Below are 72,089 nucleotides of genomic sequence, written 5' to 3'. Positions count from 1 at the left end.
TCACACAACAGTAATATAGCTCATTGTTTATTTTTATAAAAATATTCTTTACAAATACAATTTTTGTTAAAAACAACTCATTGCGCCCCTGCATTAAAACCTCATAAACAATTTCATAAAAATACAATTCTAACTGAAGGATTTAAATAAAAAGAGAAAAGGGAGAGACATACAAAGACATAGCACTTGTCATTACATTTTGCACGTTTTGAGACCTAACATGAACAGAACCAGATCCTGGACTTGCTTAATTCTTTGTCTACAGGCTAGGTTTGGTCCCTTGATTGTGCAGAAAAGGCGTTGACGCGTTTCGATGGTTTTTATTGATGCTCGACCATCTTTGTCAAGACTAAATAATGAGTCTCTCCTGTTGTTGGGCACTGGTTGGTTGCCACGGACATAAGACTCCTGCAGATAAACATATTTCCATCAGTGTCTTGCACATATTTCATCTTACTGTTCTACAAACATCTTACATGTAGTAATTACATTGCAAGCAGTCCTGATATACCTGATATAATTAACATGATAATTACCAGGCTACAAGGTCCTTACATGATCATCTTGTAATTCATATTACCATAATACATTTTAGTCGGATAATCGTCTGTTATTCGTTCTTTTAACCACATGTTAAGCCTGTCTGTTCTAACCCACTGTTCGCACAAGTTGGTTAAAAAGTCCCTCATTTATCGGCATCTATTGTCCCTTCTTTCACTGATGGTTTGACTTTGTGGATTGCTTTTTTCAATTGGTTATCTCTATAGATCTAGGCCCATTATGTGCTTCATACAACAGTTGCACATTGTTTATTTATGTTGAGCACTGTTATCATTTACCTGTTCACATAGCACAAGATTTTACTTTCGCAGGTTTTCTAGCAAAAAGCGTTCAAACCTTCATCTTAGTCTGTTCATTCTGAAATATGAATACATGTCTTCATTCTACTATGTGGTTCTGGATTAAGAATAAATTTATGTTTGGCTACCACTTTATTATATTTACCCTCTTTTCCTTGTTCTTTTCTTCCTAGAAGCCACCTTTTCTGTAACCTTTGCACCCCACTTTGCTTCCTGTGGGAAACACGGACAGACTTACCCTACATTGTCACCTATACACTACACTTTATCATCTCTCATTTTCGGGCATTAGTTGTTTATTTACCTTTTATTTATATGTTCTATGATTATATATAGTCCACTGATAAGTCTTCTTATTTGATTTGTGAAGATCCGTCAAAGATTCGTAGGTATTCTCAATTATCTATCAACAAGAAAACGATCTGTTCGTTAATTTAAGACCTATTAGTTACTAAACGATCCATAGATTATAAAACCGGCCCGCAAGTCTTACCCTGTATCTGTGATTCTAAAAGCCTTGTTTGTCTGGGGCAGGTCCTGTTTGCTGGCTTGATCCTAATGATGTGGAACAGACGGTACATTGGATCAGTCTGAATAATATTATAGATTACTTAGTCTTACTGAATTATAGGCTATAGTCTTATAGGGGGGATGTCCTTACCTATAAACAGCAAAGCTCTCGTCTACCGCACCCCGTAATGTCCTCAGCAGTCCTCCGTGTGCTGGTCGTATCGCGTCAAGGCGGAAAGACCGTTCGTTGCTCTTGTGCCTCTATTTGAACCTGCCACATCGATCTGTCATTGGCTCTTGCGAATTGTTATCAGGTGCGCCTTATTCTCTCGTTTTTTATACTCGAATCGTTATACGGTGGTATCTGCATGGGATTTGGGACTTGAATTTGTGCCGTATCACCAGCGAGTTCCAAGCCTCGCTTTCGATCGCGGCCATAATGCCTGATCAAGCCTCGATTTGAGAAATACGTGCGTTGCGTTCCACGTATCTCTTTGTTGTTATTTGACATGTATTTACTCAGTTGCTGTTATTACGACAAGTGATATATTGTTAATGCCCCTTCGGGGATCCACATTCTACTGGGATGAAAATATCAGCCCTGGCTCACGCGTTGGAAATTAGGAAAATCTTTTGATCACAGCCATTTCTTAATTTGGGTCATCGCATAAGTGTCTATACATAAGCGAGTTCCAAGCCTCGCTTTCACTGGCAGACGGTTTGCCTCGCCAAACCTCGATTTCGGAATTACGCACGCTGCATTGCATACCACTGTTTGATGTCATTTATGTCGCGAGCAATTTCTACTATAACGACTATTGGCCCAATGTTAGTTACCTATTTAGAATCTACATTCTGTTGGACAATGATACCAAACCAGGCTCACATATTAGAGGTTTGATTCTAGTATAATTGATTATTAACAAATCAATTAAAAAGTAATCTCCCTCCTTTCTATATTTAGGTTAGAATCATAAATCTCAATTCAGTCATGTGTTTGTTCCCTGATGATATGTGAGTTGTTGTAGTGTCTGATACCAAGATCTTTCAAATTCCAAGTGAGATTAATTCACTGGACTATTAACCTAAAACTATTGTGACAATAAAAATTAAGAAGTAATAGCACAAGCATGCATGGTAATTTTTTAGTACACTGTACGCTTGTTGGTCAGATCTTTAATTGCGGTCATATATCGTTATTTTGCTCCTATTCTACTGATTTAGAGAATACAGTAATTACCCTAACTATTCTTATTGGCTTGCCACTATTTTCATCCAGTCCTCCCTGGAATTGAGACCTTTATTAGTTGTGTCCAGATAGATCATGAACCATTGTTCCTGTGACTTTCTTATTATTTCTAAATTACCTCCCCTGCTGCTCATGCTCACTTTTTCCAAAATTAACCATGTGAAGTCATGACAACCATGGTTCTTTGTTTTGAAATGATCTGTTAGGGGGGCGTTCTCTTTTTGGTTTTTGATCGCTGATTTATGCTCTAATAGTCTAATGCGGAGCTCTCTCCCCATCTCGCCCACATAGCCATAGCCACATGGGCAGATCAGAAGGTAAATTACGCTCTTACTCCTGCAATTGTTGAAACTTTTGGGAGTCAACGTTTTTCCATTAAATTGGAGTATCTTACTTTCGGTACATTTAGGGCAGATTGAGCATGACCCACATCTGTAATTCCCCACTGCTTTTCTGTTGCCAGTCATAGTGGTTTGAGATAAACCTGAGGGATTCTTATATGTGTGTACCAGCCTGTTTCTGATTGTCTTATTTCTCCTGAAGGAGAACAGTGGTTTAGGAAGTGGTACTTCTAACTCGCTGTTAAGAATTTTCCAATTGCGGTTAACAATGTTTCAAATGCTTCAGTTACAGTCTAATGATGTCAAATAGAAATTGATTGTGTTTTTAATTTGTATGTGTATTAGAATTGTATTTTTATGAAATTGTGTATGAGGTTTTAATGCAGGCGCGCAATGAGTTGTTTTTAACAAAAATTGTATTTGTAAAGAATATTTTTATAAAAATAAACAATGAGCTATATTACTGTTGTGTGAGTGTACTAGATAGCAAAGGGATCTAGTGGTCTGAGTTGGGGCGGCTTAGACAACCAATTTGGTTGTTCAACGTAATTTAGTTTGCTAAGGGAAAATCTCTCTTTACTGTCAAAAGTACCCTATTCCCCTGGCTGTGAGGGGGTCTCTCTCAATTTTTGAAACATTTGAAGTACAGTTATTTTGAACTGGAGAGTTATTCAATAGAAGGCCTCTAAAATATTTATATTCTGTGGTCATATCTAAAAAAAATTGTTTCTGGTTATTTGCCTGTGAACGAAATGTATTATGGATAGTTTCAAAACTTTTGGATTTACGGAGGATCAATTTAATAAATTACTTAATCAACACCCAAGATCAGGGGGGACCTCCGTAACAAATAAAAGTGGACATGAGGAATTGATGAAAATCCTAAACCTTAGAAAGAAGCTAATAAGAACGGAACTCCATGCAGAATTCCTTATGGGGTATTTGAGAGCAGGAGTTATACCACTAGGGCTCCGCATTAGAAATGAACCAGGACTGTTCACAGAAAATAAAACATTTCATGAAATATGGTCACATATAGCAAACAGGTGTAGTAGGGATTGGTTAATCCTTATTATAGAAACAGCACAAGAAGTTATAATTCTGGAAAGCCAACAAATTGAGGAACTAGAGGCAGCACTAAGACAGAACACGGCAGTGGATGATGCTAAAAAGAAACTAGAAGAGCTAGCACAAGACATTAAAGGATATCAAGATTATCTAACAAATAGAAAATCCACCAAACTTAGAAAAGACATTGACAATTTTAGTGCTGAATTAGTATATCCCTTCCTGCAGAAAGATTATTACACCACTAGGAAAGACCAGTGATGGGATAAGCCCCAACAGACAAGACAAATATACTCTAGGGGAGGACACAGGAGAATTACATTCTCAGAAACATCTGGTTCTAGTGAGGATGAAGAAAAAAAAATTAAAACATTTTTAAATTGATTCTTGTATAGCGCACTACTCACCCGCAAGGGTCTCAAGACGCTTGTACGAATACCGCTGTGGAACCCATCCTGGCTTTCCCTGTGAGGCGTCCACTCCTGGGCACCCCCAAGGTGGAGGCCAGGCATCCTTTAGCGTTGTGGGGGCCGTTGTGGAGATTAAGCAAGCTATTGCACAGAGTTGCAGAGTGGAACTCCATGATTGGAATAGGCACCGAGGCGTGAATTATCAGGTCCGTGGAATTTTTGAGCCCAAGACCCGCCGAGGCGGGGAATTGAACCCTGGTCCGGGGCTAGACATCTGCATCAGGGTCTGCCGCTCTAACCATTGAGCCACACTTCTCCACACTTCTCAACAGAACAATGAACATATGGGAAGACCCAACCCCAATTACCAGAAGGAACCCCAACCTTTTTTAGGAGGTCGCCCCTACAGGGGGCAGAAGGGCTACCGGAATTACTCCCGGGAAGATCCATTGAGGAACCATCCACCTCCAAATTTGGGAACATTGAACTATCTAAAAACCAGGAATGCTAGGTATTGGAGATAAGTGATTTCCCCATTGTCAACGTCTCAGATAGGACACTTACTACAGAGGAAGTAGATGTTTTAAAGTATGGCTTTAGCTTTGCTCCAAGTGCCCCACCCAACAAATTTGAACTAGAAAAGGATATGAAAAGTTTTTTCAGGAAGGTCAGATTAAATAGGTTTTTTGCAGCGAGAGATTATGAACCTGCTCCAAATACAACCGGTTTCAAACCCAAGTCAATCTTCACCCCCAGTCTCAACCAGGTTGAAAAAAATGTAGAAGTGTTTGAAAGGATTGTGGAGATAGAGGTGAGAAATAGTTTAGTCTCCTATAAAGGGATCACTAACAACTTATCCCAAAGTCAGAGAATAGCACTCAAAGACTTACAAAACTGTGATCAGATAACAATCAAACCCGCCGACAAGGGGGGTGGAGTAGTTATCTTCAACAGTACAGAGTATGAAAACAAGATGAGGTCTTTATTGGATGTGAGAGATTATTACATCCCTGTTTCTTTCAAAATGATTGATAAGTTGAAGAAATATGTCTCAACTTTTTTAAACTGTGGCCGGGAAAATGACTAGATATGTGATGATGAATATAATTTTTTGGTTAATAGGAATCCCATAATCCCAGCAATTTATGGATTACCAAAAATTCATAAGATCATAAGAGCATGGTGAATCCGCCGATGCTGTCTATTGTAAGCAGTCTTGGGTCACTATTGGAACCACTCAGCAAATATGCCGATTTTTTTCTGCGTCCATTAGTTCAGGCCCAAAGATCATATTTAAAGGACACGGCCCATACTATTTCTATCTTTGAGGGGATGAGCTTCGACAAGGAAACCCAGTATCTGGTCACTTTAGATATCGAGGCCTTATATACAAATATCCCCCAGGATGACACTATTGGGGTCATATCCTCCATCCTGGAGGATATTAATCTCAATGGAGGTCACAAAGAGTTCATCCTGGGGTGTATTGAATTAGTCTTAAAAAACAATGTTTTCCTTTTCAAGGAAGAGCTCTATAAACAGGTGAAGGGGACCAGCATGGGGGCCACTTGTGCCCCCAGTCTGGCCTGCCTCTATGTTGCTAATTTTGAGCAGAAACACATCTATAATGAAGTAGCACCATATTTTGAAAACATCATCCACTGGCACCGTTTCATAGACAATATTATTTTTGTTTGGAGCGGTGCCAGTGAGGGGTTAGTTTCCTTCTTGGAATGGCTAAACCTAGGTGACAAAAATTAAGATTTACAGCCCACTATAGTAACAGTAGTGTAGACTTTTTAGATATTAAATTGAAAGACTCAAGAGGGAAATTGGAGGTTGAGCTTTTTACAAAGCCAACTGACAAAAACACCCTTCTAAAATATCAAAGCAACCATCCACGATCACAAAAAGACAATATTCCGTTCGGTGAATTCCTGCGGTTAAGGCGCAATTGTACTAATTTAGAGGATTTTTATCACCATGCTGAGATCATAGACAAGAAACTACGAGAAAGAGGGTACCCGAAAAAACTAGTAAAACAATCCCTTAACCTCTTGCGTGCTGATGACAGAACGGTTCCGTCATCAGCATCGGTTGAGCTGTGCTGATGACGGAACCGTTCCGTCATGACTCCGCCCGCGCAAGGCGGAGTCAGCACAGGCGGAAAATACGCCCCGCACGCAAGGGGTTAAACGGGCTAGATTTTACGGTAGACATGCCCTTTTAGATATGAACAAACAAAAAACCAATAAAACTGAGACCAGAATAGTGTTCGTCAGTCAATACTCAGGCCTTAGCATCAAATTAAAAAACATTGTTAACCGCAATTGGAAAATTCTTAACAGCGAGTTAGAAGTACCACTTCCTAAACCACTGGTCTCCTTCAGGAGAAATAAGACAATCAGAAACACGCTGGTACACACATATAAGAATCCCTCCGGTTTATCTCAAACCACTCTGACTGGCAACAGAAAAGCAGTGGGGAATTACAGATGTGGGTCATGCTCATTCTGCCCTAATTGTACCGAAAGTAAGATACTCCAATTTAATGGAAAAATGTTGACTCCCAAAAGTTTGAACAATTGCAGGAGTAAGAGCGTAATTTACCTTGTGATCTGCCCATGTGGCTATGGCTATGTGGGCGAGACGGGGAGAGAGCTCCCTATTAGACTATTAGAGCATAGATCAGCGATCAAAAAACAAAAAGAGAACGCCCCCCTAACAGATCATTTCAAAACAAAGAACCATGGTTGTCATGACTTCACATGGTTCATTTTGGAAAAAGTGAGCATGAGCAGGAGGGGAGGTAATTTAGAAATAATAAGAAAGTCACGGGAACAATGGTTCATGATCTATGTGGACACAATTAATAAAGGTCTCAATTCCAGGGAGGACTGGATGAAAATAGTGTCAAGCCAATAAGAATAGTTAGGGTAATTACTGTATTCTCTAAATCAGTAGAATAGGAGCAAGATAATGATATATGACCGCAATTAAAGATCTGAAAGGAGGGAGACTACTTTTTAATTGATTTGTTAATAATCAATTATACGAGAACCAAACCTCTTATATGTGAGCCTGGTTTGGTATCATTGTCCAACAGAATGTAGATTCTAAATAGGTAACTAACATTGGGCCAATAGTCGTTATAGTAGAAATTGCTTGCAACATAAATGACATCAAACAGTGGTATGCAATGCAGCGTGTGTAATTCCGAAATCGAGGTTTGGCGAAGCAAACCGTCTGCCAGTGAAAGCGAGGCTTGGAACTCGCTTATTGTATAGACACTTATGCGATGACCCAAATTAAGAAATGACTGTGATCAAAAGATTTTCCTAATTTCCAACGCGTGAGCCAGGGCTGATATTTTCATCCCAGTAGAATGTGGATCCCCGAAGGGGCATTAACAATTTATCACTTGTCGTAATAACAGCAACTGAGTAAATACGTGTCAAATAACAACAAAGAGATACGTGGAACGCAACGCACGTATTTCCCAAATTGAGGCTTGATCAGGCAATATGGCCGCGATCGAAAGCGAGGCTTGGAACTCGCTGGTGATACGGCACAAATTCAAGTCCCAAATCTCATGCAGATACCACCGTATAATGATTCGAGTATAAAAAATGAGAGAATAAGGCGCACCTGATAACAATTCGCAAGAGCCAATGACAGATTGATGTGGCAGGTTCAAATAGAGGCACAAGAGCAACGAACGGTCTTTCCGCCTTGACACGATACGACAGACACACGGAGGACTGCTGAGGACATTACGGGGTGCAGTAGACGAGAGCTTTGCTGTTTATAGGTAAGGACATCCCCCCTATAAGACTATAGCCTATAATTCAGTAAGACTAAGTAATCTATAATATTATTCAGACTGATCCAATGTACCGTCTGTTCCACAACATTAGAATCAAGCCAGCAAACAGGACCCGCCCCTGACAAACAAGGCTTTTAGAATCACAGATACAGGGTAAGACTTGCGGGCCGGTTTTATAATCTATGGATAGTTTAGTAACTAATAGGTCTTAAATTAACGAACAGATCGTTTTCTTGTTTATAGATAATTGAGAATACCTACGAATCTTTGACGGATCTTGACAAATCAAATAAGAAGACTTATCAGTGGACTATATATAATCATAGAACATATAAATAAAAGGTAAATAAACAACTAATGCCCGAAAATGACAGATGATAAAGTGTAGTGTATAGGTGGCAATGTAGGGTAAGTCTGTCCGTGTTTCCCACAGGAAGCAAAGTGGGGTACAAAGGTTACTGAAAAGGTGGCCTCTACCAAGAAAAGAACAAGGAAAAGAGGGTAAATATAATAAAGTGGTAGCCAAACATAAATTTTATCTAAATCCAGAACCACATAGTACAATGAAAACATGTATTCATATTTCAGTATGAACAGACTAAGAAGAAGGTTTGAACATTTTTTGCTAGAAAACCTGCGAAAGTAAAATCTTGTTCTATGTGAACAGGTAAATGATAACAGTGCTTAACATAAATAAACAATGTGCAACTGTTGTATCAAGCACATAATGGGCCTAGATCTATAAAGATAATCAATTGAAAAAAGCAATCCACAAAGCCGAACCATCAGTGAAAGAAGGGACAATAGATGCCGATCAATGAGGGACTTTTTGACCAACTTGTGAGAACAGTGGGTTAGAACAGACAGGCGAAACATGTGGTTGAAAGAACGAATAACAGACGATTATCCGACTAAAATGTGTTATGGTAATATGAATTATAAGATGATCATGTAAGGACCTTGTAGCCTTGTAATTATCATGTTAATTATGTCAGGTATATCAGGACTGCTTGCAATGTAACTACTACATGTAAGATGTTTGTAGAACAGTAAGATGAACTATATGCAAGACACTGATGGAAATATGTTTATCTGCAGGAGTCTTATGTCAGTGGCAACCAACCAGTGCCCAACAACAGGAGAGACTCATTATTTAGTCTTGACAAAGATGGTAGAGCATCAATAAAAACCATCGAAACGCGTCAACGCCTTTTCTGCACGATCAAGGGACCAAACCTAGCTTGTAGACAAAGAATTAAGCAAGTCCAGGATCTGGTTCTGTTCATGTTAGGTCTCAAAACGTGCAAAATGTAATGACAAGTTGTCAGACTTTAAAGGATACTCCTTGCGTACCGCACAGGAACAGAGATGCTGGCTTCTGAATCCCCCAGGGCAACCAGTCAGAACTCAGTAGATTCGAGTCTCTAACTGGTTACCCAAAGGGAAGGGGGAAATTGGATAAAATAACAAAAGAGAAGAGAATTTTCTTGGTAGGTTCCGTTCGTCAGTTCGATCATCAGACCGCCACTGTCTTTGGACCCTGCAGGGAAAAACCTTGATTAACTGTGATTCTGTTACTTCCTCTACCTCCTTCTACTCTTCCCTATGGATTTTCACCTACCCTTAATTTCCAAGAGTCTTGCCCACTCTTCTATTTACGATTTCTTGGCACTGGATGGCTGTGTTCAAGAATAACTCTTATCTGTAATTTATAACAGGTTTTCTCTATTAGTTTTCTCTTTTAACTTGTTCTACTCTCTTTTACTTCTAGTTTTTAATTTCTCTCATGACTCACTTAATCTGCTGCCCTCCTGTACTGTTATCCTGGTGCCTCTAGTCTGTTTTTTAAACTTCTTTTTAGTCTTTCCTGTAAAACAATTAATATTACACAAGAGGTTACTGCTTCTTTCTACACTGTGAACCCACTAAGTATTTCTTTAATGGTTTTACTAACTTACTTCTTCATCTAACTGCTGTTGTCGTGTATTGAATCTTCTTTGTTAAGTGTTCTTGTCTTAGTCTTTTGCAGGTTGAAAAATACAGCTTTTTCAAGTACTCTCTCTAACTCCTTTAATCAACGAGTCTTAGGCAAGGTAAGTATTCCATTAATCTTTCCTAACAGTTCACTGAAAAGTTAGTAATTTTTTGTCTTTACTTATCTTCGTATTTCTTCTTTCTTTCTCTAGATGCGTCTCAGCCGAGCTGGCGATGTGAATTACTCGAGCTGCCTTTTCGTTCTTCCTGAAATGCTGGTTCCGCTATTTGCTACGATGCCCTCCAGAGCTCGAGTGTCAAACTCTGACTTGAATTCCTCACGCTTCTGGAAACTCTTCAGCGTAGGCTCGACGGTTAGTTCCTATGGAACGCTAAACGGGGGTTAATTAAATACTCTTTTCCTAACAGGGTTTGTCCTCACAGAATATGCAACTTCAGGGAACACTTCTACTCCGGGTCGGGTCTTCAGTGAAGTGCACAGATTGGAACACTTGCGCGCTTCACCTGGACTCTGCTAACGACCCGGGCTGAAGACTAGACTGTGTGTTTAAACTCCGCTCTTGTGGCCAATACGGCGGCCATCTTTAAATTCCGTTTTCGCACAATCTCTGTCCAGGTCTTCCTTACATGACTCAATTTGGCACCACTGTGCCCCTGCTGTGATATCACTGACACCTGGGGTCTTTGGATCCTGACACAAGTGCTATGACTTTGTATGTCTCTCCCTTTTCTCTTTTTATTTAAATCCTTCATTTACAGTCTAATGATATCAAATAGAAATTGATTGTGTTTTTAATTTGTATGTGTATTAGAATTGTATTTTTATGAAATTGTTTATGAGGTTTTAATGCAGGCGCGCAATGAGTTGTTTTTAACAAAAATTGTATTTGTAAAGAATATTTTTATAAAAATAAACAATGAGCTATATTACTGTTGTGTGAGTGTACTAGATAGCAAAGGGATCTAGTGGTCTGAATTGGGGCGGCTTAGACAACCAATTTGGTTGTTCAACGTAAATTAGTTTGCTAAGGGAAAATCTCTCTTTACTGTCAAAAGTACCCTATTCCCCTGGCTGTGAGGGGGTCTCTTTCAATTTTTGAAACAGTAAGTTTTTTATCTACTTCCAAATTGTCACTTACTGTGATTACATTTTGCTAAAAGGTCACACAATGTCACTACCAATTATGTAATCCGGTTAAAAGGTCATATGATGTCACTTCCTGTGTTGCCATTTGGGGGTCAAAGGGTACATGATATAAGTTCTGCTACCCCAGGGATCTTGGTGAATCAGCGTCCATGCAACCTACACTTTGAATCGCTCACCACAGCCTTTTATCTTCCTGTACTAGGGTTAGTTTCAGTACAGAGTCTGGGGGCACAAAGTGAAATTGCAATGTCAAACAGCGAGAATTCGAAGCTCCTTGCCAGCGTCTTTCCCTGACGGAGTAGAGTGGCAAAGGAAACAGGACTTCGTGTGAATGTCTTTTGAATACCTTGAATAGTCAAGCACTCACCACCCACCTTTGTGTTCATTTCAGTAAAGTGACGGTGCGCAAAGTTAAAACTGCATTATCAAAACGCTTCTCTGACGCAGTGCATTAGGAAAGAAACACAGGATACCAAGTCAATGCCAGGAGTAATAAAATCATACGAGGCGTGGTCTACTGTGCTTGCAGCCAATCAGGGCTCAACATAGAGCTTTAGGCACTCACCACAGGCCGCTTGCCTTCTTGTGCATACATTGATTTTAGTAAGCCTACAATGTAGGGGTCTCCAAATTTTTCTTTAACAAGAACTACTTCTGTGCAATGAAAATCATCCCGAGCTACTAATGATGTAAAAGTGAACACCTCGTCCAATAGTGTCAGTAGTGATCACAATAGTGCATTAGGCAGGGTTTCCAGCAATAATGTCAAAAAGGCTTTCACAATTTGTACTGAAATATTACATGGGTAGTACATGCAAAACATGGATGCATTTCCCCTGACATCAATATATAAATATGAGTAATACATCTCTCCAAATCAAATATTAGCTTTAAACACATTTTGAAAATTCAACTATTTTTCTAAAGATAATGGCTTATTAGTGAAAATACACACATTTTCATCTTGAATACATGCTTTTTCTTTGTAGTGTGCATATAATATTTCAACCAAGCAAAAGCTTTTATAGTCGTAGACTGGGATGCACACACAACAGTTACTCACAGGTACCTGGAGAGCTACTGGTAGCTCGAGAGCTACTGGTTGGAGACACTTGATATGCACAATGGTAAAATTGCTATGTGAAACAGCGAGGTTTCATTGGTCCTTGTTAGCAGCTTACTCTGGCGTAGTTCGTTGGTAAACAAACACTGCCTTGGTACATGAATGCCAAGTGGAGTTTTTCCTGGTGCAATTTTCCAGGAATCATCTGAGGCAGAGTGGGAAATGAGGGGGATCCAACCGGATCTCGGACCTGTCAGTTATTATTGAGCTGGAACCAAGGTCCGGGCTGGGTACAGTTAAAGAGGCTGAATTTCTTTAGGAGTAATTTTGTCTGCACCAGAACACATCTACCAGCGCATATTTAAGAGCACCCACAGGTTGTCTGTTTTCCACTCCCCTCGGCAGTCTGCCAGAGGTGAAGGAGTGTACTTATTTTCAATTCCCTCTGTGCCTATAGCCAAGACTGACTTTAAGCTGCCAACAGCACCTCCTTTTGTTCAGGTATGATTCTGTCTAGGAGCCACCTATTGAGCCTGCACTTAGATGCAAATACAATAGAGGGAACCAAAGGCACATCACTTGTTATCACTTTACAAGTATTTAAGAAAAACATTGGACATAGTTTTTCACTTGGCTTAACCCATGTATATTAGCTATAGGCATGCAAGAATGACAGATGTATCTGTCTGTCTGGATACTTAAATGACAATATAAATAGTATTTGCTATTTGTTTATTTCATTTAATTCTGTAATGGTGCTACTCATCCCAATGTAGGGTGTCAGAGCGCTTACATCACACCCCAAATTATACACATTATTCATTGGCAATAAATCAAATCAATGTACTGGATGTATTACTTAATATATTACAATGAGGGTTACAAGGGATAGAAATTACATATCGTCTTTACTGGTAGGTATTTTACATTAAGAGTGCATGGTCGGGAGAAACAAAAAGTCCAGATTTTGAACGTAATACGGTGTTTGGGATTATCTACAGTAATAAGACTCCATCAATACTCAAAGGAACCCTAATAGCAGCTGTATCATGATAACAGATTGAGAAAAAACAAGGTTTAAGCCCATGCCTTGCAGCTTGCATGCAGCTCCTTGATGCTGGTTCATAGCGCATTTTACTGTATTAGAAAGATTGAAGTTTATGAACTGCAAGTAACAAAAGGATCTCTGTGTCAAAAGCAGTAACCCACTTACATCTACATAAAATAAAAATCTGTGGTCTGAGTTTTACACAATGTACTTTGCAGAAGAGGCCTTAATCCTCTATGCTACTTTAGAAGTCAAAACTGTTACAAGAAATAACACTGGTCTTTCCAGCAACTGCATTAACTACCAGAGATATCATACCATTGTTATTATCCCGTCAGGGTGAACCACTAAAGTTAATGATAATAATCCTGTGCTTATCCTCAGGTAGCTTGACACAGAGCTTTCAGGCTTAATTTAGATAAAATAAAGACCCCCACCTAGGTGCACAAAGTGATAGAGCATGGGAGCAAAGTGATATATTCTCAGTGACTGTGCCTTAAAACCATTAGGAAATACATCTGGTACCCTATAACCCATGCATAAAAAAGCTCACACAGAGGTAATGTTCAAGTTCAAGTTCAAGTTTAGATATGTATAGCGCACTACTCACCCAGAGGGTCTCAAGGCGCTTGAGGGAGGGGGGGCTTACTTATCAAATATCCAAGTTTTAAGTTGTTTTCTGAAGGAGAGGGGGTTCTCCTCCTGGATAGAGTTTGCAGAGTTACACTATGCGGAGCTACGCGAAGTGCAAAAAAACCTCTGTCGCACTACGCAGAGCTCCGCGAGTGGTGGAGTATGGTAGAAAAATGAAGTTCGCGGTGATTGCACAGTGCCGGATGCTTGTCCGCACTGTGCAATCATTGTGAACAGCACCATGCACAGCGCAAGCTTACCTTTTCAGCCGCTGGAGTAGATTTTAACTCGAGCTGCAGCTTTCTCAATGCGAACGGGTAGTTTCTTAACGCGAGAGGTCGCAAGCATACTTGACCACTCGCAATGAGAAACCTGACCCCAGCCCCTGGAGAAATCTTGCGAGGAGGTTTATTTTCCACGCTCGCGCTCGCCAACTTGATGTTGGCGATCACGAACGAGGAAATATCTAATCAGGATATGGATTTTCCTCGCTCATGCTCCCCAACTTGACGTTGGTGAACATGAACGAGTTTTTCAGAACTCTGCGAAATGCGGAGTGCAGGAAACTCTACAAACTCCACTAGTGAAGCGGATTTCACCACCCAGGGTTAATGTCAAGGCCTTTTGTATGAGTGTCATACGTAAAGAGTGGCAGAGGGCTAACCTTTCAACATGCATCCATGCTCCCAAGTCGTGCTCCCCCACCACCACCTTTCCATCTCATAACATCAGTCATATAACGCATGTAACTGCTTTAGTACTCCTTTCCTGAACTGCAGTTAGATAATTCGAGTTGCTGTACTTTCAGTGGGGTCCCAGGACACTAGGATAACTTCTCCAGAGAGGAAAAATAGGTTTGTGAATGACCCGTCCTGTATCTAGTGGCTGTAAATAATGTATGTGAAGCTTACAACATATAAAAGGTATCTCATGTGATTTCATCAGTACCCTATGGTTAACAGAGATCCTAGGCTTTAGGCTTCTTTCAGGTTGCTTAAGTAATTAGCTGATGCGATGATGCACCCTATGAACAGTAGTAATAGGAGGAGGGTAATATAACCAGTTATTGCAACATTCAGGTACTGCACCCGCCCTACTTTTCTATCATAGGTGTTACCATGTGTAAAAAGACTCAACTGAAGAAAACTACAGATACTAAGTAAACTAAAAGAAGGATATGTGGCAAAAGAATGGCTTAAATCTTTCTAAGGGTCTGAGAACTTAATATTCTCTGTGATACTAGATCACCACACGGTCTTCAAATAGGCTCCATGCTGCTCAGATAGGGCTCCTATCTATTGTCACAGAAGCAACTCACGCTGTAGATTATAAAACACAGGAACCTGTGTGCCGCGATCCCTAACAACGTCCAGATACTCAAATAATGGCCAACATGCAAGTTGTGTGGAGGAAAGGGGCCAATAATACCACAGCTGCCCGGTTTGTGGTTATGTATGGCAATGAAGGACAAATGTATGCCGAAAATGCGGCAGCGACTCATTTCGACGTACAGCATTAATGGTGCTAGAATATGCTCAAGCGTGGACATGCTGTGAAACACAGGGAATGTGTTGTGAGTGGTAGAGAGCCCTATTCTCTATATCTCAGGGCCCATTCTACAAAGCGCTAGTCAGACCAAGCTTCAGTCTGAGTACGCTGCTGGACATATGCCCATGCAGTGCATGTGCGGAATAAGGTTACATAGCTGCATACTACCGGCTCTCCACTCTCATAAGCACTGTGTGTAGTAAACGTACAAAGAGCCAGAAACATGCGATGCAGAGCAGCCTCACTTGTTTAAAATCTGTGTCTCATTTGCCTTGAACAAAAACGGACTCAGCGCAGATTCAAAAGGAATGAAGTTCTTATATGAACTGTCCAGCTGTTTTAAATTTTCTGATATGTCAGTGATCTAGAAGAGAGGGCATTACCTCGTTATGGTCGCCATCATTGAGTGGGTACTGATAGCCCTACGTTTCCTCCAGGAGTATCTTTATAACCCAACCTGTCCAAATCTGGCCACTGGCATATTAAATAAAAAAATCTTAATGAAAGAGAATCTCCTGCATTGGAAGCACAACTGAGAAATAAGAGTGTGCTACGTGTACCTAGAACAAAATGGGCCATCCTTGTGAAATGCAAAGGGAAAAACATAGTCATGAAAAATACGAGCTCCATCTTAAGATGGTTACTCCCAACCCGTTGGGTAAAAAAGCATTCCTTGTCAAAGTACAACTCCTATATTGAGCATGTGCTGCCTCTGTGGCAGTAGGGGTTCTGTGCCTTCGAGGAATACCATATGTAAATCCCAATTTGGAAACAGCCTGTATCTATTATAAGGTCCATAGCTGATAGCTACAGTGCTATTAATAGCGGTGTAGGTGGGCTGCAAGGCTAGGCGTACAGGATGTCAAAAGAGGTAACCAGGCGTAGATTTTGTTACTCTCCACACTACTTCCTCATTCAAACCCTCTTTGACTGTGTTCAGGTAGAATATCCAGAAGGACTCCCTTTCCTTTCGCACTTCTGTCATTTGGCGCCACACCCATTGCTTGATCTTCTACAAAATGACCCACTTGAGTTTGTTTTTAGAATGTTGAGCCTCTAAATAGTGTTGGGGCAAAGGTGCTTGCAACTTCTCGATCCTGATTTCTGACTTATGTGCACACTGGCGAGTCCTAAACTCTCTGCCTGTTTCTCTGATGTACCGAAGCCGCACGGTGATACAATGAAATTTAACTCATTCCGACTTCTTAAATTGGTCATATCTTTTAGGAGGCTTGTGCTGCCTCTGTAATCCCATCACTCCATTACCAGAGCTGTATCACAGGCATGACGTGCCACATCTGTGGCTGCCTTTTACCAGAGATGTGCACCGATGGTTCACTGACAGAATATCGAAACCCCAAATATCTTGAGACATAAATATCGAGTCAAAAACATAAAACACAAAAGTATTGTTTTGCTATACTTATTATGTAAATGACAAAAATATTAAAAAGAAAATATGCTTATACACTAATATTGATTGACTGACTACATATTACTCAGGGACCTGAACTTCCACCTCGACAACTGCAACGACCCAGACTCCACCACTCTCCTCAACAACCTTGCCAACCTCGGACTGAAGCAGCTGGTCAACACACCCACCCACAATGATGAACACATCCTCGACTCAATCTTTGCGAGAGGAACCAACATCCGCTTCAGCCGCACCACATAGCCCCTCTGGACGAACCACCACTGCGTCCCCTTCTCCTTCAACACCACCACCGCACCCAAGCCCCTCCGTGCCCGCCATGAAGAAACTGGTGCAAGGTCACAGAGGAACACCTCAACACCACACTCCTCCAAGACCTCCCTGCACAACGACCTACACCAACTCCACAGCCACGGAATTTCACTGCTGGATCTCCTGCTGCGCCGACAAGCTAGTACCCCTCCACCACCCTGTCAAATAACACCCTCTGAAGGCCGCCTGGTTCACCACAGAACTACAATAAGCTAGACGATCCTGCAGATGCCTAGAGAAAATGTGGCAAAAACCAGAAAACCACAGCAGCACGGAACAATCACAGGGACGCCCTGAACTACTACCACCAGCACATAAGAGACACCAAATGGACCTTCATAAGAGACACAGTCCAAACCAACACGACCAAGGCCAAGAAACTGTTCAACATCATACAGCAGTTCGCAAAACCCCCCGGAGAAGCCACAGACATCACACCTTCCCAGGAACTCTGCGACAAGCTCAGCTTCTACTTTCATCTGAAGATCAAGGTCCTCCAAGACAACTTCAGTGAACTGACGCCGGACACCATTACCCCTACGTCGCTGATAAACCAACCTTTATGACCTGCAACCAGCCACCGTAGAACACATCACCACAACCATGAGGAAAACCCGCTCAGGAGCCCCAACGAACCCCTGCCCACTGCACATATCCAACAGGGCCACTGCAGCCAGTGCACCAAAACTAGGATGGACCATCAACACCTCCTTCATGTCTGACATCTTCCCAGATGACTGGAAGCGGGCGGAGGTTAAACCCCTCCTCAAGAAGCCAAAGGCTGACCAAACACACCTGAAAAACTACCGGCCCATCTCTCTCTTCCCTTTCGTGGCCAAAATCCCTGAGAGACTCATAAACGCCCAACTGACCGCCTTCATCGGAGAGAACTCCATCCTGGACACCTCCCAGTCTGGATTCGGCAGCGACCACAGCACTGAGATTGCCCTCCTTGCTGCCACTGATGACATCTGCATGCTACTCGACCAGGGACACGCTGCGGCCCTCATCCTTCTAGACCTCTCTGCAGCCTCCGACAACGTTTCACATCGCAAGCTCGCAGCCAGACTTCACGACGCGGGAATACAAAGAGCCGCCCTCGACTGGATCCAATCCTTTCTCTTCGGCCGAACCCAGAGGATCAGCCTCCCTTCCTTCCTCTCCGAACCCACCAATATCAACTGCGGAGTACCCAATGGATCATCACTCAGCCCCACACTCTTCAACATCTACAGGCCCCCCTCGCCTCCATCGTCAGACAGCACGGGTTCAGCATTGTATCCTATGCCGACGACACCCAGCTCATCCTCTCACTCACGAAAAATCCTGAAGACACCAGACTCTGCGTCCAGTAAGGAATGAAGAACGCAGCGGACTGGATGAAAGACAGCTGTTTGAAGCTCAACTCAGAGAAGACCGAGGTCCTCATCCTCAGACCATGCACCTCCGCCTGGGACAACACTTGGTGGCCCACAGAAACTGAACAGGCGGGAGAGCCTTCTCCTACATCGCAGCCAAGACCTGGAACGAGCTCTCTGTGAACATAAAATGCTCCCTGATCCTGCACACATAGGAAGGACCTCAAGACCTGGCTCTTAGACTGATCCGTAGCTGCTCCCCCACCCCAGCGCCTTGAGACCCTCACGGGTGAGTAGCGTGCTTTTTAACTCATATATATTGAAAATTCGTTAACATTACATTTATTAACATGTAACATTAATCTATACTACTATTATAAAGAGAGAACAGACACCTTTTGGCAAGATAAACTCGGGAACCACAGCGCCAATCCACACACCCAATATATTGTTGTAATCCTCAGGGTGTGTAAAAGGACATAGGCTGCATAAAATTTAAAAAAAACGTAAATTAAAAAATGTAAGTTTAAAAACAAAGTAGTCCCCTAAAACAAGCGCCGGCCGCGACGTAGCACTAACCGCAACCTACACCTGCGTGATGACGACAGGCAGGAGGAGCGGTGATGAGCGGCGAGGAGTGACGTGCTGCGGTGCCTCAGGTAAGGCGAGGCGGGAGCCGGTGCGGGTGGGGGCCCGAGAGTGGTGAGGTAAGGCAGAGGCGGGAGGCGGGAGGCGGGAGGCGGGAGGCGGGAGGCGGGAGCATAGGTAGTGTAATGCAATTTACGGCACAACAGTCCTTCTGGGAAATGCAGGCATGTACTAATAAAAATACAACAGCCATGGTGAGAAGTGCTGATTCTCTCATGCAGTACAGCTGATCTGAAAAGTGCGGACACCGCCTCATTCTATGCGCTGCAGACTTTCTGAGAAGTGCATTATTTATCTAATCAATGCATTTTGGCTAGAAGAACACACATTTCCTGGCCTGAGAACAGCCCGTCACTTTCACTTGCTAATTCTGAGAATTTGCGTGCATCTGTCCAACAGCACGGCTCTGCTGCAACTCTCGGCTTAGCAGCAATGAGTACAATGTTGACCTTGCATTTATATAGCGTTTACTTCCTCTGAAGAGGCGTTGGAATCACATTTGCAACATTTCTATGCGCAGCAGATCACTTACTTTTTGCAATTCTTTCCAAGTTACCTTCAAAGTCCAGAGCCCACTGGTTCAGGGCACACGTGGTCACGGTCACTTTCCGCCCCATTTCCGATTCTAACCGTGACGATTACAATATATCTAAATTGGTTTAAAAGATCACGGGCTGCGAGCGCGCGCCTTCTGCAGCAGGCCTCTGCTTTCGAGGCGCTCTAGACAGCAGCTAGCACTTCCCGGTGTCTGATCGTGCACCGAGCCGGGCAGTCTGCTTAAAGAGATATGATTCGCCCAAAGGAAGGATTCTGGTGCGTGAGGCCACGTGGCAGCTTACTCAGCCCCGGGAGATGTGTTGATAATAACATCACAAACTTCTACGGGGAGACTACAAGAGCTAAAAGCATATTTCATAATTAGTATGTGCAGCGCAATGCTGTGTGGGACACATCCCCTCCTGCCCGGCTGAGAACCTGCAATCGATCCTTGACGTGGCCACGTGCCACCGCAAGCGCCTCTAAGGATTATAGGGATTGAAGTCCACAGTTCAAAGATCATGCTCTATGAACAAATATTACTATTTATGATACTCAATATTCAAAAGAACAGATGAGCAAATAGCGGAAAGCTGGTCCATACACAGAACAATGCTGGTTTAATGTTAGTATAATATAGGTACGTTTTTAGTTCAATGTAAGTGTAGTTATGGAACAGGAGGAAACTGGTGTGAGCTTCAGTGTGCAAATTGCCAGTTTTAGAAGGGTAAAGTCATGACTTTGTATTAAAACTAGCAGCCCGCCCCAGCGTTGCCTGGGGCAGAAAGGGGCTGGGGCAGCATTGTAAGCCTCTGTGCACCGCACCCCCCCCCCACCAACATTGCCCAGTCCGCAACCCTCCCGCCCCGACATTGGCTATACAGCCTCCCGCCTCCCGCTTTGAGCCCGCCGCCTGCCGCCCCCCGCCCGACATTGAGCATAGCGCATAGCGCCTCGCGCCTCGAGTCTCCCGCCCGCCTCCCGTCCCGGCTTTGTAAACCCCCCCAGGTCCCGACTTACCTCCCCGCGCTGCCACTGCTCCTCCGCTTCTCACGGCTCCGTATTGCTGTTGCACTCTGCTCCTCCCCTCACGCAGACGCTACTCATGTCCTCGCTCTTCCTGTTGCTGTGAGCGACGCTACTCCCCTCACTCATACGTCGCGGCCGGCGCTACTTGCAAGGGACTACTTTATTTTTATTTGTAAATATTTTAAAGAACGTTTTATTTTTTTTATGTAGCCTATGTCCTTCTGCTTGCCCTGAGGTTTTCTAAGATGTCTTGGGTGTTCAGATTGGGGGTGTAGTTTTCGAGTTTACCTTGCCCAAAGGTGCAAGTTCTCTCTTTATAATAGTAGTATAGATATAGATATAGATCAACGTGAATCTGTGCATTCAAGTGGATTAATCCAGGTGTGAAAACTAAATGTATGTATGCGTGTATATATCTATATCTATACTACTATTATAAAGAGAGAACTTGCACCTTTTGGCCAGGTAAACTCGGGAACCACAGCGCAAATCTACACAACCGATACATCTATGAAAAGTGTGTAGATGGACATAGGCTATATAAATAAAAAAAAAAGTAAATTACGTTTGTAAACAAAGTAGTCCCCTGAAAGTAGCGCCGGCCGGGACCTAGCGCTGGGCACGATGCGACGTGTGTGATGACGACAAGGAGGAGGGCGGTGCAGTTACGAGCGGCTGTGCAGTGAGTGAGGAGGCGACACAGGTAAGGAGGCAGCAGTAAATGAAAATGTCGGGGCGGGAGGGTGGCGCGAGTGAGTCTGGGTGGGAGGGTGGGGTGAGTGAGTCTGGGCGGGAGGGGGGTGCGAGTGAGTCTGGGCAGGAGGGGGCGCAAGTCAGTCGGGCGGGAGGGATTCGGTGCGGGAGGGGGTCGGGGCGGGAGCGGGTGTTTTGCCCCCAGCCTCTTTCTGCCCCAGGCAACGCTGGGGCGGGCTGCTAGTATAATATAAATTAAATATATTTAAATAATTTGAAACTATTTTCAAATATTTGAATGTTTTACTTATTTAAAAAAACACACTCACATATACATGTATATGTTAATGTCTATTTACACATTGATTATTTAAAACTATTACTAAAATAATAAATAGTCATTTTGATTGATATTATAATTTGCAAATTTTGTAAAACTTTTAATATTAGGACTCTTAACTTCAGGACTCCTACACTGAGAAAAATCCTAACTTTAAGACTTTCGGTATTCACAGAAGGCATTTAGGAGTCCTAAAGTTAGGAGTCCTAACTTTACTTCTCCTAAACTGAGAAAAATTAAGTATGGGTGAAATTTGCGAATTCGCAGTATGCGTACTTGCAGTCCGCAAAATCCGCGAATTTGTGCAAATTTGCGGATTTTTTATTTTTGCCTGCTCGCAGGGTTTTTTTTCAGCGCAGCTACCGCCAAGTTACCCATGTGGTCGTACATGGGCACGGCCATCTTGTTTTCAGTGTTCGCGTTGCGTATTTCCATTTCATGCTCGCGTTGGGAATTTCCTACGTGGGGGCCCAATTACGTGTTTGTGTCCATTTTTGCATGGTTGCAGGGGAAATATCGCGCAAACTTACCCATGTGGTCGCAATGTTTTTATTCATTGCTATGGTTCTGGGCATGCTTTAATCTTTGCAATCCTTTCTTTCTTTGAACTTTTTTCAATCTTTTTTACTCATTATCTATCTCTATTTTTCTACATCTATATTTTGTGTTTTTTTTCTACTTTTGGTTACCTTAAAACTACTTTTTTAAACTCTCTTTTCTTTTACTTACTTTCCCTATTCTTTCCTATTTTATTTTCCTTTAACTGTCCAGGACCATGGCAAAGAGAGCCGGAACAAACCTTAAGGGGAAGGGTGCCGCACCCCGTAGCCGGCTCCCTTGCAGGCGCTTAAGGGGGGAGGCAGTAACTGCCCGGAGACCTTCAGCGCGGTGGAGGTGGCCGCACTGGTTTTCTTTGTCCAGCGCCACCTCCCCAAGACCGTCGCGGCAGGCCCGGTACTGGGTACGGGCTCCAGGAGCGTCACCAGCTATGGGGGAAGGTGTGTTGGGCCATGTATCGGGAGTCTGGGGTCCGGCGCACGTACAATCAGGCGACGCACCGGTGGTCCAACATCCTGGACCGCGAACACGACCTGCTCAACCTGCTTGGTGTGGAGATCCCTGGGCTGGGTGAGTACTAGTCGCTATTTGATCACTACTTTGTTTTCTTCTGCTCTGTGTTATGATATTGCAAATATTTGTTTTTTCTGAAGAGCAAGAATGCTGCCGATTACATTGCAGGTAAATTATGTTTCCGAACATACTAAAGAATACTCTATTAAGCCACTCCTCAAAAAACCATCCTTAGATAAGGAGTTGCTGAAAAACTATAGACCTGTAGCCAGTCTGCCATTTCTAGCCAAAGTGCTCGAAAAGGCAATAAATACTCAGCTGACGGACTACCTCGAGCAAAACAAGCTGCTGGATGACACACAATTTGGGTTTCGAAAGCTTCACGGCACAGAGACGGCCCTCATCAAAGCTGCAGATGATATTAGAACTATTAGAGATCATGGAGGGACAGCCATCCTTATTATGCTGGACTTATCGGCGGCCTTCGGCACGGTCAATCACTCCATCTTGATTGATCGTGTCATTGATCGTGTCAAAAGACTGGGCATCCGAGCCAGCACCAGGGATCTGCTTACCTCGTTTCTGTCCAGCAGAACACAGGCAGTTACGCTGGGACCTTTTAAATCGCCGGAGCTTGCCTTACCTTGTGGAGTGCCCCAAGGCTCATCGCTAAGTCCAACACTGTTTAACATCTATGTGTTGGACTTAGCGAGAGTTATTAAAACCTACCATATGAGCCTTACCTCCTATGCTGACGGTACCCAGCTGGTGCTTGCTATAAACAATGATGGGGAACAGGTAGCGGCACTGTTTCAAGAAGGTATGCTGGCTATCAAAGACTGGATGCAGGCTAACTGTTTACGGTTGAACTCTGAGATAACGAGGTAGTCATTTTCGGGAGGATCGCCCCACAATGGTCTCCTGTGTGGTGGCCTCCATCCTTAGGAGCTTTACCAACTCCTTCCGCCAGGGTCAGAAATCTAGGCATAGTCTTTGACGAAAAGCTCAATTTTGCAGATGCTCACCATAAACTCAGAATCATAAGGAAAATCATTCCTTTCCTTTCGGACAGTGCAGAAAAACAGTAGTGAGTACATTGGTGCTCTCCTCCCTCGATTATTGCAATGGCTTATTTGCCAACGCACAATCCTAGGTTATTTCTAAGCTGCAAATGATTAAAAATGCAGCAGCAAGATTACTCTCCAAAACTCCAAAATTCAAATCAGTTAGTCAAGTAATCGAAAGTTACCACTGGCTATCAATAAAAAATCAGATTCAATTCAAGACACTTTGTCTAACGTTCAAAGCAATTCATAATCAAGGCCCAAGGTTTCTGCAAGAGCAGCTTTCCACCTATTGCCCGTCAAGACAACTAAGATCGATGGCACTGCATCAACTGGCAGTACCACGCACGAGGACGGTCACATGGGGAGATAGGCGTTTCACGGTGTCTGCAGCCAGACTCTGGAACTCGCTCCCTTTGACTATTCGAGCGGCTCAATCTCTCCTCCAGTTTAGGAAATTGGTGAAGACATGGTTGTTCCATAAGTAATGAGCTCTCATGGCTAAGTGCCACTACCCTCAAGAGATCCTATGTATTATTCTTAGCGCCAAGATGCCCACGGGCAAACGTATGCGCTTTATAATTTGTATTAATAAATAAATAAATAAATAAATAAATAAATTTCAAAAGGTTCTGTGATTGCAGGTGCTCGCCTGCTCACTGGCGGTGCTACTTTGCTTACTTGTTTTCAATGTTGTGCTCATTTGGCCTGGGTGACTGATTATGTATGAGTGTACTGAATTGTGTAATGCTAGACACTAGAGATTACATTGCAGGTAAATTATGTGTCCGTGAATCCAGCAGTACTAATATCCTAGTAGACCACAGCAGATAGGTCAATAAATTTAGTGCAATTGTTGTCTATTTCCCCGAAATAAATTGTTGTTGTTTTTTTGAAATGTTTGATTTGGTTGACCACAATCATCCATGTTTGTGTCTTTCTTTCATGTACATCAGATCCCCCCAGGGGCAAGAGGACAGAGGTGGAGGTAGCGGCGCCGGCGGAGCAGGAAGGCCAGGATAGGTCCGCCGAGGGCTTCTCTTCTGGCCCCAGTATGTTTTCCTGTTAATATTAATAATCCTACTTCACTATCTTTTACAGCACCTATTTATTCCAAACGTTCCTCATAAATCTATTTTTTCCTAAATCGTCTTTGATATTCTTGTAGACTGTTTCTAAATTCTTATCCTGCCTCTACTATGACTCTCTGTGGTACTACTAGAATATTATTAGTCTGTCTGTGTAGCTAGCTAAGCTTGCACAGCTGGCAAAAGGTGTTAAACAAAACTCCTATTCTATTCAGCAATAGCTCTAGGCACTGATTGCAGTCCTCAGGGTTGTCCATAATGTCTATTGAAATCTACTAAATGTTTATGCTTTGACAATTCCCAACAATAAAATGTCAATGGCCACCAAGAATAAGATAATAGTTTACTTTTTGATTGGATAGGAGGACATACTACTACTGTTGCAGGGACTATTCTGCACATACGGAACTATGGACAAGAAATAGGGCATTGGTTATAAATTATAATAGGCGCAGTTAGACTTTCCACATACCTCAGTCATAACAGAAGTTGAACCCCCAATCTCCTTACTGACTAGCTAGTGTGTCAGAGTCATTATTTAGCTCCCAAATGCAGCGATGATCCCCAATGATTATTGAGGTATTCTATGGTTGGGTCATTTAGAATAGAATCTGTGAGGTCACTGTTGAGGTCTGTAGAATGTGGGCAGAGGAAGGTTGGCTACTGTGGGAAGAAGATCGTTATTGCAGCTCTCTATGCTGTGGATGTTAAGTTGTTCTCCTTTTGAATAAAGTACTTCTTGGAACTAACTCCTCTCGTGAACCTACTTACTACATAATTTCTGGAGACGTTCGGGATTGAGGACTTCAAGATTTAAGGATTTCAGGATTTCAAGAACAACGTTCACTTTACGTTTTCTTATCAACTGGAGTTGAATTGAATCTTCGTCACTGTCGGGTAACGTACCATTGTTACCGCTTATTTGTTTTCCTCTCTTTAAGCGCACATTTTAAATAACTATTTGTACGCCCTCTACCTGCCTTTACCTTGGATGCCGTTGGAGTGTGCACTTTTCAAATGCCTTGAGCGTCCGAATTCCTGCGCTGCATGCAACATCTTCTTCTGTTCTTTGTTGATGACGCTTACGTCTTCCAAGCATTCTGGGAGCCTGCCGCTAATCATCTTGGGTATCACCTTTCACCTGTTATGACGCGCTGACGTCATTTGCGTGCCTCCATTTTGGAAATTTTACTTTCCACTCGTATTTCCATCGGAAGATATTTGGACATCACACATCTCCAAACGAAGTCAATAAATCCTGTATTTTTTTTATTTAAGGTATTTCTTCTTTATTATTATTTCTTTATTAATACTCTTAAGTAAAAGAACCTATTGTGTGAAATGTCAAACATTGCAGCTCCTCCTCATTTTTTGCAAACAGCTGGTGATCCGAACATTGAGTGGGACTTATGGTTCCCAATGTTTATAGCACACGTTGATGTGCTTGAAAAGGATGATTGTTCTGCAAAACGCAAACTATCTCTTTTAAGACATTGCTTGGGAGGCGCAGGCATCAAGGAATTTGACAATCTTCCCCCTATTGATGATGCTGGAGACATTGATGTCTTTGAGAAAGCTACTAGACAAATGAAAAGTCGTTTTGGCAGGAAAATAAATGCAGTCATGGAAAGGTTCAAGTTCTACTCTCGTGTTCAAAAACAAGATGAATCCATTGAGGATTATGTCTCAGCTTTGCGCTCTTTAGCTTGTTCCTGTGCTTTTGAAACAATCTCTTATGAACAAGTTCTTAGAGATCAGATTATGATGCGAACAAAGAGCAAGAAAATTCAAGAGAGACTTTGGCTTGGCACAGAATCTTCCCTCAACGCTGTTATTAATATCGCCAAGGGTATTGAACAGTCAGAAATGTTTGTGTCTGAAATTAGAGGTTCTAGTGTTAAACCTTAAGTTCCTGAACCTGAAGTTTCTTTAGTTAAGAACCAAACTAATCCTAATTTTTCTTCGAAAGGTTTGTTTAAAAGAGACATTGATAAAAAAACTTGGTGATAATAAGAACTTCTCTGACAACAAGTTTTCTCAAAAGAAGAATATTTCTTGTTATCGTTGTGGAAGTTCCAACCATGTTGGTAATTACAGAGGCTGTCCTGCTTGGGACAGGGTGTGTGTCAAATGCAAAAGAAAAAGACATTTTGGTAATGTGTGTCGTTCTTTTCAAAGAATTAACTATGTTTCACAAGAGGAAGAAGAAGTTCTCCATAGTTTTAATTGCATTCTCTCTGTAGATGAAGCTGAACACAAAGAATTTCCCTCTTGTCCTTTTTTTAGTAGACAATATTTCAATTGAATTGATGATAGATTCCTGTTCATGGTATACTATCATTGGTTTAAATTTGTTCAGAAGTTTATGGGGCAACAGAGAACTATTAATTCCTGATATTCATCCTGGAGGTCACACTGGACAGAAAATAAATTTGGAAGGCAATTTTTGGGCTACCATTCAAATTAGGGATAGGATCACCAATTGGGAAAGTGTATGTGGCTACTAAAGGGGTAGCCATTCTGGGGTGGCCACATCAACGCGAACTAGGAATTAAACTTGATCCTAATTCCAATCCTCCCAGTATGTTTTGTAGATTCAGAATTGAATACACTAGTTGACACGAATCCGAATGTAATTGTGGAAGATTCATCTTTTGTTGATAATCTTAAGAGGAATTTTCCTGATGTCTTTAAGGACACTCTTGGCAAATACTCTGATTTTAAACATAAAATAATTCTCAATGAAAATGCGGTTTCTGTTAGACACAGGGTAAGGAATGTCTCATTAGCTTATAGGAGTAAGCTTAAAGAAATTTTGGATGATCTTGTTTTGAAACAAATTATTCAACCCATTGAATCCTCTCCGTGGGTATCTCCCATTGTTTTATCGCTTAAGAGTTCAGAAGATCTCTGCCTATGTGTGGATCTCCGCGGTTTAAACCAAGAAATTTGGATTGATAAACACCCCTTACCAAATATTCACAAATGAATTTCCTCCTTATCTGGTGCTACTGTATTTTATACAATTGACTTAGCCAGTGCATATAACCAGGTAGAGTTACATGAGGAATCTAAAAAGTTAACTGCATTTGTTACTCCGGAAGGCATGTTCCAATATTTGAGAATGCCTTTCGGACTAGCTAGTGCCCCTCCGTCTTTCAACGGTTGATGAAAGATGTGCTCAAGAATTGTAATGGTGCAATAGCTTTTCAAGACGACATTCTGATATTTGGTAAAGATTGTAATGAGCATGATTCTAATCTACATTCTGTTTTGAGCAGTGTTCAGGAGAAAGGTCTAACCCTAAAGTTCTCCAAATGTAAGTTCAGACAGTCCAAAGTTGAGTATTTGGATCATGAAATTTCAAGAAATGGTATTAAACCTAAACTCAACCATGTTAAAAGTATTACCTCAGCTCCCATTCCTACTTCTAAAGAACAATTATTGTCTTTTCTAGGTCTTACTGAATTTTATGGAAAATTTGTACAAAATGACTCCACTTCAGTACATCCTTTGCGTTCTTTGTTGAAGAGACAAGCAACATTTGTATTGGGTAAAGACCAACAAGAATCTTTTGAGATTCTCAAAAGTAAAATCGTTGAGGCTCTGTTAGACCTGTCTGGCTTTTTGACGTAGTCCCTCCTCATTATTATTTATTTTGTCCCCTTTTTGCCCCTCATACCCTTAATAATTTTTATCTACTGCCTTTTGGAGGTGTTGGCCAGGGGGATAGGTGTTCTTTCTCCCCCTCATAATCTTTTATGAGGCCTGTTCTGACAGGAAAGTTGGCACCACCTAAAATGGTGGCCACCAACTGCCCTAACTGTCACACATAGAACTTGGCCATAGCCTAGCATAGGGCATTCTAGAACCTTCTGGTCCATTCTGGACCACTGAAGGGCAGCCTATATAAGGCGGAATGCGGGGCAGCCATTTTGTCTACCTGAGAGAGTCAGCTGGAGGACAGGCTGTAGCTAAGGGTGGGAAGAGGTTAGACATAGGGTTGACCTCCTAGATAGGGAAGCTGCCTTAGTGTATCACCTCATTATCCCCTTTTGGGTTACTTGTCCTGACCCCGCTGTTAAGGGTTACTGGAGACCCTGGGCGCCTAGCTTGCCCCTTTGTCCAAACCATACAGGGGAAGTCCAAGGAGAAGGAGACTGCAGTGCTGCGGTGCGCAGTCCTCTGCCCAGCAGAAAGAGACTCAGGAAGAATAGCCTCTTCCCTAGACCCCAACCTCCATCCCAACTTGAGTAATACAAGGACTTTGCAGAGTGGGCGCTGAGGTAAAGGAACGAACTAGCACTGTTCTCCTACCTTCCTGGGTGCTGGGGAAGGCTTGTCCCCTGGTTTCCTGGGAAGCCCTGGTTGTTCGTGCAGTTGGCCGGTCCCTGGAGTTCCTGGTGAAGGGAGCCGGTTTTCTTGAGGCAGCGCCGTCCCCACTGTGAGCGGGACCCCTGGGGGGCTGATCGTTTTCTGTGACAGCGCCTGCCCCGGGATCCACTGAGCCTGAGAGGCTTTGCGAGGCTTCTCTCTGTGGACGGGACCCCGGGGGCGCCTTCCGCGCTTCTGGCGCATTGCCTGCAACGCACTTCCTCACTGGGAAAGGGGAGGACAAGTCTCTGTTCGAAAGCGCCTTCGCGCATGCCCCATTCGTGAACGCGATCCCCACAGGAGGGGCCTAGGACCGAGCAGGCCCAGACGAGCAGTGTCCTTCCTGAGACTAGAGCGAGCGCTTCCGCGCATGCCCGGCGAGGGAGTGTCTGCCCTGAGGAGAGGCGCCGTTGAGCGTCCCTCGATCGTCGAGTGATCCTGCCTTCTCCTCCTGCTCGAGCGCCACACTGAAGAGCTGGCCCGAGCAGGGAGGGGGAGCTAAGAGGCCCGGAAGGGGCCTGGGGGCATCGTGATTTCTGTCCCTAAGCTCACTAAGTGAGAACCTCACCGAGGAGTTGGCCCAAACCGAGTAGCGCCGAGGAGTCTTCTGAGGCGAGAGAGCCTCTGCAGCCTCGGTTCCTTAGCCCCCTCCTTTTCCGTGTCACCCCTCCTTTTGGCGCAGGACATCTTCAACATCAGCTGAAAACAAGTAAGGAGTTGAAGTGCAGGGGGAAGTGGCGCTAGTGCCTACAGAGGAGCGAATTAAATACTGGTCATTCACTCCCTGCTCAACACAGGTTGGGGAATAGCATAAAGAAGCCTGTTGGCTCAGTGAAGGTATAGTTCCTTACAAAGCTTGCTGGCTATTAACCAAACTTCAGGGTAAACTGGAATTCCTCACTGAAGCCAGATCTGGCCAATGTTGTGAACTGATTAACTGTACTATTAATGATAACAATTGAAATAAGTTAATATCTCTGAAAGTAGAGCTACTGTTTATATGTCATCTAGATGTAATGAGAGATACTATTGATGTGGATTTTTAATGATAGTTAACACTGCTGAAAAGATCTCTATTAATTCCATGAAATTTGCATGTACTTATATTGAGTTGTAGTTTTCTCTCCCAAGATTCTAGCGGATTAATATTTAACCTGATTGATTATAAAGTACTGAACTGTGAATCCTAAAGTAATAAGCTAAGAGTACTGAAGAAGTTAATTGATAAGTTGCTTAGCAGTTAAGTGATATAATTGCTGGTACTGGAATAATTTGAAAAGTCCTAAGCTGTATATTTTGAAAACGAAGAGCATATTATTTTTATAAAGCAGTACTTATTTTCCCACATTTTTGGTGTAGTGTTTTCTTTTTGAGTGCTATTGCGTGGTTTTACTGTTGGGTGGTTTGCAACCTTTACACTGTGCCTCTGAAATGTTAGTCTTGCCCTAGGCCAGGCTACCCCAGTTCCAACAGGCTCCATTTCTGAAACCATTTTCTGTGGGTAAAGAATGCATACTTTGTGATGATGCTAGTAATGTTGGTCTAGGAGCTGTGTTAATGCAAAAGGACAAGCTGGGGGAATATGTAGTCTCTTATTATTATTATTATTATTATTATTATTATTATTAAAATTTTATAGAGCGCGTAGTCACCCTAAGGTATCCCAGCGCTAGAGATCCCTACTTCTGAGGGGTCGGCATCAGAGAAGGGGAGAGGGCCAGTTTCATAAGGGGAAGGTTACAATTAAGGAAAGAGATGAGCTTTGAGCCGTTTCCTGAATCGTAAATGATTGGATTCTTTTCTCAAGTCTCGGGGGAGAGCATTCCAGAGGCGTGCGGTGTGGACCGAGAAGCGTCTTCCACCCGAGCGGGCTTTCTTGAATCTAGGCAGGATGATGAGGGACTCATTGTCTGATCGGAGGGATCTAAGGGCTTTGTACGGTTTTATGAATTTCCTTAGAATAGGAGGGCCTTGGTTCTGCAGTAGCTTGTGGGCTAGGCAAAGGGCCTTGAAAATCACACGTTCCCCTCTTATGCTTCAAGGTCTCTTCGAGACGCAGAATTTAATTATTCCACAATAGAAAAAGAGTTACTTGCTTGTACTTGGGCCACTCAACATTTCCGCCAATTTCTTTGGGGTAGAACATTTTCATTAAGAACGGATCACAAACCTCTTGTTCGTATGTTGTCTGCTGGGGGTGGCAGGACTCTCACTGCTCGTCTTGCGCGGCTTGCTGCTAAGTTACAAGAATATCGTTGTGTGGTTGTTTATGTCCTAGGTCGTCTCAATGTTCATGCGGATTGCATGTCTCGTTTTCCCATAAGAGATAGTTCTGCAGTAGAACACACCGAAGAATGTGATGTGGCTTTTACTATGTGTGTTGTAAATGTTATCAATTGTAATGAGCAATCTAAATTGATTTCTCAAACGGTATGGACACAAGCTATGGAGCAAGATGAGGTCTTGAAGGAAGTGATGGTTTTTCCAAGTAATGATTGGCCTGAAGAGAGGAAACTCAGTGGTGATTTGGCTTCTTTCTTTAAGGTTAAGGATGAATTAATGGAAAATTGTGGCATGGTTTTCAGAGCTGATAACATTATTCCTCCCAAGGATATGAGAGAGTCTATTTGTAATTTTGCGCATGAAGGGCATATGCACAACTAAGTGGAGAATTAGAGAATTTTATTGGTGGCCTAGTATGGATTGTATGATTGACAGGTGGGTCAGAAATTGTTCTCCTTGTTCTTTGAGCGACAAATCTGTGAAACCAATTTCTGGGGGTATTACCCCTATTGAATTTGTCCAGAATCCGTGGCACAAATCAGGTATACATTATTGGCCCCTTTAATTACCAATCTGGTAAAGATATGTTCGCCATTGTTCTGGTTGATTACTTCTCGAAGTGGCCAGAATTGAAAATCGTTGAAAAGGTCAATTCTGATGTTATTATTGAATTTTTGAATGAGGTTTTTTGTAGAGAAGGTTTGCCTGAGGAAATCATTTCCGATAATGGCCCGCAATTTGTTAGTGAGGTTTTTACATCTTTTCTTTCCAGCTGTGGTATTGTACATAAGAGAGTTTCCAATTATTTTCCTCAAGCTAACGGTCAAGTGGAACGTTTCAATAGTGTGATTAAGGAATCTTGTCAGTTAGCTTTACGAAGTGGTTTGAAATGGAGAAAAGCTTTGCCAGCTACTCTTTTGACTTATCGTATATCTCCTAATTCTGTGACTGGGCTTTCTCCTTTTGAGATGTTGCGTTGTAGGAAACAGGGCTACAAACTCATGCCTTGGTGGTTGAAAGCTAGGAATGGTGATTATTTGGAATTAGATTTGAAGACGGTTAGAGATCGTGTTAATAAGTACCAAGCGAAAATGTATCATAATTTTGTACAGAAATCTAATTCTCCTAAATTAAATGTTGGGATCTGGTGAGAGTGAAGTTTGGGGGACAAGTTCGTAAGGGAGCTCCCAGATGGTCCAATCATGTCAAGGTTATTGAAGTTTTTAGTAAGGCTGTTAGAGTTGAGGATGGCAAGATCTGGAACCTTAGACGCATTTCAATTTGCAAATCTAATGACTTAAGGTCTTCTCATCCACAATCTAATTTGGCGCCTTCTAGCAATCTGCAAATTGTAGTTGATGATTCCGAACTTTCTGGCACTCATGAAGCCTTTGATTATCTTTCTCCATGTAAAGACAACATTCTTGAAGATGCTACTAATGTCAATATGTATGATAAATCTGTTCTTCATGAAAATGTAACCAATGATAATATTTCTGAGAATTCTGTACATGATGATCTTTCTAACAGTATTTCCACAGACTGCAATCAAGGTCTTGTTTTTTCACGCAAGAGTTCACGTGTTAAATGTTCTCCTGTGAAATTTAATGATTTTGTTCGTTTTTAACTTTTTTTTTTTAAACAGGGGGAGGTGTGTGGTATTCTATGGTTGGGTCATTTAGAATAGAATCTGTGAGGTCACTGTTGAGGTCTCTAGAATGTGTAAACATAATAACATACATGTGCATAAAACCCTAGGGTACAAGGAGATCAATACTCAGCTCAAAAAAACAATAAAGTGACAGCAATGTGACAAAAATGAGACAAAAATGAAGTCGTACCCTAGGGTTTTATGCACATGTATGTTATTATGTTTATGTTAGATCCTTCTGTGCAACTCTTCTGTCCTGAAGATGGTCCTACGGATCGTTATGACCAACGAGGACCAAAACGTCGACGCTTAACGCCTTTTATGCAATATACTGTATAATTCCCTTAAAACTGATCTTGTGAATTTTGCTGTGTATAATTTACTTATATGTGGTCTTTTGAATGCATCCACATTATTTGCTGAAGGTGTTTGTGTACTACAATATTATTTGCTACACTTGCTGTGGTAGTACTGTTGTTGGCAGATCTTTGTTGTCAACAAAAAGTTATTTATACACTAAAACAATAAATAAAAAATAATCTAATTTTGATACAACTTTGATTGTTGCTTCTGAAGCCCTTTGGTCGCTATAATTAATTAAGTGTTCACGGATGTGACACATAGAAGTGTAAAAGTATACTGTTAAATGATTCCTTCCTGGAGATCTAGCTTATATTGTTAATACAACCCAATCCCGGGGGGAATATTGGGTGGCTCTGTTCTAATAGTATTACATACCAGCATCATTTCTAAAGTGCGTACTCTGAGTCTCCTTTTCAAAGATAGTAATTAGCACACAGCAGGCCAGGGCCATGCAGACGGGCAAGGCAGGCACCACTGAGTGAAGCAACCTGATGTAGCATACCTCTTTGACACATTAATGTGTTAACATTCCTAGGCAATCTACAATTTGTAAAAGTGTATAGACAACCAGGCTATAGGTCAGACAGCATTAAAACATATTATCTATAACAAATGACAATTAATAAAAAATGAAAAATAGAACGTCAGAATGAATAGTTTTATTATTATAAAAAAATTGATTAAAAAATCCTCACTTCAGGATTAAAAACAAGACTTATATAAAACAGTAAGTACTGTCCATTTCTATTCTACCTAATTAAATGTGCAAAGATACAATGATAGTCTGACCTATCTAAGTTGAACTATAAATAAGCAATGTTCTTTATCCATAAGAGTGGATAATTACATGTTAAGACACTCGAAAATTTTCCAATATATTCAATGTTTGATCACTGGCCCCAGGTAGAGAAGGGTAACATATCTATTTATTATCATTCATCTGAAATAGTTTTATATATAGAGACATTGCTATTTTGGGAGAAAACGATAAGATTTAAGTCAGGAGGACTTTACATTCAGAGCCAATTGTTTTCGAACGGTGTTGTATACAACTTTAGGAAACAGAATTAGCAACTGATGACTGAAAAATTAGTTTGTATTTAGATGGAGGACAATATGGAGAACCGTATAGGTGCTCTGTCATATTCCTTTATATCCCCCTTACCCTCATTTCACCATTTGACACAATGTAAATAAAATTTGCAACTGTCGTATTATCTTTACCTTTTTATTTTAAGCAATGATGTATATTTCTTTTATAGTTATACTCTGTTCCTAATGTCAGTATACGATCCTTCTTGATAGGAGAGTACTTGAAAACTGTCGTGATTCACCTGTGAATCGAATAGGTTATGAGTCACATTGTATTTTTCTTAACCTGTATGTCAAAACATCTCTCCAAATGTATATTTATTACCTTTTATTCAGATATTAAAATCTTCCTCCTCGTCTGTCTCTATGTAATTAGGATGGAAAGATTTTCATTTGAGGATAGAATTGTCCTAAAAAAGCAAAGATGTTGCAATGGTAAGAGCTTCTTCTAAATAAAGTGCACACATGGGTTTAAGCACAGGAGAGATGACTTGCTTCGTTAAGCTTATCTGTCAGTTATATTTACATTAGAGCTGAACAGTAAGCTACCTTTGAAACGAGTGATGTAGAGATGGCATACCTCTTTGACACAGACAGACAAAGCATATCTAATTGTATGCAGCAAGCCACATAGCAGCAATTTTACATGAACTGCTGTCTGGACTCTGGCATAACAACACTACACAGCCTCGACCACTCCATACCACGACTAGACAGACATGTAGTTCTGCAGTAGTTGTTGTTGACTTGTTTATCTGTTTGCCACTCACGAAATGGCCATAGTTCTTCCGTAAACCGACGATGATAATCCATCCATCCCAGTGAGTGACTGTAAAGAAAAAAGATATTATGTAACTTTGATCATCAAGACTCATCATCATCATGGTATATTGGCAAACTCACTGTTGTTCATGCAGTTACAGTCTACACACACAGTGAGTTCGAGGACATTTTGCATATTAAAAAATGCAACGTAGTGGCCCCTGCTGTAGAAGTACCATTTGCATTAAACAAGGTAAAAACAGAGTAGACTTGAGTTACATTTAGTGTGTAAAAGATTAAATAATAACAGAAGACATGATTCATTTCATGCACAACAATCAAACAGCAATTTCTTTAATCAGAGCCAGACAGCCAGTGTTGTCCAGTGCATGCCATCTCATTATTCATTACCTGTTCCATTTTTTGTCCGCATCTTGTTCTTAAAGTGAAGGCCCACAGGGCAGCCTCTTGTGTCAATTTCAGAAGTAACTGTCATCAAACAGCATATAGTCAGTAATTCCAGTCCCACTCCGTTTGAGGGGACTCATCTACGAACCAACAGTTTCTTGATTCTACATAATCCAGCCATCTGCCCTGAGGGAAATGGATAAGGGGAGTCTGGAGGAGGAGGATAGAGGAGCATGACTGAGTTGTGAACTTGTGAACTTCAGGAATGCAGACAGCGGCACCTTCAATAAGGAAATAAGATGAAGATGGATTTGTTGAGATTAGAGTTTTGCTGTGGTAAAAGTTACAAAACATAGAAAGACAAACAGGAATAAAAGTGAATAAGGACGAAAAAAAGGAAGTCAGTTTCAGGCTTAGGTGTCAGGGAAGTAGAGCTCGTCCTCAAACTTTGTGAATTGAGACGGGAGTAGGTCAGCTAACAGAGAAAAACTTCTAAGTTGGTGTCCTCTTTTTCCTGCGTGGATTCACGTATTTTGTAATCTGGTGGTATGAAGTGCTGATTCATCTTGATCATTGTTAACCTCTCCACATTTTTGGGCGAGAGGCGGGTCCTTTTTGAAGTTACAATGACACCAGCAGCACTGAAAACACATTCAGAAGACACGCTTGCGAGTGGGCAAGACAAATAATTTAGAGCCAGCTTGGTGATCAGTGGCCATTGACCCCTTTTCCCATACCAATACAGCAATGGGTTGTGATGAATGAAGACCTCTGTTGGGTCATCCATAGGCCTGCACCATCCACTCAAGGTCATTCAGGGGTGCTACACTTTGCGTACCATCTGTGGCCTTTGCATCAACACTGGAACGAGCAAACCCCTTATGAGTTATCCAATCTGCTTCCAACAATATTATGGCTGGGCCTGGTGCAGGTGAGGATGATGATGATACGGTTGCTGGTGTCGGTAATGGCTCTGAGGGAAAGTGACTGCCTTCGGCCACAGAAGTGGAGGACCTTGACACCAGATGGCCTGCTGATTCAGTAGTACTTCTGACAGTTCCTTCAATTTCCTGCCGCTCTTTTTTTAACCGAGTGGCTGACATAGCTAGCCAATGTTTGTACTTTGAAACATCTGCTTCATTAAAAGGAATGAATGTATTGCTGGCCAGTGCCTGTTTGTACGTGGATCCAGAATAGTGTCTCAAATGAAATGTTGTTCACAATGTATTCCTTTAAGCCTTGCATTGTCAAGTAGCGGGTTAATAAGCTCTCCGTCAACTGATATGCATCTTGCTTGTCAGTATCATCTTTGTACGTTGAAGACACCGCCTTCAGTTGATGCTCTAGCATGCGCAACACTGGGATAGCTTGCCCAAAGTACAGTCCTCCCTGCTGACTTGACGCGTGAAGACCTCAAAAGGACGAAGCATGTCTGTCAGGCTTTTAACTACGTCCCATTCCTCCACCTCTAGCCTCATGTCTTTCATAGAAGAACCCACTGAAAAGACATGCTCATTGATTACCAAGCACTGATCAAACAGACGCTCAAGCATGTAGAAGGTTGAGTTCCAACGTGTTGCCACCTCCTGGATGAGTCCTCTGACTGGCACTCTACGGACACGTTGAATTATCCTCAGCTGCTTCCGGGCCTTAAAAGAATGGCTGAAATGTGTGCAGATTATTCGCCAGGTGGTCAGTAACTTGCTGACTTTGTTTTATTTTTCCTAGAAATCTTGAACAAGAATGTTAATACTGTGCGCCAAACATGGCACTCTGAAATAGCCACCATCATTCATGGCCCTAACTATATTACTGCCATTATCCGTGGAAACATAACCAATCATGAGCTTTCTTGTATGCAGTCATTTAAAGATCTTACTGTTAAAACTCCTCCAAAATGTTTACTGTAGTATGAGATTTCTCCATGGCAAACATGGCTACTGTTGCATGTTTCCGACTAGCTTGAAAAATTGTGGCACTGTCAACACCTGCAGATATCTTGTCTCTAACCCCTGCCAAAGTGACCCAGTGTGCAGTGATACACATGTAATCAACGGCTTGGCAACTGGTCCACATGCCTGTTGTCAGGTGGATAGTGTGAACAGCTCTCTTCTGCAAAGCTGCCCCAATCACCTCCAGCACATCTTGATGTAGTGCTGGAACCGCAACTCTGGAAAAATAGGATCAGCTAGGAACCTTCCGTTTAGGGCAGACTGTTGCCACAAATTCTAGCAAACCCACCCCTTCCACAAAAGAAAAAGGGAGAAGGTCCAGCGCTAACATTTTAGCCATCATTGCATTATAAAGACGTGCCAATGGGTGGTTGCATTCAAATGGCACCTCCGACCAAAACATGCTTTTAATGGTGGTTTGGACCGTTTTCATATGTGATGAGGAGGATCCAGACCTCTTCAATCCAGTTAGGCTCATGGATGTACTTTTTCGCATTGGTGTCTCTACCAGACTACTGTGCCTCCTTGATGTTGTTGGGGTAGAGGAGGGTGTGGGCGCTACCACTGCAGTGCTGCTGCCAGGGGTACTGTGTGTACCAGAAAAAATGTCTCTGGGTTGTTCACCTCCCCCCTGGACGATCAGCTACTCCTCGTAATCAGATGCAATATCAATGTCTTCATTTGGATTTGTACTTTTGGCTTTCCAGATGTTACTTAGGTGCGCCTCCCACTGGATAATGTGGTGTTGATGCGATGACCTCTCTGGCCGCTCGCCACTTTTTCCCGCCGCTGGCCCCCTGCGGCCCCGCCCACCACCGGCCCATTGGCCCAGCCACTCGCCCAGCCCAGCAGACCCGCCCTCCCGTCCCCCTTCTTAAGGGGAGAGCCTGGTAGCCGCGGGAGTGACCACTGTGCCTCTCGAGGCCGGGTCACCCCCTTGCCCCCTCACCTGCTCGCCTGCTGATCCTGCCTGCCGCCTCGCCTGCTGTTCCTGCCTGCCGACTCCGTCGCCCCCCAGCACCCCCGAGCGGCCCAGCCACAGCTGAGCCGGCCGTTCGCCACTTTTTCCCGCTGCTGGCCCCCTGCGGCCCTGCCCACCACCGGCCCATTGGCCCAGCCGCTCGCCCAGCCCAGCAGACCCGCACTCCCGTCCCCCTTCTTATGACGCCCTCTGAGCGACCGCGCAGCGGACGCGTGCAGCGGGAGCACCGACTGAGCGTCGAAGGTGCGCCAAAGGTAAGCCCGTCTGCGCCAGTCCGCGCCTGGACCGCGCCCAGTGCCAGGACCCCTGGCCCCCGAGGACCCCAGCCCACCCGCCGGACGTACGACGCCGCCACCCTCAGCGCACTCAACACCGGCCGAATCCCAGGATGCTACCGAGCCACCCCGAGACGAACCCATGGACCCTTCAGCTGTCACGCCTGCAAGTTCTCCTGCATCCGGACCTGCCCCGCACCAGCACCCGCCAAGCCAATCACCAGCAGCAACCACCTCAAGTGCATCCTACTCAACACCCGCTCCGTCCACAGACACATCATCGAACTCTGGAACCTCCTCGACACCACGGATCCTGACGTCGCCTTCCTCACGGAAACCTGGATGAACGACTCCTCAGCGCCTGACATCGCCATTGCCATACCAGAGGGCTACAAGATCACCCGAAGAGACCGAGGCAACCAGACGGGAGGAGGCATCGCCATCATCTACAGGTACACCATCCGCATCACGACCAACACCGACGACACCCTGACAACCGCCGAACACCTGCACTTCCAGATCCACACGGACCCCAGAACAACCCTCAGAGGCACCCTCATCTACCGACCCCCGGGACCATGCACACAATTCAGCAAAGACATCGCCGACTTCATCAGCCCGCACGACCTCCCATCAGCTGACTACATCCTCCTGGGGGACATCAACTTCCACCTGGAGAACAACAACGATCGCAACACCACCACCCTGCTTGACAACCTCGCCAACCTCGGACTCAAGCAGCTGGTGACCACCCCCACCCACCTCGCCGGACACACACTCGACGCTGTCTTCTCATCCAGCAAGGACATCGTCTTCAGCCACGCCACCGGACTCCACTGGACGGACAACAGCTGCGTCCACTTCACTTTCAGAAGATCCACGATCCACCACCAACAGCAACAGGTTGCTCGAAGAAACTGGAACAAGATCACAGCAGACCAGCACGCCGCTTCCCTGAGCCAGCACCCTCCCGCCAGCTCAGCGAACCCCAGCCAGGCCGCCGACAACCTCACAAAGTGGATCAGCAACTGCGCAGACGACCTCGCCCCACTGAGGACCCCGCCTAGCAGACCCGGCAGCAAGAAGGCCCCATGGTTCACCGACGAACTCAAGAGCTCCAAGAAGAACTGCCGAGCCCTCGAGAAAGCCTGGAGAAGGGAGCCAACACCGGACAACATGACCACCCTCAAGCTCGCCACCCGGAAGCACCATCAACTGATCCGCGCCACCAAGAAAACAGCATTCAAGGACCGGCTGGACAACAACGCACACAACTGCAAGGAACTTTTCAACATTGTGAAAGAGCTCTCCAACCCCAAAGCCGGAAACAACGACATCACCCCGTCGCAAGACCTCTGCAACTCCCTCGCCTCCTACTTCCACAACAAGATCGCGGACATACACAACAGCTTCAGCCCACAAACAACGCTCCCAACGACCGCACCAACGCCCCCCACCACCACCCTCAGCGCCTGGACCCAGATCAACACAGAAGACACCATCCGCACAATGAACTCTATCCACTCCGGATCCCCGACCGACCCGTGCGCCCACCACGTCTTCAATAAGGCTGACGCTGTCATCGCACCCCACCTGCGGGACATCATCAACTCCTCCTTCGACACCGCCACCTTCCCTGAGAGCTGGAAGCACGCCGAACTCAGCGCTCTACTAAAGAAACCAACAGCGGACCCCACCGAACTCAAGAATTACCGCCCGATCTCGCTCCTCCCGTTCCCAGCCAAAGTCATCGAGAAGACCGTCAACAAGCAGCTGGCCGCCTTCCTCGAGACGAATGGATCCCTCGACCCCTCACAGTCTGGCTTCCGAGCCAACCACAGCACCGAGACCGCCCTCATCGCTGCCACCGATGACATCCGAGCCCTGCTGGACAACGGTGAAACCGCGGCCCTCATCCTCCTAGACCTCTCCGCAGCGTTCAACACTGTCTGCCACTGCACCCTAGTGCAGCGCCTTAGCAACACCGGAATCCAGGAGAAGGCACTGGAGTGGATCATCTCCTTCCTCGCTGGAAGGACACAGAGAGTCCGCCTACCACCGTTCAGATCTGCAGCCACGGAAGTCATCTGCGGCGTTCCTCAGGGCTCCTCGCTCAGCCCCACCCTCTTCAACGTCTACATGAGCCCCCTTGCGGCCATCGCACGCCAACACAACCTCAACATCATCTCCTACGCCGACGACACCCAGCTGATCCTCTCCCTGACCAACGACCCCGCCGCCGCCAGAACCTACCTCCACGAAGGGATGAAAGACGTAGCCGAGTGGATGACGACCAGCCGCCTAAAACTGAACTCAGACAAGACGGAAGTCCTCATCCTGGGCTCCTCGCCCTCCGCCTGGGACGACTCCTGGTGGCCCTCCGCCCTGGGCACCGCACCCAAACCGACAGACCACGCACGCAACCTGGGCTTCACCCTGGACTCCTCCCTCTCCATGACCAGACAAGTCAACGCCGTCTCCGCGTCCTGTTTTAACATCCTGCGAATGCTACGGAAGATCTATCGGTGGATCCCCACCGAGACCAGGAAGATGGTCACCCAGGCCCTCGTCACCAGCCGACTGGACTACGGCAATGCCCTCTACGCCGGTACCACCGCCAAGCTCCAGAAGAGACTCCAGCGGATCCAGAACGCCTCAGCCAGACTCATCCTCGACATCCCCCGGAGCAGCCACATCTCCGGACATCTGAGAGACCTGCACTGGCTCCCCATCAACAAGAGAATCACCTTCCGTCTCCTCACCCACGCACACAAAGCCCTACACGACCAAGGCCCGAGCTACCTCAACAACCGCCTCAACTTCTACGCTCCCAAACGCCACCTCCGATCGACCAACCACGCCCTCGCCGCCGTCCCCCGCATCCGAAGAGAGACAACAGGAGGAAGGTCCTTCTCCTACCTGGCCGCCAAGACCTGGAACACCCTCCCGACCGACCTTCGCCTGGCCCAAGACCACCTCTCCTTCAGGAAGAAACTCAAGACCTGGATGTTCGAGCAGTAGCGGCACCCCACCCCCCCCAAGCGCCTTGAGACCCTCCGGGTAAGTAGTGCGCTCTATAAATGCCTTGATTGATTGATTGATTGGCCTCCGGTACCATAGTTGGTACCAAGCTTACCCCGACTAACTACTTGTTTACAAATCAAACAAGTGACTAGGTTTTCTGCCTTTTTGCTAATACTAAAGAAGTCCCAAACTGGGGACTGGAGATTTCTGGTGGTGGTGGAGGTGCTACTTTCAATGCCAGATGAAGTGGAGGATGGGCGTGGCTGAATTTGACTCTGTTGTGCACTTACAGTACCACTACTCGTGGTAATGGAGGTCGAGCTGGATGGAGGTCCCTGCCGGCCCTTCTGATGAGAAAATATGGAAGCTGTAGGTCGTGTTGGTGTAGTAGTTACCTGTGTTGGTGGTGGTACCAGTGCCACGCCGCCCACATCCTGCACAGCAGCATTTCGGGATAGGGTAAAAATGTCTGTCTGCTGCATGCCCGCTGGGGCTGGAGTGACGACTGTGATGACTGGGTCGTCATCGTCAGACTGTTCATCAGCAGCAGAATACACCACTTCTACTTCTTGTTCGTCGTCATCACCCATAAGTGAATGCCTTGTGGGAACATTCCTTTTAGCTACCTTTGTCGGCTCATGGCGTGCCTCCCTCTCAGACTGCATTGGTGGGTTCCAATCAAGATCTAGATCATCAGAAGGAAGGGGTCTTGAAGAAGAACTTGTACTAGCCCTCCTTGACCTTTTTGTTGCTAGGGATCTGGAAGACAAAGGATCATCAGGAGGAGTGGCTTGCTCGGATGATACCTCTGCTTGAATCTCGATTTCCTGATGTGCCCCTACTTCTGGAGGATCAAGCATTGTGGGCAGTTGTGCCTCTCCATGTGCCTCTCCATGCGCCTCTACTTGCGCCTCTTCATGCGCCTCTACTTGCGCCTCTACTTGCGCCACTCCTTGTGCCACTCCTTGCGCCACTCCTTGTTGCACCTGTGGTTGTCGTTGCGGCTGTGGTTGAACACTCGTCAGATGAGTTACACCCTGCGTTGATTGGATGCTACTTTGCGATGAGTCAACGCCAACATCACTGGTCGATGACGAAAGAGCAATTAAAGAGGCTACCTCTGCGGCACTCATGGACTTGGGCCTAACTTGGCGTGGTGGCACTGAGACCAATGAAGCGGAGGTGCTGCTCCCCGCTTGGTCCCCGGCGGACACTGCTTCCCCCCCATAAAACTGTCTGTCGTCACACCAGACTCCTTGGTAAGTGGCGCCACTTGCTTCTTCTGCTCCTTCTTACTGGCACTGGCACTGGCAATTTTCTTGGTAGAGGAGCTACGGCCACCTTTCTTTGGGCCCATCTTCTTCAGATGTCAGAACAGCAGGATGCTGTTGCACAAGTTGCAGAGTTGTCTGTGGCCACCACACGTGACATAACGTGACGTTGTGCACACACCGCAGCAGGACTTCTTCCTGGCACTACAGCAAGTGATGATGATGAGGATGATTTTGTCAGTCTTTGTGCAACTAAAGCAAAGGAAGCCAGAGGAACATCAGTTAAATATATGTTGTATATGTCGAGCTTCAATCAGAATTTGCAACTAGGCATTTATTGTTATTAACACAACACACCCAAAAACGGAAAGACCCAAAATAAAAATTGCAATTCTAATCCAAAATGGATGTTTAATGAATAGAAGAGAGAGAGACCACACAGAGAGAGTTCTTTCTTGCACCACTGAGTACCCCTGGGCATAATGGATGAAAGCAAGGCAGACTGGTTGCAGGCCTATGGCACAAAGCACACTGCCTAGCTTCAAAATGGCCCCTAGACCCCCACCCACATGGCCAGGCCCTGGACCAGGCCTCAAAATGCCCCCCACCCACATGGCCAGGCCCTGGACCAGGCCCCAACAACACCCAAAAAATCGAAATACACACAAAAAATCACCCCAATCCAATGGCATCCATGCGCTAATTGATGTTTAAAATCAAGAGAACACACAGAAAGACTTGGCCCATGCACCACTGACTACCCCTGGGAATAATGGATGAGAGCAAGGCAGACTGGTTGCAGGCCTATGGCACAAAGCACACTGTCTGGCTTCAAAATGGCCCCTAGACCCCCACCCACATGGCCAGGCCCTGGGCCAGGCCTCAAAATGGCCCCCACCCACATGGCCAGGCCCTGGAGCAGGCCCCAACAACACCCAAAAAATCGAAATACACACAAAAAATCACCCCAATCCAATGGCATCCATGCCCTAAATGATGTTTAAAATCAAGAGAACACACATAAAGACTTGGCCCATGCACCACTGACTAACCCTAATCCTGAATCCATCCCACTCCGGCTTTCTCAGCAACCACAGCACCGAGACCGCCCTCATCGCCGCCACCGACGACATCAGGATCCTGATGGACAAAGGAGAAACAGCCGCCCTCATCCTTCTGGACCTCTTGGCAGCTTTCGACATGGTCTGCCACCGCACCCTAACCGCACGCCTCTATGACGCTGGAATCCAAGAGAAAGCCCTGGCCTGGACCACATCCTTCCTCTCCAACAGAACCCAGAGCGTCCGCCTCCCACCCTTCAGCTCCAAGACCACCAAGATCATCTGCGGCATTCCACAGGGATCTTCCCTCAGCCCGATGCTGTTCAATATCTACATGGCACCACTCGCCCACTTCGCAAGACAACACAGCCTCAATATCATCTCCTACGCCGACGACACCCAGCTGATCATATCCCTCACCGAAGACCCCCACTTCGCCAAAGCCAACCTCCACAGAGGAATGATGGCCGTCGCCGAATGGATGAAAGACAGCAGGCTGAAGCTGAACTCAGACAAGACAGAGGTCCTCATCCTCTGCCCCACCCGCTCAGACTGGGATGACTCCTGGTGGCCAACATCGCTGTGGACAGCCCCAGAACCCACCGACCACGCACGCAACTTGGGGGTCATCCTCAACTCCGCCCTCTCCATGACCAAGCAGGTCAATGCCATCTTCGCTTCCTGCTTCCACTCCCTCCGAATGCTCTGCAGGATCTTCAAATGGATCCCCTCCAAAATGAGAAAAAACCATCACCCAGTCCCTAGTCACCTGCAGACTGGACTACGGGAACGCCCTCCACGCAGGAACTACAACCAAGCACCTGAGATGGCTGCAACGTATCCAGAACGCCTCTGCATTACTGATCCTTGACGTCCCCCGACGCAGCCACATTACACCCCACCTGAGAGGCCTGCATTGGCTCCTGTCAACAACAGGGGTACCTTCAAACTCCTCATCCACGCACACAAGGCCCTACACAACGCCGGACCAGCATACCTCAATGACCGACTCAGCTTCTGCACCCCCACCCGCAGCCTCCGCTCGGCCAACCTCACCCTCGCCACAGTTCCACGCTTCCGGAAAACCACCACCGATGGCAGATCCTTTTCCTACCTAGCCGCCAAGACCTGGAACACTCTCCCTACCGGCCTACGACAGACCCAGGACCTACTGGACTTCAGAAGACTTCTCAAGACCTGGCTTTTTGATCAGTAGCAGACTCCCCGTCTTCCCCCTGCCCCCCACTCCCAGCACCTTGAGGCCCTCATTAGTATGTAGAGCGCTTTACAAATTGATTGATTGATTGATTGATAATGGATGAAAGCAAGGCAGACTGGTTTGCAGGCCTATGGCACAAAGCACACTGCCTGGCTTCTAAATGGCCCCTAGACCCCCACCCACATGGCCAGGTCCTGGACCAGGTCTCAACAACACCCACAAAATCAAAAATAAACACACAAAAAATCACCCCAATCCAATGGCATCCATGCCCTAAATGATGTTTAAAATCAAGAGAACACACAGAAAGACTTGGCCCATGCACCACTGACTACCCCTGGGCATAATGGATGAAAGCAAGGCAGACTGGTTGCAGGCCTATGGCACAAAGCACACTGCCTGGCTTCAAAATGGCCCCTAGACCCCCACTCACACGGCCAGGCCCTGGACCAGGCATCAAAATTCCCCCCACTTGGTTTAAGTTGGCACCATCTGGTACCTTGGAACTGTCGTCTTCTGAGTCAGTGAAATATGTGTCTGAAAATGTAATTACCATCTGTTTTTTCCTGCGGGCAGATCTCGATATTTTGCATCATGATTACATTCTTAAAAGTAAACTGTGGTCAAATATGGGTAGGCTTTCTCCTGTGTGTAACATCTTATATCTTTTTTGGTTTATCTGTCTTTTTCTTGATCAGGTACTCTTCAAAATCATGGAGTTCCCCATTGATACCTTCCAATTTGTTTTTTTGCTTATTCCAGAGCTTTAAAACTCTTTTGTTTTTCTTCTAACTCCAAAATTCTCTGATTCAGAATAGCCACCACCTTCCTGGCAGTTTCTATAATCAGAATCATCTGATGAATCATCTGGTGCGCATCTATTTGCTATGTTGGCCATTTTTCTAGGAACTTAAGTATCTCTACAAATAGTGCCGTGGTAATCCAACATAAATTGCGCATGATATTCCATTCTTTTCACCTTTTCTTTAAATTTAGTCATTGTTGTCCATTCACTGTTATCTACTTTCAACACCACCACTCTTTTGTATGTATTGGAAGCATAGCCTATCAAGATATTGAATTCCTCCTCTGAGAATCTGAAAGTTTTAAGTTCAAAATATTTTATTGAGTTTTCATGCTAAGCAATAGCCAAAGACAAGACAGAAAAAATATTATTGAGCGAAAATACCTAATCACAATATAAAGATGCAAGAATATCAAATGAATGACAATAGGTAATAACAGTACAAATGTTCATTGAAAAAAATAAAGGGAGGGAAAAGGAACATCTATAAAACTATTGCATTAACTAAAAATAGAGCTACTACAGCATGGATATATGTCTATTGTAATAGCAATATAAAAAAAACGAAATTTAAAAATATAATTAAGAAGATAAATATATATCAACAGGTTTCCAAAAAGAGTGATAAAAGTTAGAATTATGATTAATACCAGACAAGGATAACTGAGCTCCTCTTGTTGTAAAAATCACCCATGATCACCAAGCATGAACTGAGAACAGAATGTAATGGATTTTACAGCAGCTGATATTAGAACATTAAAAAGTTTACCATCTAAGTCATTTAAGTTTTGCGAACTGAACTTTCAATCTCCTTATCTGTGGATGTATGGAAAGATATTTGGATTAGCAGTATTTCTGGCTGGTTACCTGTCTCGCTTTATCAAACTAATTCTTATAGATATTTCAACTGTCTATGGACTCCATTGCGTTTATTTCAAGCTAAACGTCTTCAATCTTCAAATTGTTGGCACAGTAAATTACATCCTCGTACATTACAACATATGCTTTTTGATTGTCCTTTAGTTTTTAAATTCTGGACTCAAGTTTGGGTTATGATAAAAAGATATTAAATATTCATGATGATGTTTCATTCAAAATGTTAATATGTCAATCAGCAGATTAGACGTAGGGTGAGACTGAGGTAAACTACATTTTGTTTGTAAAGCCTCAAATGATATGAAAGCATTGATGTAATAGACATCTTTAAGATAAAAAACACCAGCATTAATCCATGAATACCAAAAACCTATATTTCTATTCAATTTAATGACTGTGCTATGCCATAATGACATGTCTTCTGTATAAAACATGGGAGATTGAAAAATGTAATCTAAATCATTAAAAATCATTTTAGTGGATTTAAGAATAACAGATTTATGAAAAATTGTGATTTATTAGACATGGTTTACAAAGTGGGTAATGGAAATGGTTTAACTATTGATTTCTCGATAAGAAGCTAATTAGGTGGATTATTTAAAAAGGAATGGTTAAACCATAGGAAACTTTCTTTTAAAATAATAGCTTTATTGTAATGAGGTTAACCGAAACCTGCATTACATTTGGGCATTTTTAATTTCTTATAACTAATACAAGGTGATTTGTTATTCCAAAGAAATCATTTTAATGAAAATTGTGTAGGTATCATGACAAGGGTGTAAAAGATTTTAGGACCAATAGTCATTTTAGTAGAAACCATTCTTCCCCACCATGAAAGGTTAAGTGAAGACCATTTGGATATTTTATCTTTAATATAATTTAAGATAAGGTCACCGTTTAATGTTATTGTTGATTTTTTGGATGAAGAGAACAGAATACCAAAATACTTCAATTTATCCTTTTGCAAAATAATTTAATTCATAGGTATCATATCAGGAGTACAATAAATATTTAAAGGAACAAATACAGATTTATTAGTAATCAATTTTTATCCAGACACTGTGGAATTATTTGAAATAATCTCTAATAGGGAGGGGAATGGGGATAAAGGATCACTAACAAATAAAAGTACATCACCCGCATAAGCTACTGTTTTAATAATTACGTCCTTAATATTGATTCCTTTAATATTATCACATTTTCTTATAGAAGTAAGTAAATGTTCAATACCTATAGAAACAAAAGTGGGGAAAGGGGGCAACCTTGTCTTGTACCTCTGAAAAGGGAGAATTGGTTTGAAACTTGGCCATTAATAAGTAAACGAGCAGTAGGAACAGAATACAAAGCAGAAATCATGCTAATAAATGTGTCACCAAAATTAAATGATAATAATATATGGAATAAGAATTGCCAGTGAATTTTATCAAAAGCTTTCTCAGCATCTAATGCGAGAATTCCTGATGGTAGAGTTAAAGTGAAACCTTGTTCAATAACATGTATCAACATTCTTGTACTGTTAGCAGAATATCTAATCTTCCTAAAACCAAATTGATCTGGTTGAATAATAGAATTTAACACAAGGGATAATCTAGAAGCAAGTATTTTGGGTATATAATTTACAAATTTTATTATTTAAAGAGATAGGATGATAATTAGACACTAGTGTGGGATTCTTATCAGGTTTGGGAAGTACAATAATTAAAGCCTCAGTAAAAGAACTTGAGGTAATTCCTGTAGGACCAAAAAAGTTAAATCGTTGAAATAAAAAAGGAATAAGCTGTAATTCAAATTCTTTGTAAAACTCAACAGGAATACCATCAGGACCAGGAGATTTATTTTTTTAAGAGATTTTAAGGCTGATAGAATTTTATCTTGAGTAATGGGTGAGTCTAGCCCAATTTTATCTGATTGTGAAATCTTGGGCAATCCACATTTAGTTAAAAAATAATCAAATAAGGAGATATCATCAAAATTGGGTTTGTTATAAAGAGTAGTGTAAAAATCTATACATTCATTAACGATATCCTTGTGGGATAAAGCAATTTTTACCATTAGGGTAATGAATTTAATTTATTGGAGTTTTATCTTTTTTAATACGCAAATATTTAGCTAAAAGTCTTCCAGATCTGTTGGCAATAAAAAAAACATGGCTTTAGAATTAGAAATCTGAATGCCAGCTCTTTTGGACTGAGTTAAACTCATATCGAAGTTTTTGTAATTTGATTCTAAATTGAGGATCATCAGATGTAATTAAAAGTCTGTCAAATTTAGCAATTTGCTTTTCTATATTTTTAATATTTCCATTAAAGGTTTTATTTTCGTGGGCCATAAGAAAAATAGTTACACCTCTAATATAAACTTTAAAAGCGTCCAATCTATTAACCATAGAATTAGAACCTTCAGGGTTAAGAAGAAAATACTCCTGAATGTCATTTAAGAGCTTGGGTTAATTAAGCTCATTAAGAAGAATGCCAACAGTTGAATTTAAATTCAAAACAAAAGAAAAAATCAAAGCATGATCCGAAATATCAATGTTACCAATCATAGGAGTAGTCACTGAATTAATTAATTGCTTGGAGACTAATAAATAATAAAAAAGAAATTCTGTAGGGAAGTGTAGTCACCAAATATCAACTAACTTTATGGTTTAAATAAATTATTTGAAAGCATAAAAAACCTTAAGAGGACGAAATTTAGTAAGAGATAATCTATCTAATAAAGGATCAGATATAACATTAAAATCACCTCCAGCAATTAGAGGAACTTTACCCAACTTTAGAACTTCAGTTGTAAGATTGGACCAAAAAGCAAGATCATCCGCAGTAGGACCATAAACATTTAGTAAAAATATAACTGAATCATGACATTTTATTTTAACTATGACATCTTCCATCAGTATCTTAAAATTTACTCAAAATTTGGCAGTGTAATTTTTTTGCAAAAAGAATAGCCACACCATTTTTTTCCATTTGCAGGAGAAGATAAAATATTATTCACCCACTTTTTTTTCATATAATCTAAGAATGTATTCTCAATATGGTTTTCTTGTATAAAGCAAATATCTGCGCTGCAACTACCTAAATAATCTAAAAAAATTTTACACTTAACTGGATGACGTAAACCTTTAACATGAGACTATTTTACAATTATGAGCATTAGCCATGATAAAAAAGAAAAAGAAAAAGGTCAAGAGGAAAGTAAGAAATAAGGAAAGAGTATGGAAAATAGTAGCTCCAGAACAGGCGAAAAGGAAGGAGTAGGAAAAAGAATATACAAACTAACATACAAAAGATGACAACAAAAATGACAACCAAAAAGAAACATCAATAACAAATTTGAAATGGACACGCACTTAACAAGCATTACCGATCCGTTGGAGCCCAGCGTGGAGAGTATTGCAAAATTATTCAGAAATATAAGCTAAAATATTATTCAAGTAGCAGTCATGCTTATCCACAGAATGCTGTGAATGATGTGATTGGTGCTCTAGACACGATTTTAAATCTCCCAGGCGTTGGAAGGACTTCCACATTCACATCATTGAGGGATAAAATAAGCCATACTTAAATCCAAGACTACGCAGTTGAGGATGCATGTCAGAGAAATCTTTGTGAATCTTAACCGTCTCTTTGGCTAAGTCTTGGTGGATAACATTTTTATTGCCATTAACCATTAAGGATGGAATTTCACATGCTGCTTTCCTTATCAAAACTAAATGATGACGACGTAGGACCTTAAAAATCATTTGTCGTGGCTTGATATGATGAGGATTGCAATGGAATGGAATCTTATGTGCTTTATCGATTTCAAATTTCTCTGGAAATTTAATATTTAATAGACCAGAAATAAAATTCTCCAGATATAGTCTGCAATTGGAGCCTTCAACATCCTCTGGCAAATTAAAATTACGTAGATTGTATTACCTGTTACGATTTTCCATATCCAACAATTGAGCAGACATACGAGAAATATTAGCCACAAGAGGTGTAAAGGCGTCGATTTTAATTTTGTTATCCTGTATTTTAATGGAATTATCAGAAACCTTAATTGACATACTAGCCATATCTTTACGCAGATTTTTTATTTCTGACGCAATAGTATCAGTGTTGGCACGTAGCGCATGAAGTTCGTCAAGAAAATAATGACAAAGAAGGCTCACTTGATTCCACCACTTTAGACTTAACAGGAGGAGGAGAAATCAGTTTTTTCCTTTCATTATTGGGATTTTGTGTATTTTTACCCTCCATTTTCGTATTATGAAACAATGAAGAAGTAAATAAGTGCAAAGCATAAAGAAAGAGGATGAATGCAGAAAATGCAGCAAAGAAAAGGCTGGTGCAGCAGCTAAAGTAGACTGTGGGAGTGGTTAGGCCAAAGCGAGGCCCTTTCCTGAATGCGTGCTCTGCCCCGTGACCGGAAATCTGGGCAGTACCTTCTGAGGAACTCCAAGCTGACACCAGAGGAAGAAAATCACTGTTCCTGATGTTTACAGCACCGGACAAACAACACCACAGCAGCAGCTAGGCTCCACAGGGCTGCTAGCACACTCTCTGGAATCTCTTCATTTAAAATTTGGAGTTTGTCAGCAAAAAAACGGGCCCCAAAATGCAAAGCTCACATTTCAGTGTCCATCTTCTTTTCATGCACTCGTGCAAATGAGAATCCGAACGTTTTAAGTGCTTTAATGTTGCTACCTCACACTATACCTCACCAAGTCAAGTATTCAAAGGCAAACCGAGTATGCTCAGCAGAAATACATGCAGCAAAGGAAAAAATTAATATTGTGCAGTCGTTCAACCAATGGGAGTGAAATATAAGGAAACCTCCTTCACAGAGGCATATATACCTATGGTTGAAAAACAGTTAAAACATCACAGAAAGAGAAGATACCCTCTACAATATTAATTTTAGGTCTGGGAGCAAAAAACTAAACACATACACAAAATTCAACACAGCCTGTATCTCTTCATGGCAGCTGAATGTGCTCTATGGGTTGACCGGAGGCAATTTAATGTAAGACCAAATAGGAATGTTACCTTGGCATATTGTTTTATTTTTTTGTTATTTTTTACCATTATTTACAGATTTGTACATGATGGTATACATTATCATATACAGATCCACAATATTATTGATGATTATTTACAACTCATTTTATTTCTTCAATATCAAAACACATTTTCACAAACAAGAAAACACAATTTTTATACTTTGCCATTAAAAAAAACTTTACACATTTAGCTGCATTTGGACCTTTTTCACCCCACGTCCCAATGCCACAACCTCATTCATTCCGACAGAAACATCCTCTTGCTTATGCCCTTCATACCCTTCCCAGCCCTTCCTTACATAAACTGGATGATACAACGTGAAAAGATCTCCAATTTCTGCCATTGTTGTGTTGCGAGCCAGTATTCCTCAGAAAAAAAGTCAATGCATGTTTCGGCGGGTGAATGATAACAATCCACCTTCAATAAGACGACACAATATAGCACATAAAATAAAGAAAGATCTCCACCTTGGCGCACAAAGTAATAGAGGATAGGGAACAAAGTGCTATATTCTCAGTAAGTGTGGCTTAAAACTATTAGGAAATACATCCAGTACCTTATAACCCATGCTTAAAAAAGCTAACCCAGAGGTAATGTCAATACCTATTGTATCAGTGACATACGGAAAGAGTAGCAAAGGGCAAGACCTTTCCACATGCATCCATGCACCCAAGTTGTGCTCAACCCACCATCACCTTTCTATCTCAGAACACCAGTCCGGTGGAACTTACGTATTTACTTTAGTACTTCTGTCTTGCATGCCAGTTAGATAATCTTGTTGAGTTATTTTACTTCCTATGGGATTTTACAGGCACTAGGGATAACTTCTTCTGAGGGGAAACAAGGCAAGTGAATGACCCCTCCTGTATCTAATGGCTGTGAAAAACGTATGTGAGGCTTACAACATGTAAAAGGTACCTCATGTGATTTTGTTATTATCATATGGCAAACAGGGCTCTTAGGTTGTAGGCTTCTTCCAGGTTGCTTAAGTGATTGGATGATGAGATGATGCGCCTTTAGGGCATCCTATGAACATTAGTAACAGGATCAGGAGGATAACCAGTAATTGCAACATTCAAACAATGGCCTAGGCACTGTGCCCGCCCTCCTGTTCTATAATAGGTATCACCATATTCAAAAAGATTCCACTGAAGAAAACTACAGGTACTAAATAAATTGTAAAGAAGAAGATTTGGCATGGGAGATGTGGCAAGAGAATGGCTAAAACCTTTCTGTGGTTCTGAAAATGTGACATTCTCTGTGATACTAGATAAGTATGCGGTCTTCAAATGTAGAATAGAAAACACAGGAACCAGTGCTCAGCGATCCCTAATTATGTCCAGATCCACAGCTTATCGCCAAAATACAAGTTATGTGGGGGAGCGGGGTCAGTAGTACTAAAGTGGCACAAATGTACACCGAAAATGCAGTGGTGACTCCTTTCCATGGAAGGTATCAAGGGTGCTAGAATACGCTCAAACGTGGACCAACTGTGAAACACTGGGAGTGTGTTGTGAGTGGTAGAGAGGTCTATTCTCTACATCTCAAGGCCCATTCTCCAAAGCACTAGTCAGACCAAGCTGCAATCTAAGTACGCTGCTAGACATACACCTATACAGTACATGTGCGGTATACAATTTCAGAGCTGCATATTACTGGCTCTCACTTGTCCCAGGCACAGCATGCAGTAAACGTACAAGGAGCCTGAAACATGTTGAACATGTAATGCATGTATCTGTCCATCTGTCTATGTATGAACTTCATCTGTTACTAATAAGGTAAGCATCCTTTAAAGGTCATGAAGGTGCAGGGAACAGCCCCTATGGCAATCCTGTCAAGGGAGGAGTCCCCCAACACACATTCAGTGCCCTTATTCCACTGTCTGGGAGCAATAGACATCTCATCACAGTGGCCCCATTAGGGATCAGGCAGCATGTGGACACTGTTAAGAAATCCATTTAGTTTTAGGCAGAAAAGCTCCAACTTTCTAAAAGTGCACTTTACAACATAGTAAATTAAACTCCGACTTGACCATTGAGTTGGATTTTTAATTACCATTAAAATGGGATTTTTCTACCTGTTCCCAAACTGAATTTAGCACGTATTAAATGTAATAGTATAAACCAGTGCTGACCTATGGGAGAGTCAGCCTTGCCACAATGAAAAAGAGCGAGGGTGCTCACTTCCAGGACATGTAAAATGTTAAATATACATGTCTTACTTTTTAAAAAGCATAAATACTTTAAGTATATATATGTCCTACTTTTTAAATAGTATGCACCCTGTAATATTAAGCAATAGTGGTTCCCTTCTAGGCCTGAGAACCTTGGGAGAAGGCATTAAGAGACTCTCTGAGTGTTAAGTAAAGTCCAATAAAGTCCAGTCCCAGTCCGTTTGCCACTGTCCGGCTGGGAACTTCAGAGAAAAGGCTCTTGTAGCTTATTGTTTTTCTGTAGCCACACTGGAGGTCAGCCAACTGACCCTCTGGATTAATTTCTTTTGGTCTGGGTACAGAAGAGAGTAGACCCAGTCCTTCAATCTCAGGTCACAAACAGCAGGTTCAGTCCTAACCTGATCATCCACAGCTCCATTAAGAGTTTTAAGGAGGGTTCCTGGGGATGCCATGCTTGTGGTTAACCCAAGCTAGTGAGTGGAGGTGACTCCTCAGCACCCCGTAACCAGTGGGGTAAAGGTTTTTGGAGGCAACCCTACCCACTTTTTCAGTAGTTCCTGTTTGCCCTACTGTAAAAAGACCCCAAATGCCATGTGTCCGGGCATTCACAAGATGCAGAAGTCTCCAGCCACATTAAACTTGGGCTCTAAGAGCTAGGAGTGTCTATGGGAGGGTACCAGGTAAATCATTATTGTTTTCCCACATCTAAAACTAAAATTCAGTTTGAAGCGGGCCCTGGACCCACAACAAAACAAGGGAAAGAAGTCTGATAGGACAAACGTAGGTCCCTTTTCAACCAGACAGAAGATACAAAAGAATTGTTATCTGATCATGTTTAATCCCTTTCAAGTCTATAACAGTTTTACACACGCCTCAGACAAACCTGTCAGTTAGAGTTTGACACTATTGTGCCTACAGGATTGTAACAACCTCCACCCTGAATGTTCTGCTAAGCTGAGATGGTCCCTTTCCCCCATTTGGGTTGACATACCGATGAGTGTGCAGGTCCACAAGTAGCATTTATTTTTATTGATTTATATAGCGCAACTAATACCCGGAGGCGTCTAGGTGCTAGCATCAAACCACCTGCCAGCCATGGGGAACAAAGACTGAGAAAAGCCAAGTCTTCTGACCCTTCCTGAAGGATAACAAGTTTGGTGAAATGTTCAGTGAGAGTGGCGGTTGATACCTCAATCTGGTGGTAATATTTAAGAAGCTTTTGCCACCCCAGTTGCAGCCGGTGGGAGGAGGACCACAGCATTCTTTAACTTACAGGCCCTAGGTATATGTAGTACCCATTCTACTAGGGACTTATAAGTAAATATAAATGTGCCAAGTGAGTGGAAGCCACTTTTACCATAATTAAAGTAGCAAGCACAACCACTTTGGCACTGGCTTGCTGTGGTAAAGTAAACTGAGACCTAAAAGTCAACAACAATGGGGCAGAAAACAGAAAGGGTGAAGGCAAATGTTTTGGGGATGATCATGCAAAGAAGGCCAGGTCCAACATGACCCCCTTCAACCTAAAACTAAGGAAGACTAATCAATACCTTGATGGGCTTCCCTACTCAGGCGATAGAACATGGACAATGGCCCTCTACTGCGGAGGCCCTTGCCAGTTCTATGCCCTTCTGACCCCAGTTGGTCCCTCTGCCTGCACTCTCCTGGGCCACTGGACTGACCCATGGGGAACCCTTCTCCTAATCTGTGCAATTCCTAACTTGCTCACGCATGCATCATAGTAGGCAGCTATGGCCCATCCCGCCCTTTGGTCTTGCATTTGCCCGAACCCAAGGAAAACTCTGCACATATTAAAAACAACCAACAGAGGCCACTGACAGCTGTCAATGTTGACAGCCAGGCCCCAGGCCACCCTAGGGTCTCTGATATCTGAGGTTTCTCAGAGTGAGCGGCAACAGCCTAAGGGTGGTAGCTTGAGACTGTCCGCTAAACCCCGGGTCTGTACACTAAGGCTGAACATGAGTCATGAAGGAGCCTTTCCTCTACTTGACCCCTCCATAGTGTCCTATTGACCTCTGTTTCAGAGTGGTACAACCAGAAACCTGAGCTACTCCTCCAGCTCCTCTAACACCGAAGGCAGCTCATTTCCCGAGAATGCAACTAATGGGCATCTGGGAACTAACTGTGACTCTTCTCTGGGTCACCTCCTCGCCGCACTTCAGGGATACCAGAGCCATGGGGCAGAAAATGTCCTGCGCCTGTGCCTTAAACACCCTACACACCTGTCCGGGTCCAAGGAAAATAGCCTTTCCCTACAAAGGTCTTGTGGCCCAGATGTCCCTCCGATATGTGTCAGGGATCCCATTCACTTTAACCTTGTGAAAGTGATGACTCCCACCCTGAGGGATCACCAGTTCACTCTCTGGATATACCTCCCTACTAAGAAAGACTAGGGCATGGCCTAACACCTGCCCCTGGGAACTACTTATCCCAAAGTGCACATTGGCCATCCCTGTAGAGGTCCCAATAATGGGTGGTTACTTTGCACCAACACTAGTAATCAGGAATCCTCTATAGCGGACCAGAAAGGGAACCCTAGTAGCCTCGGATGTGACACTTTCCTTGCTTCCGCGCTCTAACCAATAAGATGAGAGTCTGACGTCTCTCCTCATGCTAATAACCTAGCTAGGGCAATAACAATCCCGATAGGTCTGAAATTGAACCAATCCCAACCCGGGATATGGATATTTAAACCGGGCGGGTTTTCCTGCATGTTCGGGAAACGCCACGAGAAACAGAGAAGTACGTCGCCAAGATTATACGTATAATGTAAGCCGTATTAGGCACAGCACACTTTTGGCATTAATCTCATACGATAGCTTCTACGCTTTCCTCGAGAACCTTGTGACCTGATACTCTTTACCGTTCTTGTATCAATAGCGGTCCATCTCTATAACCGAGACCCACAGAATTAATAGGGCTGTGCCTCCGAAGGTGGCAAAGAGGAGCAATTTCCACAGCTCACTCCCACATCGACAATTACCTGCCCACAACCTTTATACAGGTATGCCTATTTGCACTCTTCCTTAGATATTAGAGACAATATGTCCAGTTACACGATAATAGTGACAGCTTTGAACTGATATTGCCTACTATATTCCTCCAGGTTTTATTTTAAACAACGCGAGGGCTTTAATCATTCCGTGTATGGTGCGGCTCTTATATCCAATCAAAAGGAAAAACCCGCGAATTATATTAAAGGTATACCTTGAAGATCTAATTTTATAATAGACATAAGAGGATAGACGTTTATACCCGATATTTAGTCCAGCCTCCCTTTTTTGTTCCTTACGCACTGTATTTTAGGTCAGAGGCCTTGGTTCTGTGTATCGTGCTACATTCCAACAAATAAAGAAATGCGATTCTGGGAACAGAACTATTGTTCTTTATACCTGAGTAAGACATGTTCCCCTCATTATAGAGGTTAGTTCTTTAAACAATAGATTCCAGAACGCTAATAGAGAATAGCTTAGAAAGGGCAGTAATTATCGCAGTAGTACGATTTAAATGTCCTTCGTATCTACTACTAGTAGGCCATTATGGCTTTCTGCCTACAGCTAATGTTATTGATTTATACATACGCTCATTGGGTTCGAATAGGACATTTCCCTTTTATATAAATCACTTAATAGTTTTTCTTTGAGGATATCGACGGATGATATTATTCTTGTAATCCCAATGTGTTATAATATTGTACAGGTTATATGTAGGAGGCTATTTTAAATACATGTAATTAACTATTAACAAAATGTGCCATGTTAAATATATCTTGACAATCTCTCCTAATGTGTTGTATATTTATTTTAGGGAAACTCTATGACCCCCTGGTTATGACAGACATTGTGTTTAGTCTTGAGAAAGGTGGCAAAAATCAAGAAAATCCACCGAAACGCGTTGACGCTTTCTTGTTTTGTATAATTCATGACTCTATCATTGTTGTAGATATACTGATTATTCTAATATAAAACATCGATGCTATAAACTAGGAGTCCGAATATACTAGTAGTATTGTACAACTTTCATGTCTTACTGTTTCTGTCTTTTTGCACCAATTATGCGGGTAATAATTGAATGTTACGTGTTTTTTGATTTGTGTTGATATGTTTTTATTTAAATCTCCAGCAGTGTAAAGTTTAACAATCTATTGTAATGTATTGCATTTTTATTGTATGTAAACATAATAAATTGTGATCTTTATTTTTAATTCAATTTGTCAACTTGTTTATGAATTCCTGTAATTTAGGTATTGATTGTTCTTGTCAAATTCCATATAGCTCTGTTCAAGGGAATTCTACTTTTCTCAGGTTACTTAGGACAGAGAGAGTCCCTCCGCTTGTGTCCTAACTCAGAACAAACAACCGCTGCATCTTCGCTTTGGCCGCAGGAGCAGGAGGAGGATGCAAGGGTGCGAGCGGGACGAGCGGGACAACAAATCCTGCTGAAGCCCCTTACTTCCCTGCACTCACCCCCGGCCCGGCCCGGCCCGGGACCCCCCGCTGATCCCTCGCTAATCTCCTCGCACTGGGGTTTTGATAGCGAGTCGAGTGGCGGCCCACGGGTAAAATACGAGGCAGTGGTATACAGACTACGGACACGAAGCGGCTCCAGCGATGGGGGACGGAGTGGCATGGTACAGACCAGGAGCTGTTTACGAGCCGTTGCAGCTCAACCTCAGCTCAACTGCAGCCCGCACCCACCCGCACCCACTAGCGCACTCCAGCGCCAGCGCCAGTGCCGGCGACGGCGACAGTGAGAAGCTTTGCTTTGCTATGCCACAGGAGCTGCAGGAGCTGCAGGAGCCTGTTGTGCCTCAGCGCCTGCAGACAGAATCCTGATTCATGCGAGGCTGTGAGTTCAATCCATGTTTCCCGTGTTTCACAGTTGAACGCAGACTGCAGACTGCTTGAGTTGCAGAGCCAGGGCCAGGAATTCAAGCGTGGATGCCCAGTTTCATCATTGTAAGTCTGGGTAAGCCTCTTAAGTACTCTCAAAGACCATTTTTAGACTTAAGTGGAGCAGAGCCAGCTAGCACATTTTGCACAGCCCCTGGGCACCTTCAGCCGCACTTGCACTTTGGTTACGGCCCCTGGCGGAGCCCTTTTCACCAGCGACGAGGTCCTGCAGCACGGGAGACCTCCATTGAGTGTGGAGCCAGCTAGCGTATTTTGCACAGCCCCTGGGCACCTTAAGCCCCTGCACACCTTCACCCGCACTTGCACTTTGGTTACGGCCCCCTGGCGGAGCCCTTATCATCAGCGAGGAGGTCCCGCAGAGCGGAACGTGCCAGGGCCAAGACGGGCCCGTCTTAGCCCATCGTAGCCAGGAGTAGAATGGACTGGGCCACGGACTTTGGCATTTTAGCTCGACAACTTGGACTGGCGTCATCTAAGGTACTATTGTTCAAGCATATCAGCTCATTTGACATATGATAATTCACTGGACTTGTTGGACCTGTTTGCTTCTGATATTTTTGATTATTGAGTTTAGAGTTTATGGTACATGTTTAATGTTAACTTTCCTAGCAATTGAATAGGCAACACTTGGACACCACTCAAGTATCAAGAATCCTTTTGAGCGGATTAGTATTAGCTGTACACTGTAGCGGTGTTGATTTCAGGTTACTGTGTAAATCTTTACAATGGTGAAAAGAAAGGCTTCTAGCTCACAGCCAAAGAAGGCACCTAAATCGGAGGAGGGTCCCTGCGTTTCTGTATTGAATTATTTAACAGGGGCAATGGGTGCCCTGGAAGAGCAAATTGTGTCAGTGGAATAAGCAATCTCCCGCGATAACACGGCGGTCACCGTTGGTCCAGGTGACCTTCCCCCGAACACGACTAAACAAAGAGTTTATGATTTAAATGTAGAAAGTAATGGATGTGTGTTGAATATTTCAGACCATGTTTCCTTTACCGACCAAGATGTAGAGTTACAACCACCCACTAAACGTACGAGAAATCCTGACCCTGATTAAGATACACAAGTAGGAGATACTGTGAGGGCTAAGGCAGTTCCAGAGAAGGTACCAAAAAAGAGTACTAAGAAGTCTACCGTGAATTCGAAAAAACTAATCAAGGAACTGATTTAACTCCTATTCAGGCACCCATACAGCAAGAATTGGTGATCCTAAAAGCCAAAATTGATGTGGTGGACAAATTCCTTAGAGATTCCATATGTAACATTATGAACAGACTCGGAGTGATTGAAGAGTCATTACTAAACTATTCTAAAATTCTTAAACTTTCTGAGGTTCCAAGATTACTTCCTAGCTCAACTTCTTCCAGGACTAATAATGGTCAGACTAAAGTTACATCAAATCTGGGGTTTTCGCATGTGAATTCTATGCATACTGGTGATCATGTTTTAGCCCCTTCAGATAATACTATTAATCATATAAATTGTAGGCAAACTATGAGGAGTAATCAAATAGATGGCATTGAAGGTATAAATCGGACTAATGTAGATCCAGCCAGAAACCGAGATCAAGAACAGTCCGCCCCTACATTAGACTTACCACTTGCTGCTACCCCACGTACAGTCATTTTAACTAACGTACCTAAGCTGCGCCTCGGTTCCCATGAACCATGGCACGCGCTGAGAAATAAGGCATTAGTTTGGTTAGGGACTAGGACAGGAGAAACAGATAGACTCTTTGCCAAGTTTAAAATGGCAAGAAGGGTTAGTTGGGTGGGGGGAGGTGTAAAAGATGTACCAGGGGATTGCGTGATCTTGAAATTCAAGACCCCACGGCTAGTACACTGGATACTGAGTAAAATGGAATGTCATCCCATGACCCCGGGTATATTGGTGTGGTCCCTTTGGGTTTTTTCTATAAACCAAGCATGGTGAAAAAAGGGGTTTTAAGGGAGGAACATGATTGTAGATATTCTGTCCTGACACATAATCGTTATGAGACTCTACCTTCTCTTGAGAAGGTAGATTGACTTAGTAACATGGATAGTATAGGGGGAAATTTAATCTACGCCACTGGGGTGTCATTATATGACAACAATAATATGACCCATGTGGCAGATATCATAAAAGACTCTACCCTAAATCATATCTATAATAAGTCTGGGAATGAGGGACCAAGTAAGGTTGTTATTACCCCTCATCCCTTTAACATATCTGACCAACTCAGTTATAAGCAGGTGACTCCATTAATGCCCTTAGATGCAACTGTAATCAACATCAAACCTTTAGTTCAGTTGGAGTCCCACATAGTCAGTGTAGATATTTTATGAACTACTGGCACGGGTTGTAGACCAATTCCACACACTAATCCTTCCAAGTTGATACTAACATCTATTATAGAGGCCTCATATGGGGTTGAAAATATTGTAACCAGTCCAGAAGGATGTCAAATTGTTTACTGGAATATCGCGGGTCTGGCTTCAAAGGTGTCAAATGGTATATGGTTGGATTTTGTAAGGAACTTTGAAATTCTATGCTTTCATGAGACATGGTCAGTGGAGGCTATTCACTTGGAAGGATTTAGAACCTTCCATACTTCAGCAGTTCCTTCTCCTCATGGGAGAGTGAAGGGGTGTCTATGTATATACATCTCAAACCTGTTGAATTATGACAAATGTAACTTTTATGATGATCCCTTTTACCAAGTCCTGTGTTTATCTTGTGATTCCTCTCCAACGTTGATCATAGTCAATTTTTATAATAATGTTGCGCCGTTAGAATTTGAATGTATCCTAAGGTCTTTGACGTGTAGACTAGTTTGGCTACAGGACTCAACGAGCAAGGATGTAGTTACACTGTGGGGGGGGAGATTTTAACTGTTCATTTTGCCAATATGTAGGAAAGGGGGTTTGTGGCTTAACGTTTGATGACAATAACAATGACGAAGAAGGTGTACCACATTTTGCGCATACTATACAAGGGGATCTCCTTAATGACGTGATGCTGATACAGGACATGGGCTTTGGTAATATGCTGAGTACCCCAATGAGCCCATTTTGTCCAACTTTCAACGGCCGAGGAGTTTTCTCCACAATAGATTTTATTTTGTTATCTAACAGACACACTTCTAGGGCAATGAATTTTCAAGCACATGACCTAGTTTTAAGTGACCATTTCCCATTAAGTATGAGTCTGCTGGTGCAACCTCAACACACTAGTAAGAAGGATAGAAATATTAATAATGTTGATAATATTACACTAACAGGCAGAATGGATAGGCTTTAAGCTGGGGTAAGGTGAACCAAGAAGAACTTATGACTAAAATTATCACAGATTGTTATGCTAATATTGTACATTGTCTTACTGAGTTGAATGATCAGAGTGATGTAGTGGATAACTTTGCAGTAATTGCAGCCACTGTAAAGAAGGCACTCTTTGTCGAAGTCAATAGAAGTAAAGTTCCAAAGTTAGGGTGGTTCGATCATCACTGTACCAAAGCCTACTCAAAATTGAAACTTGTACTCCACGCCAGATATGAAAGCCAGTACGATATCAAAAAAGCAAGGAAGGAGTATAAATTGGCGTTGACAAACAGGAAAAAGGAACTAAAAAGGGATATGTGGTCAGCTTTACATGACGCTGCTGTGTCACGTGACCCTTCAGCTTTTTGGAAAGCTGTGAACGCCCCCTTTCTGGCAGACATAAATAAAGCCAGAATAGAGATAGCAATTCCTGAACATGATTGGATTAGGCACTTTACAAACCTCTATAGTTGTATGACTCCAGAGCCAGAAACACTAGGGTCACCTTCATTGGAGCCACTAGTTCAGGGGACAGAAGGAAAGGATCATTTAGTATTTGAGCTGCATGAAGTAATTGAAGCCATTCTAGCCAGCAAAGGGGGAAAGGCTCCGGGGCCGGACGGCATTGCTGTAGATTTTTTTAAATATAATATTGAGCTTTGGGCACCACTTTTAACACAATTTTTTAATGCATGTAGTTTATTTGGTTTCCCATTAACTTGGTTAATTTCTATTTTAGTTCCCATTTTTAAGAAAGGAGACAGGGCAAACCAGGCTTGTTATCGCCCCATTTCTCTGTTAGACTCCACCGTGAAAATTGTTGGAAGAGTCATCCTTAACAGGCTACAAGATTGGGCTCAGGATAGGGGAATAATTTGCGATACCCAATACGGTTTTCGCAAGGGTAGGGGAACAGTGGACCAGGGTCTTAACTTAAATCTTTTAATTAATAAGTACACTGAGGCAAAAAGAGGTGATATATTTTAAATGTTTGTCGATTTGTCATCAGCATTCGATTGCGTTGTCCATGCCAAGTTATGGAAAATTTTAGAGGATCTGGGGGTGGAAACTATAATAATTTCTTTCCTTACACAGCTGTATGCAGGGGCCAGGGCTAGGGTACGCTATGGGCCAGGGGGCCAATGTACTACAGATTTTAAGATAGGAAAAGGAGTGAGACAAGGTTGTGTTCTCGCTCCTTTTCTTTTTACTTTATATATTAACGTCCTGGGAAAATATTTAGTACAAAATGGCAAGGATCTACCCCAGATAGGCACCATACCTATTCTGGCTCTCTTATATGCCAACAATGCCGTCCTAATGCCTCGTACTCCTATTGCTTTGCAAGCGTTAATGAACTTCTTTGAGAACTTTATGTCAAACCTGGGCCTGACCATAAATGTTTCCAAAATGTTTGCTATGACCAGTTATAAAAGAAAGAACATAAGGCCTAAGATTATGTTTGTGTGTAATAAGCCCATTGAGTATATTAAAACGTTCTCTTATTTGGGAATATTGTTTGACCAAAACTCTAACTGACAACAAGCTGTAAAAGCTAGGAGGATCCTGTTTGGTAGGACTCTGACTGCTCTTCGTAATTTTAGCAAGAAATTGAGCAGAAGACCTCCCCTCGAGCTACTAAAAATATATAATGCCAAATGTGAGTCCGTTGCTTCTTATGGAGCCGGCGTATGGGGATCACTGATGTTTCATCATTACAGGTCATGGAAAATACATTTTTAAGGTTTTTATTGTCGGTCCCCGACTCCACTTCAACATATATATGTCATGTAGAATTGGGCATTGTTTATTTGGAGGATACAATAAAAATTCACCCAATATTAGAATGCCACAGAATTTGGACATCTGAAAAATTGTCTTTAAATCGCCTTATTATTTTAGATCTTATGAAGTTAGAAGGGGTGGCGAGGATTAGATGGTTATCATATATTAAATCCTTTTTCCAGAATTTGGATAATCAAGAGTATTATAATGACCCTACCACCATATGTACCATCTCGAGGAGAGACCTGAAAAAATTGTGTATGTGCTATCTAAATGAGCAAAGACTTGAAATTGAATTGAGGAAGACCTCTGTCCAGGCTCATCAGTTGACACTCATTTGCACAACTATTCAACACTATCTTAAAACTGTACAGGGCGATTTCGAAAGATTTTTGTTAGTTCGTTTCCGCTTGGGAATCATTTATAGATTACTAAGTTATACGGAACAGAACAATTAGTCCAAATCCTTAAGTAATTGCCCATGTGGTGAATTATCGACCCAATCTACCTTACATGTTATGTTTTTGTGTAAATTTTATTCTGTTTCTATGAAAAGGTGGATTCTCCCAATTTTAGGATATCTTGGTGTGAGGAATTGTCGACAAGCAATGATAGCTCTGCAAAGGTTGGAGACAGTCTATATTTTAGCCTCTGTTAGTGGATTTTTAAAGTCTATTTATAAAATTAGGAAATCAATTGTACTGTAACTCTGCTTATTGCTCAAGGTATTGTGTATTTCTGCTTTTATGATTAATTATCTATTTAATCGAATAAAGCTGTTTCTGATTCAGAACAAACAAAGCACTGGGGCTGGAAATAGGGTGCCTTGATCCACTGCCCACCTTAACCTCCTCTCTATATCTCAAAAGGGGCATGGGAACTCTATCCTCCCACCTTATTCTGGGATCTATCTGAGTCTTTTTGGACCTCCCCCTCATTCTGCTGGGGGAACCTGACTGACCCTTCCTGGGGTCAGTCCCGGGTGTGTTCTTAAACACTCTGGTACTAATTCAGAGACCTGCATCCTTAGCAAGCTCTCTGGGTTCAGGGAGCTTACTATCAACCAGGCGTTGGTGCTGCTTTGCAAAAAGATATTGCACATATGCTCTCTCAGTATCAGAAAAAACAACCCAATATATTCATCAACTTTACAGCCCCTCACCCAACTAGTCAGTGCCTTGGCGGAATAGTCCAAAAAATGTACACAAGATTGATTTAGGAGTTTGCAGCTGTCTCTGAGTCTATGACAGTACCTTTCAAGGTTCAAACCCAATTTGGCAATTAAAATGGCTATCAAGCGAGCCTACTGCATCTGTTTCCTACCTCTAGTGTGCTTCCATATGCTTGCTGCCCAATTCCATTCTGGGAGGTTGTGCAGTCTAAGGGCTACCTCATATGCCGAAAACCATTTGTCTATGTTATCTTCCACCACATAAATGGGCACCAGATCTTGCGGATTCTGCTTGCCTGGCTTTGAGCTCCAGCTCCTTCATGCTCATCTCATGAGCCAGTATTTGTTTCTTTTGAGCTAAAACCCTCACAGTCTCAGCCTTTTTCTCCTCTGCCTCCAATTTTAACTTGGCCAGCTGCAGTTTGAGCTCTGTCTTAGCCTTTCTGTCCTCCAGTTCCTCTGGGACAGACCACGGGAAGACACACTGCTCTCTGCCCTGCAAAAGGGATCTACTCCTGAATTGGCCGCCTCCTCCTGCAAGTGCTTCAGCTCAGGATCTGTGCCCAAGTCCTTCTTTTGCTTCCCCATTGACTCATCTTTATCCTCTGATGTCCCCAGTAACTGATGAGTCTCCTCATATGCCCTTAGAGCCTTCTGGAGCTCCTCCTTCTTGAACATCCTGTTGGCTGGAAGTTCCCTCCCCTTGCAGAATCTTCTGAGTTCAGCTGTGGTGTAGCCATACTCAAGCTCAATCCTTCCAGATAGGGTCACATGTACAGGCAGTCAGGTAGAATGAGACTGAGTTTGGAAAAAGGAAAAGTAGCCAAGGAGAATTAAAAAAACGGTTGAATCTGGTATCAAATAATGTATAAGGGATTTCATACAAACCACTGCATGGCACTACACAAACACAAGTACTGAATCCAACCAGTGAGCACCTACGTGAGAAATTGAGTTGTTTGTTGAGGAGGGTGTAAGCCCTTCTCAAGCAACAACCACTCTCCCTGTCAGGGTTTAGCACACAATCAATAAAGGAGAATTCAAAAAGAAGATGTATTTGATGTTAGATTATTTTTGGGATGTTGGTGTTACACACATCACTGAATTTTGTTGCACAAACAAAAGTACTGGATCCCACTACTGAGCACCAATGTAAGAAACTGGGTTATTGATTGATAGGGTGAATACCTTTCTCATGCAACAACCTCAGTGCCTGTCACTAAATTAACCTATACTTAGCCCTCTGGAAGTTTGGCAGAAAAGCAGTCAGGCTTAACTTAGAGTCAATGTGTAAGGTATTTATGCAGTACACAAACAGTAACAAAGTGAGAACACAACACAAGAAATCCCCCACACCAATTTATGAAAGCAGAGTAAATGTAAATAAATTATTTGATACCAAAACTAAAAAAATCAAATGAGTATGATCATAGCTCTGAAATTTTAACAATTTCAGGTAAGTATAGCACCTAAAAGCATAAAGTGGTACTTTTTTGGGCTTGCGAGAACGGGTGAATGTCATAGGCTCAGGCTGACCGCGATGTAGTTCAGGCCGAATACAGGGACCATGTGAGTTCTGCTGTAAAAGTTACCTTCTGAAGTCTAGCATGAAGGGTCCAGTTCGCGGTGGAGGCAGCCCCTAGGAGCAGGGAGGTCAGTAGCGGAAAGAGCAGGCCGGGCGTTGTGGACAGTCATTGCTATAGTGGAAAGATCCTGTTGGGCGTATAGGATTGCCGTTGCTGGAGTTTTGTGTGGCCGTCTCCTTGGGCTGTCGATGCTGTAGCGCGAAGGGCAGAGCTCACATTGCCAGTCTTCATGGCAGTCGCTGTAGTGCGTAGAGTCAGGTTCACCATAGTTTTGCATTGGTAGTTGGCGCGGGTGGGAAAATCTTGGCATGAACAGGTCCCTTCGTGATCATGAAGATCTCAAAACCTAAGTATTTCTCCTTTTCTTCAAAGACTAACTCACTTGGTGCCACGCCAAGGGCTAAGGACCTGGAAGGCACCTCTTGGGGATCATGAACTCACTCCAGCAGAGGCCAGTGGGGCTCAGATAGTTCCAGTTGCAGGTCCAGGTAGGTCCAGTTGCAACACATCATTATGTGACCCTGGTCACAGGTTGTAGGCACTAAATAGTTAGTAAATGAAAATGCCAACTTTCTAAAAATAATAAAACAAGGGTAACCCCAAACCTTTTGAGAACGTGGGATAATACAATATGTTTAGGAAGCAGTAGTTTACTAAGGTGTTAATCCTAGAACAATATTCTACATATATTATTTAGAGAACAATTCAAAGAAAAAAATATATAGTTCGTTTTTTTGGGGCAAATATGGCAACCATAATATTTAGATAATATCTATGACAGGCACAAACTCTACTGTGTGACATTTTATTTTCACAGTAACGTAGTATTTTTCCTGGTTGCTTTCATTATTTATTTTGAAGTTCCACGAGTGGAGTCTATTAATGTCTGTAGTCCACGATGTTTCAACTTCAATGTAGTGCGAGGTAATCATCAGGAAGAGGAAACGCTGTCAACTACAGACTCAACTCCCTGAACTTCATAAAAAATAATGAAAGGAACAAGGAGTCATACGTCTTTTTAGCTTTTTGATGCCTGTATTTATCACCCCATATTTCTTCACATGTGTGAGCGCTGGATCTTCTGAACATACTACAAAAAATATGACTTTACTGTGAAAATGAAATGTCACTCAGTAGAATTTGTGCCTGTCTAATAAGTGTTTAAATTATTTTGTTTCGTGTGGGGATAACATACATAGTATGTACATGGTATGGTTGCTATATTTGTAAAAAAAAAAGCAAAATGGATTGTTTGCTATATAATATATTGAGATTATCACTTGTAGGATTAACACCTTAGGGAACTGCTGTTTCCTAAACATAACTTCTAAAAGTAGCATTTTTTAGAATTGTAACTTAAAATCCGACTTTACTATTAAAGAGTATTTTAAATTATGATTCCTTAGACACCAAACATGGTTTTCCCAACTGCTCCCAATCAAAAGATATCACTTATTGAATGTAATAGGCAATCCAAACTTCTCATATGGGAGAGAATGGCCTCACATTAGTGAAAAATAAGTCTGGGTTGTGACCTGCACTCAGCTCGCAGAGTTTTCAGCACTCGCGTTCTGCTGAGCTCACAGGGTTCCGAACACAGACAGGAGTTTTTTTCCTAGCTCGCGTTCGTCAACGTCAAGTTGGCGAGCGGGAGCGCAGAAAATCAGCCTCCCGGCGAGATTTCTCAACGCGGGCTGTCAGATTTCTCATTGCGAGTGGTTGCGTATGCTTGCAACCCCTCGCTTTGAGAAACCGTCTGTTCGCGTTGAGAAAGCTATTGCTCGGGTAAAAATATACTCGAGCAGCAGAAAGGAAGCAGCGCCTGCTTGTTTTGTGCATGGTGCCATTCGCAATGATTGCAGAGTGCGAACAAGCACGAGGCACTGAAAATCACCACAAACGGCATTTATCTAACGCACTCCGTTGTTTTCGGAGCTCCACATAGCGCAGCTGAGGTTTTTTTGCAATTCGCGTACACCGGGAACTCCGCCCAGGCTTAGTGGAAAAACAAATTTGCAAAGTGTTTACTACTAGGACATGTAAAACTTAAAAGTACTTGTTCAACTTTTTAAATACACTGCACCCTGCCCTATCGCCTGTTTAGGGTCTATCCTATTGGTGAGTTATATGTATTAAAAAAGGTTTATTCCTGACAAAAGGTTTATTTTGCCAGGTTGAAGTAGCAGTTTAAAACTGTACACACATGTGCATAGCAGGCCTGATAAATGTTTAAAAGGCCACTTAGTTGGGTGGTACAATGAGTGCTGCAGGGCTCCTAGTAGCATTTAATTAACAGGTACTGGATGCAAGTAATACCACTCTACTGGGGAGTTATACATAAATTAAATGTGCTAATTGGCTGTAAGCCAATTTTACAATGTTTAAAGAAGAGAGCACAATCATTTTATCAGTGGTTAACAGTAGTAAGATGCACATAGTCCGAAAACATAAATGGGTTCGGAGAACAGGAGGGCTGAAGGCAAAACGTTTGGAGGTGACCCTGAGAAAGGGCGAGGACAACACAGGAGTTAGTGAAAATCAGTGTTATTGGAGTTTTAGTCTTGCTTGCATTTCGTCACACCTCTTTGGAATATTCTATGTTGCTATTCTTACTATATGGACCTCTATTTAATCGTTTTTCCTTAATTAGAATGCTGGTGATTTAATACTGGTAGCTTAGTACAGTGTTGTTATGCATCTGGTTTATTATCCTTTAATGCAAAGTAGTTTAATGGTGGTGTTTATTTAACATGTGCTCACAATCCCTTTAGAAAATAAACTTTCTGCAAGGTTTCCTAGAAAAAGATTTTCTCTTATGATGTGACTATTGGGAACAGAACTTTGCAAAAGTTCAATTCATCTATGTTCCGATCCCTTAATTCTCTGACTTAGGGTCAAGAAAAAAACTGAAGAAAGGAGAGGAAAGATGTGCTTCTCAAGGCAACTTCCAAGAGTCATGTAACTTCTAGGCCCCTGTCCCCTTTCCGTTAAAAACTCCCAATGTAGCCACTAGACAAATGTCCTTGTTCTGCATATTTAAATCTAGGTATCCTGTTCAATTCAAATCTCCTAATGCCTTCTTTTCCTCATCTGTTGAAATTCAAAATACTCTGAAAACCTTTATCAAGTGTTATACAAAAGAACATTAATGTCAACAATCTGATCACTGGTATACCTTAAATACACCAAACCTAAAATCTGAGCATCTAAATTATTGTTCCTCAACTTGTTCCATGTCTATATTCACTCACATGCTCAATTCTTTCGTATACCCCTCATATGCACCAATGGTGTAAACGCCATGGAACGTCTCATACTAGATAGACTTCTCCTTTTGTAAGTTGTAAGATATTTCAAGTCACAAGTCTTTGGCCATATAGAAACACTAGGTCTCAGAACTTCCACTTACTCCCATTCAGGAACAGGTTCCACAATTCTCATGAATGACTTCACATAAAGCAAGGCCAGTAATAAAATTGCAAACCCAATCACCTGCCCCATGTCTTAAAAAACTGCAAACACTTGGCATTAATTTATACAGTGTTCTTTAGTGATGAAGCGTATCATAATTTAGAGGCAGAAAGGCTTCTAGGTAAAACACCTATCTTAATATTTGCCTATTATGATGACATCTAAATTATCTTTAAAATCAAAGGTCCCCCCACAGTCTTCAGGCAGTGTCAAAATTATCTCCAATCTTCAGCTTGCTGGATGAAAGCCAATTCACTGTGCCTGAATACTGACAAAACAGAGGTTCTATCTGGTCTCCTTGTTGGCTGCCCACTTTTAGAGCACACCCTACTCCGGCAATATCTGAACGTAACTTGAAAACCAATATTGACCGTAACCTCTTGTTTAGAGATATATCTCCAAGCGTGCAGCTACCTGTTTCTAGGTGCTTATGGTCTTAAAGAAGATAATCCATGTACTTCCTTCTTCCTAAAGAAAACATTTAGTCCAATCATTAATTCTGGGTACAATGGACTACTGCAGTTTTTTGTATGTGAGTCTTCCTCAACCATCCTAAATCCTACATTTTCTAGGGCATTCCTACTGCTTCAGTTATTGCATTGCCTTCCCATTCAGAAATGTGCCACTTTTTAATCATTATGTCTTTGCCATAAGGCACTTTTTGAACAGACTCCAAAAATAATTTGTCTCGGCTTTTCTCAGCATATCAGCCAGACTGTCTGTTTTTCTGTCCTAATTCTTATTAGGTGTCAGTCCTACGCTTTAACAGATCTTGTATGGGAGGTCATTGTCTCTCTACCATCACATGTTCTACATTGAATAGCATTTCTTTCCTAATATATTCACAATCCAATCTGTTTAATTTGTGTAAGCTCCTCAAAACCCATCTGTCTACACTCTGATTTCTCTAGAAATCTCCTACCTCTTCCATTAGTGCCTGGACACTT

This window comes from Lissotriton vulgaris, chromosome 8 (assembly GCF_964263255.1).
Source record: "Lissotriton vulgaris chromosome 8, aLisVul1.2, whole genome shotgun sequence".
NCBI lineage: Eukaryota > Metazoa > Chordata > Amphibia > Caudata > Salamandridae > Lissotriton > Lissotriton vulgaris.
Note: the sequence above shows the minus strand (reverse complement) of the source record.